Raw genomic sequence first — 72,089 nt, 5'->3', positions numbered from 1 at the left:
TTTACACCTAAGCTTGTTTCCAAACTTGAACACGACCTGTTCCTCTTGTAATTTTTAAAGATAGGGTTTATCAGCTTGGTGTTCTGAGCTTTATGAATAAAGCATTTTTATCACAGCCAGGGCATTTTACAGAATGCAATTTTCTTCAAAGACCACAGATGTTTTCCCTCTTATCACAAGTGCTAACTGATTAATTGATGAACGCAACGGTCAAAAACACATTGTTTTGGTTATTATTTTTGATTGGCTATCCAAGTCCTTTCTAATCATGAAAAGACCGACTGAGGAATACAATAGAGAGATTTATTTGTTTATTTGTGAAGATATGGTTAAGACTTGAAAGTGGATTGCAGTACATGCAGTGTTTAATCTATTAACAATTGCTGTAAAGTAACTTTTATGCCAATTAAATGCAATTCACTACAACTATTACAGTCCTCGCTCAGTGCAGAAAAAGTATTTTTTGTCATAGATTTGAGTAGATGCCTTTGTGTGTTAGGTCTGTTTGTTTACTTTGAAGAACTAAAATAAATAAGTCAAAGTGGTACGTCACACTTCAGAGACATGAAAGCTATATCGATAACGCTCAGCAGAACCAAAACCAAGGAACAAAACTTTACTTGGGTATGCTGCTTGGTTAATTATTACCAGTTATTGATTGTCCGACATAACAGGAGTACGTTCTGCAGAGGGCTGACATAATGATAGGTTAGGCTTGATAGTTATTGAGAGGAGAGATAGAAGGAACCGCCAATAAAAAAAGCAGAGTACTGTATTAAAATGTGATTGAAATATTTAAATGCAAGTGAAATTTCACGTTAGAATGTTAGAAAAACCAGGAAGGTACAGACACTGAAGCAAAGCAGAACCCATATGTATGGTTGCATTTATGGGCCTTAATACAGACATTTTGTAGATAAATAGATTAAAAGGCCACTAAAACATGCAAATATTGCATTTTTCAAATGCACAGGGCCTAAGGATCAAACATTCCGCAGCCATATTCAAAACACATCTTCAAGACTTACACTAAGGGGCGCCCTTTACCCTGTCTGAGCCAGAACAAATGTGATAGGCAGGCCTCAGATTCACGCTCAGTTATATCAGATAACTAAACCTAAATACCTAGCCAAAACTAATGCAGTCTAACAAACTGACCCAGCAATAAATCTGACCTGTCATGTTTTTGTTCAAACTGTTCATGGTGCTGTTGAGTCATAGTGTTATACTGTTGTTATAAGTGTTTTCCAATATTTTGTCACCACTTTATATCAATGAAAGTACATTAAATATGTATCAGAGCTGTATAGTATAGTAGGTTTTTTCATTGCTATTGCATTATGCAATGGTTTTAGCCAGGTGTACCTAATTAACTGGCAAATGAATTCAATTCCTAAGAGGGTCACACATAAAGGTTTCAAAAAGATTTATGGGCAAGTTTAGGGGCTGTTGAACAAGAAGGAATTATCAAACTGCTTTTTCTATCAAGGGCATTGCGACCAAACTAACATAAACAACCTACTAGAGCACGAACACACGATGCATTCTCAACACACCACTGACTGTCTTATTACAGTCATGTTTCAACACCATGGACAGCGACAGTGTGGAGGGCTGAACAACACATCAGAAGATCAATACAGATCTTCTTCTTGCGTACCATTGAGTATACAAAAAATATATTTATATATATATAAAAAACACTGTACTCACCATTAAAATAATTGAAGGGGCAGTTTCTCTGTCTGCAGTCTGCAGTGCGCCATGGGGGAAAGGTTTCTCGCGAGGTTCAGTTGCACAAAATGGGCCTTCCATGTGTGAAGCATGGCTCTCCTGGGTTCATTTAAAAATGTGGGAAAAGAAACATTCACACGGTAAAACAGAAAGTCTGAGCACTTTTGAATAAATCTAGAAGTCTACTGTTGCTCGAGCAGTGCATTAATAATGGAAAAAGCGAGAACAATAAATGTATGCAGGACCTTCCCCACACCCTACACCCAAAAGTGAGTTGCTTTTTAGCAATGCATTAACTGACTGGGTGACTGGTTTAACAGTTAAATAGGCATGTTTTATAGTATGTCAGCTCCAAAATAACTCAGTTATTTATTTATATACAAGGGTCGTCATTTGCAGTGTGTTAACGACGGTTGGAGCAGCGGAAGCAGCCCGTGGGAATGTGTATCCTCACATGGTTTATGCTTGCAGCCGCCGAGATGAGTTAAACTTCAAGCTATCGTTGAACTTTGAACTCGGTTGGTTTTTCTCCTCACTTTCACCACCGTCTATAACCGGGTCTGCTGCTGCTGCTGCTGCTGTATATCGCCTCCATAAATGCAGGTGAAACTTGTGTCAAAAGTTAACTATTTGTTTCTATGTGATATTAGCAAAATTAGCTAAATTAAAACCTAACCCACACACGCGCAGAGGGAGGCGTGGTTTCAATCACTGTCACTCATTGGACGTGTAGGCAGTGGGCCGCCTATATGAAGTCCACAGCATCGCAAACTGCGGTGATATGATAGATAGGGGTGGAATGTCACTGAAACAACTGTACTTGAGCTTTACTTCATACTTACACTTTCTAGGCAAATATTGCACTTTCATCCTACACATTTTCACTGCATTGATCTGTAAGATAGCTATGAAATACTTTGACAAACTGCAACTGTAAAATGCCACTTACACATAAATGCAACAGGAATATGATGTGATATTTTATAGTATAGCCTAGCAATAACATTTTCCTGCATAATGAGTCCTTTTTACTTACATTTTAATATTTCAATACTTGAAAATGCAGGACTTTAACTTGCAATGAATAACTGACACAGTTGCATAGGCCATAATTGTGACTGTGGGAAAGCACAGGTGTTATTAAGAACTTACCTTAACGATGGCTCTCTAACCAGCGAGGACCCTGACACAGGCGCAGCTAAGTGGAATACAGCAGTCGTTAATTTTATTATTTAGCTAACCCCTGTGCTTGTGACACCGTGACATGTCAAAATGTCTATTCTACTTTTCGCTTCAAGGTTTTTGCACACCAACACAGGTCTTTTCAACAACTCTGCTCAGGTTGAACGTGGGAGGAATTACTTGAGGTCAGGAGTGGGTGTACTGAGAGTGGGTGCCACAATACTGACAGGAGAGTGAGGGAGAGGTGAATCAAGTATACTGTCTGTACAAGCACGGTGCTGATAAATTGTCTCATCAGCCCAAATAATTAAAATCTCCTGTGTGGGTTTGCCATGGGTGTGCAGAGCATTTAAGTGGTGGATCTGAATACTTCCTAGACCATTAGTGAATCTAGTGTTGATACGATTAGTTGACCGCAAGGAAAATTAATTGCCAACATTTTTTTAAAAAGCGAGTAAGTCATTTGTCAAGCAAAACGTTCAAAACATTGTTGGTTTCAGCCTTTAGATTAATTGTGAAGATTTTCTGTTTTATATGGTTGTAAATTGAATAGCTGTCCTTGGGTTTTGGGACTGTTGAACAAAACAGAAATAAGACATCACGTTAAGCTCTGAGAAAGTGTGACAGGAATTTTTACTTTTTATTTTTTTCTTAACAATGAATGACAAACCATTAAGATATTAACTCATTATGAAAATAAAAGTTGAATCCCTCCCCAAAAATATGTCATACAATATTTGCAAGCTGTCCAAGGATAAAATGTAGGCATCAACCAGTTGTCTGAATGAAAGTTGCATAGAGTTTGTATTATTTAAAGGATCAACTCTCACATCCCAGTATGTGAGAGTTTATTCAAAATGCAGAATCTGTATATGGCAGAATATACCCCCAAAAATATGATATATGACCTCACTTGCAAGTGTAGCATATAATCAACTCTCTTTAAAAAAACCTTTTTGCCATGATTCAAATTTTATCATATTTTTGTAATAATGAAAATAATAACATCATAAAAAAGTCCAATGATAATGATAAAAAAAGGAATCTGTTATGTGGTTAATAAATACCAAGCCTTTGTGATAGCTGAACACAGCAGGTCAAAAGCCGTCTCCACTCCTGTGTGCAGTCTGCCTCTCCTTTCCTGGAAAAGTAATGATCATAGCAACAGAGGAGAAGCTTCTCAAATTGGCTGTCTAACAGTCTGTCCTCTTGGGAGAGAAGACCATGCTATACAGACTGAACAGTCTGGCTCTTGATGCATGGTGTTGGTGCGATGTAGCGCAGAGACATCTGCTAGTTTGGTGGGGTAATTGTTTAGTCTCTCCATATCCGTCGGTGACCTGAATTGCTCTGTAATCTTTGAGTCTGCATTTTAAGAGCCACCTCCTTCCTCATATTATGTAAAATTGTCCTCATTGTCTGCTGTTGATGTATACATGTATGCATTTCTTCCTAGCAGAAACTACTAATATTTGGAACAGATAAGACGTGTGCAGAACTGCAGACAGGAACCCCCAGTTATACATTTTTTGAAGTCATTAATAAAGGGTACCATCTATATTGCAGTTACAAATATTAATTTAGGGTGATGTTTATGTAGTATGCCATAAGCTTGGAATCGGGAAATCTCAATTACTAACATAGAGCTTCATCACTGTTTGCTGAGGTGGTGGTTGCCTCATGCACACATCAATTTGTAAAAAAAAAAAAGAGAGTAGCAGGTTATTTTCACTGGCTCTGCCTTTCGCTTTCCTGGGGCTGTGTGTTGCCCTGATGAGATGATTCCAAAGGCCTACTGAGCCAACTATCAGTGTCAGGAGGTTCCCATGTGACCACCCCAACAACAATAGCTGTTCCTTCGTTCCTCTGACATCCATGTCCATTTTCAACAAACACAACAAGCCTAGTTTAATAAGTCAGGTGACGACCTTATGAAAGCCCATGTGCTGCCTTATTTGCAGTGGGCATGGAGAAGGGGAGATTCACATAAAACTGAATTTAATGTTGGTTGTAATACCTGTGAGTATGCTATCATTACGATGATCAAATCAAATGACTGGCTCTGTAACAACTTCTGTAAAAATCAAATGAGGAAATAGATCCTCTCATCTCCTCTAATTCCTGCACTCAATGATTTCTCAGCACTCTGAGGGAAAGCACACAAGACAAAGACAACAAACAACTTTAATAAAAAACACAATCAACCATGTGCTTGAGGTAATATCCAAATGGATTCTTTGCAGACTATTGAATTGTTTAATTTATTAATGAAAATCTATGTTTACAGATGGAAGACCCAAATTGGAGCCAAAAAACCCTTCTTTTTCTGGTAGTGTTATTCGTTCTACTGAGTGGATTTGATACACTTAAACCATCCATTTCTTTCTGACCAACCCACATGTGAATGTGTGCACACTCAGGATCTTATTCCCAATCTTTCCCTCTTCACTAGACTGGAAATTCATACAACATGTAACAATTCCCATGCTATTTCTGGTCTTTATTCAGCACCCGTTCCCATAACATGTCTGTCATTAATATAAGTTGTTTGTGTGCACTATGTGGCAAGACAAACAGGAGAATAGATGCTAGAATTTCCCTCATTACCACGGCAGTCAATCATGTGAGAAGTCATCGCTGTCAGTTTGCTGTTGGCTCTTCTTACCAGGTGGTGCAGAGCATCTGTAATGTTTCACAAGAGGTTAAATAAAACACAAAATAATTAGTAGCACTCAGAACATGTTAACATGACAGACACTCTACCATTAGAGTGGAAAGCACAACACTGTTTCCAACTAAAACCGCTTAAGTGTTAAAAGCTGCGGAATATAGGCTAACCTATTCTAATCCCACAGTTTTAAAGTGGAAAGTAGTTAAAGACAAAGGGATTGATATTCTACTTTTGCCCTTGAGTGAGAGAGAGAGGGAGGGAGAGAGAGACAGAGTGAGAAATACTGCCCTTGTGTGTGTGTGTGTGTGTGTGTGTGTGTGTGTGTGTGTGTGTGTGTGTGTGTGTGTGTGTGTGTGTGTGTGTGTGTGTGTGTGTGTGTGTGTGTGTGTGTGTGTGTGTGTGTGCAAGAGAGAGAGGGGGGGAGTGACAGAGAGATAATCTCTTTTGTATTTTTGATCCCTAAATGTGGCGGTGTCCCCTTATCCCAGCTACTTAGTTTCTGCAGTGCGTAAGTGATGCCATGCACTTAGGCTGTGAAAAGCAGGTCAGTATGACCACTGAGAGGAAACCACATGTGCATCGCATGGATAGCCTTGGGATTATTCCTCACAAAATGTCTTAATTCCTCTGTTCACTAATGATCCAGGGAAAATGCCCTCTAATCTCCATTCCATTAATTAAAAAGAGCATGAGCCCATGGAAAACCTCCACCATCTGCTGCAGTTTCATTCCTGCAGACAGATTGTGTTTTCAGCCATTAACCAGGGGAACTGGGGTTTTCTTTTCAGAGCAAACGGGCGGATGCGTGGAGGTGGATTGGTAAACAGATACAACTGCTCTGTTTGAGTATTAATACGCTGGGAAATCTGTTTTAAACATTAGCAATCCTTGCCAGGCTACTGTGATGATGTCTGGGGATTTGAGCTGCCTCCTGAGGACAATTTGACGATTTGCACACTTCAAACCCATACTAAACATAGAGTCACCTCCTTGGAGACTTCATTGTCATTTCATATGGGTTTACGGTAACTGTTTCTAGAATAGATGGATGTGCTTTCCTTTTTCTTTTCTTTTTTTAATACGACCGCTGCATGCAGTCTGTATTCGTTTTACATGTTTGCTATCATTCCTTTCCCTGCTTGGTAAGGTCTTTAAAGCTGGTTTGATAAAAAGTTCAACTGAAATTTTAAATTACTGCAATAACATAAACAGAAATGTAAGGATCCTCATGCTGATTTCATTTCCCATTCCCCGCTTGTCATGAAATGAGTTTGTTGAAACGTTTCTAATAGAATCCTCTCATTCCAAATCTGTACTACCCTGCACTGTAATAGCAATACTTCAAAAAAAGCCAAGCGTTTGTGAAATAATAAAAATGTAAAGTCCACAACTGTAACTTTTTACCTCTTTTGTGAGTAAATATCTTACAGTAATGTTTGTTTGTATCTGATTACTCTGAACTCCATCAGATCATCATAATAACGAAACACACTCCTGTAAGAAATTGAATCAAGTCCGTTTGACCTGCAGTCAAAGCCTGGAGACTGGGACATGATTTTGATCGGGCTAGTAGGCAGGAAAGATTATCCGAGCAGATGTCGTTTCCCTCCTATTGCAACAGTACGGCCAATAATAAACACACGCACACACAGACACACACACACACACACACACACACACACACACACACACACACACACACACACACACACACACACACACACACACACACACACACACACACAGCGCACACTAATCTGAGATAGGCTAGTAGCCCCTGCACATCCCTTTTCTCTCTCCTCTCTTTTCTCTCAAGCAGACAGTCGCTGGTCCAGTCCCACCAATGTCAAGTTTTCTTTCTCAGACTGTATTTTGCACAGTTCTGCCCTTTTCATCTTGCATGAGTGCAACGGAGACAGAGTTCGTGCAGTGAGTTTGCGGCATTGTTTCAGCTTACAGATGGCCAAACAAGGGGTGCAGAAAAGACTGTTTGGGAAATGGCACCTAGTTTGCCGTTTTGCGTTGTTCACTTGTCTCTTGGATGCAGTGCGGGGACAGATTCGCTACTCCATCCCGGAGGAACTGGAGCATGGAGCTTTTGTTGGCAACATTGCAGAGGACCTGGGCTTGGATTTGGACAGGCTTTCGGCGCGCAGGTTCCGGATAGTCTCAGGTGCCAAAAAACAATATGTGGAGGTGAATTTGGAAAATGGAGTTTTATTCGTCAATGAGAGAATTGATCGCGAAGAACTATGCGAGCAGAGTTTGTCCTGCTCTTTTCACCTGCAGGTGGTCATCGAGAACCCTCTGGAGCTGTACAGGGTAGAGATGGAGATCCTGGACGTGAACGATAACTCTCCCAGTTTCCCGTGGACCGAGTTTAATCTGGACATATCGGAGTCCGCTGCGCCGGGATCCCGCTTCCCACTTGAGAGCGCACAGGACTTGGACGTCGGATCCAACTCGCTCCGCACCTACTTGCTGAGTGTCAACGAGTATTTCCTCTTGGACATACAGACGCGCAGTGATGGAAGTAAATTTGCAGAGCTAGTCCTGCAAAACCCACTGGACAGAGAGCAGCAAAGCGCGCACCAAATGGTCCTAACTGCGGTGGATGGAGGCGCGCCGGAGAGATCCGGCACTGCGCAAATCGACATCACCGTTTTGGATGCAAACGATAACGCGCCCGTGTTTGACCAGTCGTTTTACAGAGTGAAGCTGGCTGAAAACGCACCCAAAGGCACAGTTGTCATAAAACTCAATGCCTCCGATTTGGACGAGGGTCCCAATGCTGACATCACCTATTCGTTCAGCGGCCACGCTCCCATCAAAGTGCGCCAGCTTTTCAGCGTGGACTCGCGCACGGGGGAAATCAAAGTCAAAGGAGTGATCGATTACGAAAAGGCCAGGATGCATGAGATTTATGTCCAGGCTAAAGACAAAGGCCCCTCTGCTGTGGCAGTTCACTGCAAAGTGCTGGTGAACGTTTTGGATAAAAACGACAACCTCCCGGAGGTGGTCCTGACGTCGGTGTCCACACCTGTGCAGGAGGACGCGCCCCCGGGGACGGTGATAGCCGTCATCAGCGTCATGGACAAGGACTCGGGTGAAAACGGGAATGTGGACTGCGAGATCCCACACCAAGTACCATTCCAGCTCCACTCATCCTTTAAGAACTACTATACATTAGTAACTTCAGATTTTCTGGACAGAGAGGCAGTGGCAGAGTACAACATCACCCTAACAGCCCGGGATATGGGCTCCCCGCCTCTGTTCACCAGGAAGACTATCTTGGTCCAAGTGTCTGACGTGAACGACAACGCGCCCCGCTTCAAGCAGCCCTCCTACACGGTGTATTTGACCGAGAACAATGCTCCGGGAGCATCCATTTGCTCCGTGACTGCGCTGGACCCAGATTCTGGTCAGAATGCATACCTGTCTTATTCTCTACTGGATGGGTACATACAGGGGATGCCCGTGTCCACCTACGTGTCCATAAACTCCGACAACGGGAACATTTACGCACTGCGATCCTTTGACCACGAACAACTTACAAACTTTCAGATCACCGTGCAAGCTCAAGACGCCGGGTTTCCGCCTCTGAGCAACAACGTCTCCGTGAGCATCTTTATTTTGGACCAAAACGACAACACGCCAGTGATCGTGTCCCCCGTCGCGCAAAACGGCAGTGCGCCCGGCGGAGCGGTGCCCAGGTCGGTTGACGCCGGCTTCCTTGTGGCCAAAATCAGCGCGGTGGACGCAGACGAGGGTCAAAACTCGCGTCTGTTTTACCAACTGCTCCAAGCAACAGACCCGAGCTTGTTCAGCATCGCTCTGTACACGGGCGAGATCAGGACGATGCGCCAGTTTGTGGAGAAGGACGCCACGAGGCACAGATTGGTCATTCTCGTGAAGGACAATGGTCAGCCGCCCCTCTCGGCCACTGTTTCCATCATCCTGTCAGTGGTTGACAGCCTGCCAGATTCGCAGCCCGATTTGGGCGACCTGTCACTAAGCCCACATCACAGCTCCAACTTCGCCCTGTACTTAATCGTGTCTCTGGGCGCAGTCTCCATCACATCCCTGGTGGCCATCATTGTCCTGGTTGCGGTGCGGAGGCTGAAGGGCAGACAGTCCGGCGGAGAGTCGGACTTCCCCTGGTCCAGCTGGAGTTGCAGGTGGTGCTGCTGCTGCTGCTGCTCCAGCTCGGAGAGCTCCACCACCACAGAGGTGTTTAAAAAGACCAACTTAAATGTCCGCATGTCCGCGGGCGCGTCCGGCTGCGCGGAGGTAAACAGCAACGGAGCCGTGCCTCAGGTCTACTGCTACAAGATGTGTCTGACACCGGAATCGTCCAGAAGCGACTTCATGTTTCTGAAGCCCTGCAGTCCGGTGATGTCAGTCCAGCAGAACAACGCCAAGAGCACGGATTACCTCACTTCTGGCTGGAACGCACTGGACCGTAATGAGCTGGCCAACAACAGAGCAGCGACTCCAAACGAGGTAACATACTGAGATATGCACGTATTAACATAGAAGTCAAAATAACAGAGGGGTTGTCTCTCTCGCTCAGTGTATCAGTAAAGAATCAAACTTATCCATGTCTCTGTGTAGTTGTCCTGCTGTCTCACTTCAATTACAAATGACAGAGATGTTGACTGAAGGGCAAATGTCACAATGCATTTTCCACCACATGTATGTTTGAATTAACATCATGAATGATAGTAGAACTACTTCAACCCCATATCTAAAGATTAAAAACAGCAACAACAAAAAAATTAATGACTATTTTGCAGTCTTCTGAAAGTAAAACTATATCCTCAACTAACCCATATGTTGTGGCAACGTACCCTGCTGTCTGGGCAAATTACCAGTTTGTCAAGGTGTGTGACACGGGCATGAAAGGTATTAAAGGGATAAAAGAGAAGCATTTTATTTTATTTATTTTTAAATCAAGGACTTGGAACTGTACCTGATCTTAACACAGCGGCTGTATTTGCTCTCTCGTCAAAAAACAGCATCCCCATATCCACCAATACTAAACCTCACATCAGTCACACAAGCAGATTAGTTACAGAGTAAATTAGCACATTTTAGGAGATGTGACATCTTTTTTTGTCATTATAAGCTGCATCAGAGAGCCTTTAATGTCATTTGTCAAAGTAACACATGTATAAGACAATGTGGTCCAGTTTGTTTTAGTCTGGTAAAAATATCATTAACAGCAAACAGTTGGCTTTCAACATGAACAAAGAAATTTCAGTCATACTCACTTTGACTAAGCCGTATCTCTAATATGTGATGCCTTTAGCTTTGCCATTATTTAAACAAGTTTGTATAGAAATAAATGAGGTGCAATGGTTCAACTTGATGTGGCCATTAAGCTTTTTTTATGTTTCTGTGCAGCTTAAGTATTCAAACAAGGACTGGACCTGGACCAAGAACCAACGCAACTCAGCATACAAGAGGTGAGTCCATTAGTTGTGGCCGTCACAATACACACACATGCACACACACATGCATGCACACGCCTAAATGTATACTTAAGCTGTCTCCTTATCTGCTCAGGTATAGTTCAGCAAACATGGAGGGCACTCTCACTCGCCAACAAAAATATGATGCCCATGGGTTCTCCTGCTCTGTGGCACCACAGTACTGGACCTGGGGAAACCACATGAGTGGTAGGTGGAAACTTTGCAATTTGGGCTCATTGTGGTTCACATCAAAGAGGGTGGTGGGTCCGGGGCTCCCCAGCGTCTGTGCCTGAGGATTTAGTCTGAAATATAAAATAAAACTTAAGAGTAGATAAATAAACTGGGGGGGTTTAATGCATCAACATGAGGATTACTTAAGTCCCTGCAAGTTGTGTTTTTCTTTTTCAAGAAGATGCCTTTAAAGATGCCTTTAAAACCACCTTATTCAAATCAAGTATACTGTATGTAAATAAGAGCTCTTTGCAGAAATAATCTTCCAATACAAACTGTAATTTATGCGCATTTTTTTACAGACTGCCAGATATCTCTTCAAGAGGGAGCAGTTCCACACTACTCATGGACTCCCAAGTACACTCAGCCTCACTCTGAACCTCCAGACTACCAGCACAATGTGTACATACCTGGCACCACGTCTGACTACAGCACTCTGAAGCTGGCACCCAGAGGAGACCTGGATGTGTACAACACTTTCTCTACTTTTGGAAAGAAAAAGAGATTCATCTCAAACTATGAACAATCTTTTGACAACGATGATAGTCTCATCGTGAGTAATGACATCTTCAAATGATACCCCAGCTGTACTGTTTCTGTGTATGATGCATAATAGTTCAAGTAATAACTCTGAATTGCTTCTTGGAGGCTGAGCGACTATGTTTCTCCTATTTCCACTGGAATTCAATATGACTCCTTACCACGGGTATATTTTTTATTTGTGTAAATACTGAAATAAAGTATAAATAAAGTCTATTTTGAGTCATGGTGGGATCAAGTGATGACTGTTCCATCATGAAGTTTATAAAGGCTGGAAACTGGAGCAGGAGCAGAGAAGGTTTTTCTTTTCCAGCAGCAGAGAGCTCAGGTAAATGTGATTTGGTCTGTTTGGAGGCTGCTGGTAAAATTGTGAATGTCTAACTTAAAAAAATATCACAATTTCAGCAGCTTACATTCTATTACACAAGGGTTGTCCATGTACCACTCACTTTTTGTCTCACAGGGACAGATGCTGTGTGTCAAAACTAAACTGACAAACTGTAATAGCCAGAAACGTTATACTTTATATCCTTTAAAGTAGAGGTTTCCTCCTTAAGCTAACAAATTAAAGATATGTTTTAAATATATATAACTGCTTTGTGACTACATATTTGTGGCCATTCTTTTTCACAAATACTGTAAATCTTGGTTAGATAATGAAGCTGTGACACAGTTCAACATCTTTTTTCTGTTATTGTCCGATGCATTGACAGGTCATTTGTTCATAAGTCTGTTTTTAACGGATATACAATAGGAAAGATATATATGTGTCTGGTTTCAGAAACATGACATTGAAATGATGAGTTTAACCATACAACGTGTCCATCAACCAGGGGTCATTAAGGGATTGTTTTACACGCAATAGCATCACCGCTGTAATTCCACTCACTGGGTCTGTGCAGTGGACCATCACACTGACACACCACATCGAACAGTTGGCACTTGGGAGAGCAACAACACAGGTGCTATGTTACTGCAAATTACACACACACACACACACACACACACACACACACACACACACACACACACACACACACACACACACACACACACACACACACACCTCTTGTACCACCCAGATTGTTTGACCGCAAGCAACTGCTGATATAATTCAGTCTGGTTTTATGCTTTCTAGATTTGTATTCATCAGTGAGTGTGAATCACTTTGTATATATAGTCTTTGTACAGCCTATATCAATATCAATAAATCTGTCCTCAACTCTGCAGTTGCTGTTTATTGACAGACATATTTCATTTTCATTGTCATTTAATATGCTGAACGAATATGTTTACCTGGCTCTGAAATAACTTCTAGAGTAACATAGCATTAATTTCACCATGAATAAATAAAAAGCAATAAAGCTATAAAAGTAAACTTGTGATAGTTGATATTTGAATACAGAGTGATTCAACTATCAAGACCACAGCACAATTTTCCCCCCAGTTCCCTGAAGAGATACATTCAGCCGTAATCATTTCAGTCAACTCCTCTGAATTAAAAAGTTGAAGGCAAGAGCCCAGGCTTATTCAGGAGGATCCAGGGTTTTAACTACAACTCTGGAGGTAATCCTCATGATCTGTCGCCTCTAACTGAGCAGAAAAAATGTTATATATATATCCCCGTCAGTTAGAGACTACTAGGAATTTAAAATATAAATCCAGATAGGCCCACTACAGAGATCCTGCCAATAATTACAGATACTCAAGCCAAGATTTGTCTTTGACTGTATCACAACCAGTATCGAAACCAGCCAGGCTTAGCACTCATAATATGTCCCATGTGCAATAAGCAGAGACACATAGCATATGTCTAGCTTCGTTGCCATGTAAAATCTGTTCAGAGCCCAGTCTGTGTTGCTTTATTTCTCTCCGTTTCCCTCTTTTCTCTCCCAACAATCCATGGCTTCCACCACTCAGGGTGAGCAGAAGAGTCTCCCCTATTTCTCCACTAGAGGGTTCCTTTTCCTCACAGATACCAATAACAATACCTACAATATGTCTGTGCATGGTATGCTTGTTGGAATTCACCATTTTATTTCCAATCATGGTCTTAAATAATATGTTACTTTGTTATTAGTCTTCATTTGATTACTAAGTGTGCATTAAGACAGCATAGTATATTTAAAAAATCACAAGATTTTTCTTGTTTGAATTAATTCAAAAGTGATTGTAAAAAAAGAACGGGATATGTCTCGTATATAATCTAATATATCAAAATTGCTGCGTACAGTCATACATGTATGTCAGGCACAGTAAATGCATACTGTATTAAAAAGCTATTTTCATGCCTCATGTTTGCCAGGAGCTCTAACTCATCCTTTTCCCTCTGCTCTACACACTGTTGGGTGTTGGGCAGACGCCAATGCTTCTATAAACAGTAAGTAACACCTAGTGTGACCATGACTCCTAAATCCCTCGTTCAATTAGCAACAGGGTGAGAATAGCCCCTGGAAATATATGACTTTGACAGAGAAAAGCAATTCATGACATGGAGATTGCCCTGCGACAGACTGGCGACCTGTCCAGGGTGTACCCTGCCTTCGCCCATTGACAGCTGAGATCGGCTCCAGCACCCCTGCGACCCTTAACTGGATAAGCAGGTTACGGAAAATGGATGGATGGATGGAGACATGGAGATTGACCGACAGTAAAACATCATCATCAACAGACAACTACAAAGCAATTAATGTATTTAGAAAATCACATAAGCAAGCAGGGTCTCACACAACCCCAAAACACACCCAGTGCAGTGTTTCCCTATAACAAACATTATATGCACAAAAGAAACAATCATTTGTGTATGATTGTATCCACAAATGGATGACTATTGGCTATTTCAACTTCAAAGATGGCAATACAAAAAAAATTGTATAATAGCATTTTGTTTATTGCTGATCCTTCATCATGTTACTTGTTTTACATGTGAGCATTAGGATCCTGTAGGGGACTTGTTGGGAGGGATCAGGGACGCGATGAGGGCCACGTGAGGTGTTACTGCCTTGTCTCTAGATGTTACAGTCTGTCTGTTATTACTGCATGTCTCTTTCTCAACAATATCTTGTTGATACAACAAAATATTGATTTAAAAATGGCCTATTTGGATAAGCCCCTTTGTCTTGCTGTCATACTTTGTGAACTATGTGAAGAGGGCCACTAGGTCTTTACTCAGCAGGAGAAACCTTTAAACTTGAGATTTACCTCTGACAAAGCTACTGTATTGGGCAACTATTATGTACCACATTTAACTAATTTCAACAACAGCTTTGTAATTTTTTCATCCAATTTTTTTCGCACTTGTCCACTTTGACCACTGTTGTCCAAAGCAAGTTACACTTAAGGCCAGAAATCATGTTAAAAACATTTCTCATGTTCCTTTTTTTTGACCAGGGCAAAATTTCAGGCTGCTAAAGTCTTATTAGATATACCACTGTTCAACACAGATATTTCCTTTTTAATACAGACATAGAGAGGCAAAGAGGATTCTCTGAATAGCTAATTCAGATTTTTTTTTAACTCTTTAAATGCATTAAAGTAACAGATATTATAGCGTACATGAGAGTGATGGGTCAGGTCCAGATCCTCCTGTAATTCTCTATATTGTCACTGGATGGAGCTAAAGGAGAGGAATGCTGAGGACCATCCTCATCTTACTGCCTATCATGTCAGTATACACTCTCAAGCTTGAAAATCCAGAACCATTCAAATATAGTAGCAAGCACAAATAATAACAGGAAGTAAAAGTTGTTTGGGGTATGGCACTAACCATGGTCAGTATGTTCAATGCAAAACTTTACTGTGCAGTTGGTCACTGAGAAGAAAAATGTGATTCATGTTCCCATAATTGGCTGTGAAAATATTTCAGTGCATTTTAAAACAGTTTTTAAACTTCACGACTATTATCTTTTTGTTTGATGAGGTTAGATTGAGTAAGGAGTGGTCTACAAGACAGAGGAGGGAGACGCAAACACAACTTTACTTTTAATATATTTTCATATTTTACATTAGATTTTATTATGACCATAGAGGACAGATACGAATGACACAACAAACCCATGGAAAACTCCAAATATTCCTTTAACGTTTCGCTGTTATCCACTTTTGGTGATATCTTGACTGTAACCTTCAAAGTATTGAAGACTCTAGGAATATCCTGGTTTGTTCTTTCCAAGAATATTTACAGAATTTAAAACTTTATTTTGTTTAATTTACATATATTCACAAAACGTCAGGACAATGTTCACTGAAGGCTTATTTTAAATCTGATTGAATAAATAAATCGAAAATGTAATACATTTGAATTCTACAAATGAATAAACCCATTTATCATTTGAACCACATCTATATCTTGACCATCATAGTGTGGGTCTACCAGGCGAGATACATTAAACCTGTCCAAGGAAATTTATTGGAATTTTACTTTGTAATCATGAGGGTTATTTTTTTTATACAGTACCAGTCAAAAGTTTGGACACACCTTCTCATTCAACTACTTTGAAGAATCTAAAATATAAAACATATTCTGGTTTGTTGAGCATTTGTTTGTTTACCACATAATTCCATATGTGTTCCATCATAGTTTGGATGTCTTCAATATTAATCTACAGTGTAGAAAAAAATAAAAATAAAAATAAAGAAAAACCATTGAATGAGAAGGTGTGTCCAAACGTTTGACTGGTACTGTATACATATATATATATATATACCGTATTTTCCGCACTATAGGGCGCACTGGATTATAAGGCGCACTGTCAATGAATGGTCTATTTTCGATCTTTTTTCATATATAAGGCGCACCAGACTATAGACTATAGACTATAGTCAGTCAGTCAAACTTCCTCCACTTCCGTACCATTGATTCATTAACGTTGAATTCTCTCGCAGCTGCTCTATTCCCATGTTCTACTGCGTGACTGATAGCCTTGAGTTTGAAATCCGCGTCGTAAGCGTGTCTCTTGACAGGAGCCATTTTGGGGTCCTTATACACACACACTGTAATATTATGGTGAAGCACAGTATGTATTACTCCGCGACGCTCCTGACTACGGTAGCCGTAATGCTGCAAGCGGTGCGGCTTTGTAGTTTACCAAAGTCGTACTAAAACATTTTGACAGAGCGCCGTGTACCACACAAAACCGCTTGGAGGTCAGTAAGCACAACCAGAATTAATCCATATATAAGGCGCTCCGGATTATAAGGCGCACTGTCGTTTTTTGAGAAAATTAAAGGCTTTTAAGTGCGCCTTATAGTGCGGAAAATACGGTATATATAATAATCTCAGGCTGCTTTGTATAGTTGGACAATATTATGTAATGTTATATATAATTATATAACATTTCTTAAATAATATTTACTTTGAATTTAGGCTAACCACTCCCCCCCCCCCCCCGTCTCAGTGAGGCCGCCCCGGCAGCCCACACAGATGCTGCCTACGCCCCTGCAGAGCAGTGCTGAGAGAGCCCAGCTCCTCCAGCGGTACTGTAACCGTGCATGGCCTACTGCAGCTGCAGCTACAACCGGCAAGAATGACACCGGCCTGACCGCGAGGACGGATCCGTTTTCACTTGGAGATTCATACAATACCACCGACGATGGCGCTTGTCGTTGCACCAGTACGGACACATTGTACCGCGACGGTTTTTACATTCATTGCACTGTGGGGGTGCGCGCTCTCCATCACCCGGTACTCGATCCCGGAGGAGATGGAGGAGGGCTCCTTTGTTGCCAACCTGGCCACAGATCTGGCTCTGGACGTTCGCAGTTTGGTGCAGCGCAGCGCGAAGCTCGATGTCATTCACAGCAAGAATTACCTTGACATCAACAAAGAAACCGGAGAGCTGGTGATCCGCGAGAAGATCGACCGGGAGAGCATTTGCATGACCAAAGCGACCTCGTGCTTTCTGAAAATGGATGTCATACTAGAGAACCCCATTCGCATCTTCAACCTCGAGTTAGAAATCATGGACATAAACGACAACGCGCCCGTGTTCCGCAGGAGGACAATGCACTTGGACATCTCGGAGGCAACCCCTCCCGGTGAGCGCTTTTCATTGACAAACGCCGTGGATGCGGATGTGGGGGCGAACTCCATCAAGACCTACTATCTCAGCGAAAGCAAGTACTTCAACATCGATATACAAACTGGCAGCGATGGCTCCAAATATGTCGATTTGGTGCTGAACGGTCAGTTGGACCGGGAGGAGCACACGGTTCATAATTTGATTTTAACGGCTGTGGATGGAGGGGTGCCTCCCCGCTCCGGCACAGCCAGCATCGTTATTAACGTGCTGGACATCAATGACAACGCCCCCCTCTTTAGTCAGCCGGTATTCGCAGTCAATGTCTCTGAGAACGCGGCTGCGGGCACGGTGGTCATGACCTTAAACGCAACAGACTTGGATGAAGGCACAAACGCTCAGCTAGTGTATTCTTATACACTGTACACCTCGGAGAAGACCCAAGAGCTCTTCTCGCTAGATCCGAACACAGGTGAGATCAAGGTGAAGGGGGTGATCGACTATGAGGAGAGCCAGAGCTTTGAGATGCACATACAGGCCCAGGACAGGGGGGTGAACCCCAAGACGGGACACTGTAAAGTCATGGTGTACGTCACAGATCTGAATGACAACTACCCCGAGGTGACCATAAAGTCTGTGAAAAGTTCACTGACTGAGGACGTCTCCGTGGGGACGCTGATAGCGGTGGTCAGCGTCAGCGACAGGGACTCTGGAGCCAACGGGCAAGTGGAGCTCAAGTTGAATCGGCAAGAATCTTTACCGTTCCTCCTGAACAGATCCTCAGAGGGTTACTTTGAGCTGCTGGTCTCAAAGCCACTGGACAGAGAGATCATAAGCAAATATGACATCACACTGAGGGTGAGGGACAAAGGTTCGCCACCCTTATCTGAAAACGAAACCATCACTTTGGAGATCCTGGACGTCAACGACAACGCGCCCGCCTTCTCCCAGTCCTTCTACACAATCCACGTCGTGGAGAACAATCTACCAGGGGCGTTATTGACATCTCTTAGTGCGTTTGACCCCGATCTCAACGAGAACCAGTACTTGGTCTATTTCATAATGGAGAAAGAGATTGTTAACACGTCAATGTCAATGCTGTTCTCCATCAACCCTGAGAATGGTGATCTTTATGCCCTGAAGACCTTTGACTATGAGAGGGAGAGGGATTTCCTCTTCCACATCGAGGCTAGAGACTCTGGCGTGCCACCGCTGAGCAGTAATGTGACAGTTCACATCATCATCCTGGACCAGAACGACAACACCCCTCTCATAGTGTCACCTTGGCGGGCGCAGGGCTCCGTGGTAGAGGAGGTGATACCGAGGTCCACGGATAAGGGGCACTTGATCGCCAAAGTGATCGCCATCGACGCCGACTCCGAGCAGAACGCAAGGGTCACATATCAGCTCCTGCAGGTCAGCGACGCAACCCTGTTCAGCCTGGATCAGTACAACGGTGAGATCCGGACCACAAGGATGTTCAGTTACAGAGACCCGAGACAGCAGCGGCTGGTGATTGTCGCCAAAGACAACGGCCAGCCCGCCCTCTCCGCCACGGTCACCATCAAGATATCAACAGTGGAACACGTCATGTCCTTCTCAGAGACCACAGAGCTGCCGCTAGAGTATGACGTCTTCACAGACCTGAACCTGTACTTAGTAATCGGATTAGGGGCTGTGTCATTCCTGCTACTGATAACCATCCTGGTTATCATTGTGCTGAAGTGTCAAAAACCAAAGCCAAAGGCCTTCAAGATGCCCCCCGCCAACAGAAACAGCGTGGTCAGCAGGAACAGCGTGATCAGCCAGAGAAGCTCCACCATCGCAGATTCCACCCTGATCTCCAGCGATGCCTACTGGTACAGTTTGTTCCTCGCCGAGACCAGGAAAGGCAAAGTGGTGGTGAGACAACCCATAATTCCAAAAGGAGCTGGGTATTTTGTGTCCAGTATACCCAGGAGCATAGGGCCGAGTGAGACCACAGACTCCAGAGCATCCACACTGGAGGTATGTATAAATGAATTAGTAGCTGGGTGCTTGCAGACAACACAGAGGGAAAAAGAAAAAGTGTTAATGAGACAACTAATTGGTGTGTTCAGGGACCTACTGTAGTATAAAAAGTTCTGATATGTCATGATTTTTTTTCCACTCCAAGGCAGACAAACGTTTTGTTGTATATGTGGATGCAAGTTAGTTATACTGGTCATAATGTTTGCAGGTTCAAAGAAGTGCCTTTACTATAGTATTATTCCCACAGTACCACCATTTTGTAGTTTTATATATATATATATATATATAAAATATACATTTAAGAGGGGTCACGTACAAAATTAGATTACATTTTCACAGTGTAAAGTATCAGTCTTTTATGTTTCTGGTTATTTTATTTCATACGAACTTTAATAAATATTTTAAACAAAGAGACCTGCTGCTACTGCACATTGATGCATCAGTATTAATAATATTATAATATCATATAGAGTATAAAAATATCAGTAACAGTGGCCAGGTTTCCTCCAGAACAAGTACTTTTATTGTGTATACTTTTAAGTGTATGTTAGAGCTAATACTTCTGTCCTGTACTGATATTTGAATGGAGGACTTTTATATGTACTGAAGTATTTTTACAGTACTTTTACTTAAGTCAAGGATCTGAGTACTTCTCCCATTACTGTAACTCTCGTCGCACATACATTTAGATGCATTTCAACTAACACCCACAACAGAAAAATCACCAGTGGTAGAAGAAGTACGCAGATATGTTACTTAAGTAAAAGTAATGAAACCACAGTGAAGAAATACTCTGTTAAAAGTGAAAAAGTCCTCCAATTAAATGTTTCCTTAAATAGAAGTACGAAATCTATCGGCATCTAGAATTACTAGAAAGTGTAAATACTTATCATGCACAATGGTCCATTTCAGAATAAGAATATATCATTGGATTATGATTATTGATGCGTTAACATGACTCACTTTAATGTTGCAGCTGGTGAAGTTGAAGCTCATTTAAATTAGTTTATATATCTTCTATGATTTAAGTTTTTTAGTACAAATCAAATATGCTGCAAATAAAAACAGGAACGGGTAAAAGTGTCATTGCGGTTGACAGTGTAGGTCCAAAATTATTCCTAGACGTTCTACTGCACTGTTATATTTATATATATAATTGACTATAATGTACCTATTTCCAAAGGCAACAGAAAAATAAATCTGTGAAATAAATTACCAGAATATAGGCATGCTGATTATTATCAGTGTATCTCTAGCGCAAAATATCTGCACTTCCATTGCATAACTAGGCCAAACAAACACCCCCCCAAACCGAAAAATGTGCCACTGTTCGATGTCTTATGTAGTATGTAGGTCATTTATTGCAGATGCATAACACAAAATCCAAGCATAACTATTGAGTGTGTAAGAAGGGGGGAGTACTTCAAAGACGCCCAGACATGGAGGAGTTCTCTTCAAGGACAAGAGATACCGCTGTACCCAGATGCATCATGCCGCGGGTCTCTGGTGTCTCCAGCGGCGCTCCTGCACACGGGAGACTGCCACCATTGTAACCGATCCAGATGTTGTTTGCTTTTTGTGCAGCTGGACCTGCAGACTAATCTGAAAGAAGTGATCCACTGAAAGATTCAACAACATGAATATGCATAAATGCACAGGTGCATGCGTGTAGAGAGAGAGAGAGAGAGAATGAGAGAGAGGATGTGTATGTATTGTGAGTGTGAGTGTCTGAGTTTCACACCTACCACTGAACTTGTCTCTTTCTTCTGTTCTTAAGTACTCAAAATGACAGGAAGTCCATTCTACAACTGGAGGTATGCTGGTTGCTAACTACATTCTGTAGAGCCACTATGATTGTGTAGACATTTTTTCTATCCTCCCCTATTTGGTATCCATTCTTGGTTTGGCTCAACAATCTGATTTGATAAACTGTCACAGTTCCTGATGCGAATATTTGGTGCAATCCTTTGGTGAACACAGTGTCCTGAGAGCAGAATCGAATATTTCCATTTGTCCCTGGTCAAGCTCTGTCCCTCACAAAAAAAACCCAACACTCATTGTGGGCAGTACAATTTTAAATTGGCCAGTCTCTCAAGTGAGAAAAAGCTGATAGCTTTACCGAGAGCCGAGATTAGAATGAAATTGGCTGTGGGTCAGACCTGTGTTGTGCACATCTGGCTGTCTTGGCGGAGATTCAGGGATGGCACAAATAGAAAAAAAAAAGGATCAGAGAATGATTTGTCCCAAATAGTTTCTCAGCATGTAACATACCTGAGAGCACAGACTACGTCAACCATCTCCGCATCCTTGCACGAGCTCAAATTTATGGCCCATAATAATAATATGGAGCCTATTTCCCTTCTATAGCTGTAATATTGGCCCACCAAATACCAAATAGCAAATTGTGATGCCTGCGTGTGCATGCTTTAATTACACCCCTTTGCTTCCCTATTATAGTTAATGGGTTTGTCATATTTAATTTTAGCTGTTTAGTCAGTCTGATTTCCATTGTAAAAAATTGAATCCTCAACAACACTGATTTGAAAGCAAAAACTATAGAAACAAGCTGTTTTTTTATCCCTTCATTGAAATCAATGATGGTGGCAGTAACCAGTCACGATCCACTGTTGCATGAGTGAGGACTTTCTAGAAGTTTATATCCAGGTTGACTTTCTGTGTGGGCTAATTCTATATTCTCTCTCTCAGCAGGAGCCCAGAAGAGAACTGCCATGATATAATCACCTCTTCATGGGAGTCTCTGGCTGGAATTCTTCCCTGTGACTCACAAAGAAGATGTAAAAAACATCTGTCCTCCCTCAGTCCCTCCTCTCCAACTTGTTCTCTCTCTCTCTAGCGAATACAAACATCGACCACGAACCACCTCAGCTTTCTACCTTTTTTTCTCTCTTAAGCATGGATCTGCATGGTTCTACAACATTCAAAAATATTTGGACATAGGATTGAAGTAATTCACGGCAGTATATTTGGACATTCCTAGAGTTTCCTCATGTAGTAAATCATTCCTACCTTAACGCTTTGAAACTCCTCAGTGGACATATTTGCCTTCTCTCCAGGGTTTACTGTGTGCTGTAGTTCTAGAAACCATCAGTAGCTCAACACATACGTAAGTCGCCATCATGCAACCTTTTCTAAGCAAGAGCTCGAAAACACGCCTATTCACAAATACACGTCTGAATCAGGGTGAATATGATTCTTCCGTAAAAGCTGATAAATGCTGAATTGTAGCTGGTTAAGTCACTGATTCAGGCTTTGCACTCGGTGTTGATCTTTTCTGAGTAATAATTTCTACCGTATTATGGTTCTTGCTTTTCAGCGAGGGTCACAGTGTCAACTAGTATCTTGCCGATAAAATAATTAATGATCTGACATAGTTTGTTTTTTTACAATGTTTGTTGTACTCAACAGTGATGAATGTGTGATGATGACAAAAAAAGAATGAAAGAAAAGAAAATGAAAATGAAAAACAAAAACATAGGAGATACATTGTTTCTCATTTTATTTGATTGTAGATACTGTAGTTCTATTGAAATTAAGATGAGGTCAGAGAGGTCTCACTAACATCAGGTGTACAGTTCATACCTTATAGACATCTGTGCTGTTATATCTGATTGGACACACCGTTATCTGGCTGTATTGTGGAGCCACGAATTACAGTGAGCAAGGGTGAATGGGGGAGGTGTGTCCTCATCAATTTTGCATTCAGAGACTCTATGACATCACAAAATGGAGGGTGTGGTGAAAGTGGGCAACATGTAAAACATTCAAACATGACAAACAGGGTCAAATGTCCATTCCACTTTCTATGTAACAAGAGTATTTCTTTTCAAATTTATAAGCTATTATCGTCGCAATCTAATTCCTGCGGATACATCTGGCAATCCAAATATTAACTGCAATCATGCATTACACACAGTGAAGATCATGTTCAATTTAAAAGAAAATACAATGACAGCGGAAAATTTGAAAAAAATATTTTGTAATGATAAATACTCTGTTTATTGAAAAGATTTAAACTATCAAAATGTATTGATCTTTGCCATGGTACAAGGGGGGTAAACGGTACAGGCAAGGTATTGTTTTATGAATATTCATGTTTTTATAGATATTTATGTATTTAACTTTTAATGCTGCTTTCGTGAGCTTCTTCAAGGGCATTTTGTGTTGCATATTTGTAGTTTGGTGCATATGATGTTGTTTTAATAGCGTACATATACGTTACAATTGAAACTAGAGTACTTTTCTTGACCTCAAAAGGTAGCGCTGTTGCACTACTAGTGAAGCCCAGGACTTTCATTTCTCAGAAACAAGGAGCTCATTAGGACCACTTATTAGGGTGCTAAATGATAGAGCCTAATTGGGTGAGGCAAGGAAACGGGATTGGGAGAAGGAGAGCACGGTGCTAATTATAGTTCGCAGTATTCTAGAGCTGACTCTGCAAGATAAAACTAAATATGAACACATAGGCGGTGCATAAGAAGTATTAAGCAGATGACAGCACTCTGAAATATGCACCGGATCTAAATGTGATCGCAGCATTCACTCAGCAAATGCAGCAGAGAGAGAATATTTCTAGGTGTATCAAGCTACATATTCTGAGTCAGTGAAATCTAACCTCCCTCTCTCTATCTCTCTTATCCTCTCCCGCTGTTGCCTGGTGCTGGTGGTGCACAGGGCTTCCCAGACATAAACACAGCTGTCTGTCGCACTAAAGATGTCACTTAATGAGGGATCTCTTGCTGTGGAGTACATGTTATGTGTGCAATCAACGCCTGAACCGGTTTAATCCAACAGTGTTACTAGAATTAATGAATTGCACATATGATGAGCTCCTTGCGTGCCTTCTGCATTGTTAAAGGTAAACGTGACTGTTGATGAATGAAATAATGGCATGTCATGCAATATTACAAATTACAAAAATGACAATAACCCAATGATGAAATACCTTGAATTGCTAAGGCGTTGCTGGATGGAGGGCTCAGCCATTTGGTTTCATGTTCTACTGAGAAACGGTAAATGCATTTACTGTAAATTGAACTGCTTTATACTTTGTGTTTTTTATACAGTAGACTTTTTTGATATCTTCTGTATTCACTGTGATCAAATGGCACAGGAGGTGCTCGTGCTTGGTATAGTAAAAGTGCGTTCTTTTTTTTTCCATCGGTGTACCACGCTCAGTTTTCTTTTCCTCTGCCAATTTGCCAGTCAGATTGTACAGTACGCTTCGGGAATTGAATCAAACTCAATCCAGTTCCAATCCCATTTAGTGGATCAAAGACAGTATGGGAGAGAATGGTCTTGCTTTATTTTTCAAGTCTAGTTAATTGTCAAACTTTTGATGTTGCTTATTTGGCTTAAATGTTCTGCCTGATCATGCTAGTTTGAATAAAGCTTTTTAATCTCTCTTTCTGTTATGTCTGTGATGAAATATGAAACAGAGTTATCAAAAGTGACTTCTGGAATGTGACACGCTCTCTCTCTCTTTCACCCTTACTCTTTTGCTCTCTAAAATTCCCCTTGCATACACACATTTTGACCCAGTTTCTCTGTATAACGCTCTGTACTAATTCTTGGAAATTGAAAACTAAATAAAGGCGATGTGCCTGCAGCTCAAAATCGAGGAAGCACACAAATAATAGCTTTGTCAGGATTAGTGAAAGCCTAGAGCCAAACTCTAAAGTCTGCTCTGACCACACAGGGCTTTCAGTCTGCAGTCCTACAGGAGACTGTTGAGTGAGGGCCACATGTATTTGTATAATTTGAGGCAAGACCCATTATAATCAATGGCACCAAGTCTGTCTCCTTTAGTAATATCTCTGTTTCACTTGAAATTAAAAATAGCTATATCATACAGTATGTTGGATAGGTTGTAAACCAATGGATGCCACTCGTCTCACCAGCACTTTGCAACACTGGAACAACTATATTCAGGCCTTAAGGTCTGCTGGAAACTTGTGCTTTTAAAGAATTGGAAGTAGGTTAAAGGAAATAAAGCAGTGGACCTCTGGCTACATTCATGTGTGCTGAGCTCAGTGTTGTGCAACCCAGCTGCTATAAACCAGGACACTGGGCTGCAAAATTCTACTTTTTAATACACTGTTTACTTGACCGTATATGTGTTTACAGGGCATACTTTAATTTTTTTCCCCCACAGATTATTTCAGGTATTTTTCTATACACTATTACAGGTAAGACTAGTATGTAGGGCAGCTGTCAAAAGCTACCCAAATCTCTGATTTGTTCAGCACTTCAAATCATACAAATGGTGTGACATTTAATGGCAACTCAGGCTGAGGTTTCCTTTCGCAGTCCGGAGATATGCAGGTCAGGTGTACTGAAACCTCCATGTGTTGGTCCTATGATGGACTGGTGAGCTGTCAGAGGCTAAAATCTAGTCCGGACATGGCCGTGAAAAGAAAAAGGCCATTCTAAAATAAATCAATGAACTGATGTTGTAAATACTGTCTTTATATGTATTTCAAGAGGGGAATGGATTTGGAGTTTACTGACCACCAACACTGTTTTTGTTGAGTGACAGGGCAGTTAATGTAGATCTTGAGTGTTTCCACGGTGCACTTATAAACTGTGCATCAATCAGAGAAAAGCAGCCAAACTGGATAACTTTTTCCTCTCCACAGCAAAGCAGTACCAGCTTCATCGATTGATGATTTGTGGTCTGGAAAAGGTAAGCAAATAGACAAACCACTATACATCATCAGGATCTCTTTATGTAGTGCTGCAGTGCTTTCATTTCTAGTCTTTCTGCCTCATCATAAATCACTCTTAAAAGTTCCTTCCTTCACAATTAGAGAGCTGCTTTTGTTCGCATAGAGCTGGACTTGCAGAGAGCAGCGTATTGATCGAGTAAGTGTGTTTCACTATTGAGTACGGGATTAGAATATTAAAATGGTTTTCAGAGATGGGTGAAAGCTGCTTAAGCATATTTTAACCAGATTATGTGGATTTGTTCAATCCTATCTAGATATAAAAGTCAATTTTGTACTATAATAATCAGTTTCAATGTATGTAATCAGTTTCAATGTATGTTTTTGCAAAAACACACTTTCCAACATTGACTAGACTGCTTATATATTACTTCAACAATGTAATGTTGGTTTAGTCCTAAATAGCAGTATTTGGTGGCAAATTCCTTGCTTAAAGCTGGAGATGGCAACAGCCAGTTCAAGCTTTGGCATGCAGCAGTATTTGTTCTCTAGTGCCCTCTGTCTGTGCTTTAGGCTTTGGGGACTATCATAATCAGTGCAAACCAGCTATTATTGCACATGTCATTTGGATTATTTGGGAATAGATTCTAAAGTTCTGACATAATTAGGCCATGTCAGAGCAACTTTGCCATCTAGACAAGTTCATCAGTCCAACTGTCTGCAAATGCACAATTCATTTTACACTCAAAACCGCTGCACTTGCAGAATAAAACACAGAGGAACCGCTGTAATATTACAAGCTTCTTCTAGATGTCTTTATGAGTTTTGGGGTGAAATTCCACTAAATCCATACACCTTCACCTTTGCTAATCACAAGTGTTGTTTTGTTTGTTAAAACCATGTTGCAAGCAAAATTGAACAAAACCAGTCAGTGTGAGACAGGCTGCGGACGCTTGACCCATTTGTATGAGTGAGTCGGATCAGCAGAGAAGATACCCTGGCTGGGCCCCCGTGCTCAATAGGGTCATGATTCTTAACACCTAGAGCCTCGGTTCTGACCAAAGCTGGAACGATAAAGTAAAGAGGTTTTAAGCCAGTGTCCAGTGCTACGCTGCTTGAGCAGAAGTCAGAGGGACAACTGATGTGTGATTTGTATTATTATTGTGACTGGGCTGTGTGAAAAGATAAAGCAGTTATTGCATCGCCGCAGAAATGGATATGAACAGGTTGTCGCTCTGATTTAGAAACGCACGCCGGACAAGACAGGAATATACAAATCTATTACAGCATCTGCAAAGTCTGTGATTTTATACACTGGATCTCCACGGACAACATCTGTCTTGTTGCCTTCATCTTACACCAGTTAGAACTTGTTTTGATGAGGCAAATGCTGCTGTAGATTAGAGAGAATTTATGTCTTACATTATTGTAATATTTATATATGTAAGTGTATACATGAATAAGAAACAGGCTACACATTCACTGTGGAACTAGTCTCCCCTCCATCAGCCAGGCTGATGGAGTAGCCCACTGATGGAGTTAAGTGCAGTGAGATTTAGGCTCCATCTTGAGTGATGCCTGTGGCAGGTTTATTTTATGTGTGGCTGCCCTTGCCAAGGGGTCACTGCTGCACTAGTTTGCGTTGGCCATTCTGTGTTGGTTGTTTCAGCTCACTGCATGAAAGCTGGAATCCAGCACAGATACTCAACATTTTGTCCAAATGTCTGTCCAAAAATGTACATAAAGTTGAAACAAATTCATATCAACACTGCAAGAGCATTTAGACAATCACTATCTCGTGCGAAGGACAGATGGACAGGCAGACAGACAGTTACAGACTTGCTCAAGGACACCACAGCTATCTTTGAAATCACAACTCTGTCCGTTGCCCAATAACTTAACTCTTGAAATGAATTGCATATTTTAATTAAGAATGTAAGTTGCAAAGGAATATCACAGTGTTTTCTTCTTTGGCATGCCTAACGTGGCTTCCATAGACTTTTCATTATGTTGGCGTTTAAATAACCATCGTTTTGTGTGGAGACAGTACATCAAATTTAGAATGTTGAGCACTGCTGGCACAGAAACATTCATCAAATTGTTGTTGCTATGGAAACACAATTTCATCTTATGCAACAAATCCAAAATGGTTCCTATAACCAGGCAGGTGAACAATGCATATTTGAATGGGAATGCATATTGTGTAAATGAAAATCCAATTTTTCTGATATCATAGATATTTTCTTTTCGTTTTTTTTGTATTTGCATGTATTAATCATGTGTTTTTGGTGAGAAAATATTTTATAAAACCATTTTTTTTATTATAACAACATCTAATATTGGTTGAGCTGACTCTGTATAGAGTCAAAGCAGCCATCATGGCCCTCCTCCATTAGATGTATTCAGCCAGTAATCTATTCTGCTCAAGGCTATCAGGACAGCCTTGCCCTGCCAGCTGTGATGACCGACTTTGCTCGTCTGTTTTGGACGGATTTCCCAGACTCCCTTAGCTTCAGCCAAAATACTGTAGCTCTTCTCTCACAGTGAAATGGTGGTAATGATCTGTAATCTTTAGTCGGTTTGTTGCTCCTACCAAGACACAGTTTAGGGCTACTGTTCCTTGTCACTGAGCTAAACAGCTATGAGTGTGGGGTAATCAGTGGTATCCTTCCAGTTTCCTTTTTTGGTACATGCAGCAATAGCTGCTAATTAAGTCGCTGCCTGATCGTTGTTATCTCTAGGCTCTATCCCAAATTTTACACAAGAGAGCCGTGGTTACTGACCTAGCAATCCCTGTTTAGTCTCATTTTGTATGACTCACTTGCTCCTACAATGTTTCCATTACAATCCCAGTTTTGGAGATAAACATAATACACAAACAGATATTTATTCAGATATAAGTAAAGAAAGAAAAATATTAAAATTACATTTTACAATGTTTACAATGTTGTGTGTTGTTCTTGCATAGAATTAATGTTTTTTTTACTTTATTTAGAGCAAGAGTAGAACAATGACCAATTAGATTACCTTATATCATATTATAATGTATTATAACAGTGATTATAAGGCATTCAAAAGATTAGATGTACTATATTTATAATACATATTGATCCTTGCAAAAAAAAGAATAAGTCAGTGAGTGAAGAGCAATTCTGAAGTATTATTATAATTCACTGATAAGTCATCATAAAATGCTTCATAATAAGTTATGATAGTTGTTATAAAGCATTATGGATATGTATGATTGCTTATAATGGCCACTATATGAAATACACAAGTGCTTTGTGTGATCGTAAGACTAGAAAAGAGCTATACAAGTACTAGTAAATTGACCATTAACCTTGAGAGTATGTTTATAATGCATTATAGACATGAGTGTCATAGACAGTGTTACCATAGATTTCCTTTACTCCCTGTTTGTGGGAGCATCAGTCACATTCCTTGTTGTGTGCATGTATAAATGCAGCAACATGAGATTATCCTCATCTAACTAATACAGCCAGATATAGATTACATTTTAATCTTAGCAAATAAGGGATTGTGACCCAAATGGCCTCAACCTCTGGCTTTGACATAAGTAAATTACAATATGATCTTAATTAATATTGGAGTAAGCTAAGACTACAAATTCACTAGATCCATGGATGAGTTTAATTGGATTACTATTTTACATCCAAAGATCCAAACCAGGTCAAATGCATATGTAGCCTGTGATTATACAAATGTGCTTTGATGTATCCAGATACAAAGTGGGTTGTTGTTGCTACATAAAGCCTTCATACTGTCAGCTCACCCAGACTGAGCCCGAGGAGCTGTCCGTGGTGCTGAAGTGATTCTTTGGCTGATGCCGCTCATTCCTGGCTGGTGTGCACTTAGAGCCTGTCGATGACACCATCTTTGAGAACTTCACTCCCATTAACGCTTTAGTGGAAGATATAAAATGTCTCAGAACTGCTTTGTAATGAGTTGTTTCTACTTTCTCTCTACAGGGTTAACTAGACATTAACCAATTTATAAAATGGCACACTGGACAACAACAAAGCAGATTGTTGCACGTGGGCTCTATCTAAACTTTTCCCATTGATGTTTAATCAACACTAATATATGTTAATATTCAACCACTCACACTTTCCATCAATACACCGCTACTAAAATTGGCTTAAAAAGTCCAAAACAATCTATTTAGGCAACAATAAAAAAATAAAAAATAACTGGTGGTGCCAAAGGTAAAATATAGAGACAATATACTCGGAGCTACTGGACCTGGATACATTTAGGGGAATACCACCTCAATGCCAAGGGAAAAAAATGAAATGACATAAACACACAAAGCTGTAGATTAAAAATGTGCAAACAACACTCAACCATGCATTGAATGGAGGTCCAGACAAGAGCAGACAAGATAACATTTCTGGTTCAAGCTTGGGTCTAGGAGAAAGAGAGAAGGCACATTTGGAAGCATTTGGAAACTGGTCAGGAAAGAACAAAAAGAACAATTGCAATCAGTCAGTGTGTAATTGCAAATGTCAATTACACAATGACATTTTCACCCAAAGGCAATTCAAATCTTCAAGTTCACCTAGGAGAAAATGCAAACTGTGGCACACCATCAATGTGGACACTTGCTTGTACATACCCTTATTTTGTCATGTGTTTTCTTGAGGTTTAACCACCAACTGGTTCGGGAAGTGAATTCCTAGACATTCAGATAAAGAGAATAAATAAATTAAAAAAAAGGGTAATTGTTGCGTTTTCTTGAAGAGTGAAAATATACAATAAGTGTAAACAGAAAACACTAGTAATTTCAGGCTGGGTCTTCCTGTGACAAATCCAAGCAGCCCAGTCCTCCATCATTTATGCTGATTAATATAGCCTCAGTATATTTATTAAATCCAGGCTGTATTCAACACCCTATCAGCCTCTTTTTTTTTTTTTTTCCCCACATGCCCATATATATAACCCTATGTTTCTCTTCGGGATATATTCCATAGAGAGGAAATGAGACCTCTGCTTTATGGGGACCACCACGGGCATCACATACGATTATGTGACCTGACAGTCTGAGGTCTACTGACAGTGATCCATGTGGAGGGAAGGTTGTGATTGTCAGTGCAATGCTTTCTCTCTTTCTGCGCCTAGCCCAAATGCTCGCCATGCGGTATGTCTGCGCTGCAGAACCGCTACCGGCAAAATGAACCGTCATTCCGACTCCAGCACAGACAAAGGAAGACAAACACAAGCCGGTCCCCACACATGTGTCCATGGATGCGACCACGACTTTGCATTGGAAATCTTCCATTTTGGGGAAGGTGGTGGTGTTGAATATTCTGTAGCTTATCCCTGACCTTGCCCTAATGATCAACAGGGAGTCCAGACTAATTTAACACCGCTAAATGAAATGTTTCAGCTACATCTTCGGGTTTTATTTCCATCTTCATCGTTGATTTTTTTTTTTTCTTTTTTTAGCCATGTGCTGCACAGCAATTCATATATATGCATATGAATGAATGACTGGTGAATACACAGCCTGTGTATTTTATATGACTGTTATGTGTCCTAAATCCTTAATTCTCGACATGATTTAATGTGCTGGACGTCTGTTAGCTCCCAGACCCGACACTGACATCGCCATGGAGGGATAAGGAGGAGAGGAATGGGCGTGGAGGGAGGAGGGGAGCTGCGCCACTGTGGAGAGGAGAGAGCTGGGATACCGTGCCTCCATGGTCAATTCAGCTACATTCAATGACATAACTTCCGGTTACCGTTTTCAGAATAAATCCCTTATAAATCAACAGGCATACCGTGCTGGTGAGCCTGCACACACATGGAGTCGTGGTTCATGGTTCATGGATAAATAAACTCAACTAAATGCGCTTAAAGTAAGTGTTTGGTCATTATGTATTTTTGTTCGGTCATTATGTCAACATAGTTGCAACTATTAACATAGTTGCAAAAAAATTCAAGAAACTATAAGTTAGGATTTGATGAAACACTTGACAAGCTGTCAACCCCAGCTTTTTAATACAGCATCTAACTAAAAACAATGGGTTTTGGATGCCATTCTCATTTTTTTTCTTCATTCTAATAGAGCCGATTGAGTGCCGGTTTGAACTATTTTACTTTGAAAGAAACACACATCTTTTCCGGTTTCATTGAGGCAAATTTCAGCAGTCTTGACCGATCTCACAGCTCCAGCGGCGGGGAAACACACCCGTCAGCAGCGCGCATTGGAGACAAAAAAAAAAGGCGCAGATCACGGACAAAGGGAATATGTGAATATGTGAATATGGGTGCGCTGGAGAGGATTCTGCTCAGCCGGGTAACACAATGGATGAGCCGCGTGTGTTTCATTTACCGGGAGACCAATTAGCCCACCTTAATGAGGTGCTGGGATGCAAGATACTGCAAGCTAAAAAGGCGGAAGGCTGCGTTTAATCCGTCTGCGGATCCTACGAGCTTGCGATGGCTGTGACGGGGATATGCCAGTGTATAGGGAACAATGTGCCTTTTTATTTTGTGATATTTTCCTTATTTTGTGGCCTTTCGTTCGGACAATTGCGATACTCGATTTCGGAAGAACTAGAAAACGGGGCACAGGTCGGTGATCTGGCGCATGACTTGGGGTTGGATATCCGAAAGCTCGCCACTCGAAAAATTAAGGTAACCTCCAACAGCGGTAAGCGCTACGTGATTGTCAACCCCAAAAATGGGAAACTACTTGTCAATGAGAGGATCGACAGGGAGGCGCTGTGCGATCTATCCAACACCTGTCTCATTAATCTGGAGGTGATGGTCGAAAACCCCACTGAGGTGCACCACGTCGAGGTGGAGATTGTGGACGCAAATGACAATGCGCCGCAGTTCCCCAGTGAGGAGTATCAAGTGGAGATCACGGAATCTGCTTTACCGGGGTCTCGTTACCCGATTGAAAACGCTCAGGACCCAGACATCGGGTCCAACTCAGTCCGTATGTATCAGCTTAGCACAAACGACCATTTCGCGCTGGTATCGAACAAGCCCTCCCTAAACACAAAGCACATCGAGCTGGTGCTCAAGAAGCCCGTTGATCGTGAACAGACGCCTTACCACCAATTAATTCTAAGTGCTGTTGATGGTGGGTCGCCAGAAAAAACAGGCACGGCCAAAATCAATATCCGGGTCCTGGACTCAAATGACAATGTCCCCATGTTCGACAGCTCAGTGTACAAGGTGAAACTGTTGGAAAATTCGCCCAAAGACACCCTTGTGATAAAACTGAATGCGACGGATCTGGATGAGGGCACGAATGGAGAGGTGTATTACTCTTTCAGCAGCTACACTCCCGAGAGAGTGAGGCAGATGTTCAGCATGGACACCAACACGGGAGAAATAAGGGTGAGGAGCAATGTTGACTATGAAGAGACCAACTCCTATGAGATGTACATTCAGGCCATGGACAAGGGCCCGGGGGCCGTGGCGGCACACTGCAAGGTAGTGGTAGAGGTGGTGGACGTGAACGACAACGTCCCGCAGATAGTGCTCTCATCTCTGTCCAGCCCTGTGAGGGAGGACGCCCGTGCAGACACAGTAGTGGCCCTCATTAGCGTCACTGATCGAGACTCGGGCGCCAACAAGCAGGTGAGCTTGGAGATCCCAGCAGGCCTTCCTTTCAAGATCAAGTCGTTCAGAAATTACTACACTCTGGTTACCTCAGCCTTCCTGGACCGCGAGACCATCGATGCCTACAACGTCACTCTGAGTGCCACCGACGGAGGAAACCCTCCCCTTTCCTCCCAGAAGACCATAAAGGTGGACGTGGCTGATGTTAATGACAACCCACCGCGATTTGAACAGACCTCATATACCGTCTATGTGACTGAGAACAATGCCCCCGGGGCTTCTTTGTGTACTGTGAAAGCTCAAGACGCAGATATCAAAGAGAATGCACGCATCACCTACACAGTGCTCAACGACAACAACCATGGCATCCCTGTCACCTCGTATGTGTCCGTGAAGGCCGACACAGGCGAGGCTTATGCCCTGCGAGCCTTCGACTATGAGTCACTGAGAGAGTTTCACTTCCAGGTCAAAGCCCAAGATGGGGGCATTCCTCCACTCAGCCGCGTTGCCACTGTCTACATCTACATAATGGATCAGAATGACCACGCACCACTGATAGTCAACCCTCCTGGCAACGGCACGCGCTCCTTGGAAACGGTACAAAAGAACGCAGAGCCCGGCGCCATGGTGACCAAAGTAGTGGCGTACGACGCAGACGCTGGTCCAAATGCCTGGCTGGTGTATCTGCTGGAGACGGCCACCGACCTGGACTTGTTCAAGGTGCACGAGCACACCGGTGAGATCAGGACCACTCGGAGGATCCTGGAGGACAACTCCACCTCTTTTGCTCTAACCGTTTTGGTGAAGGACCATGGGCAGCCCAGTCTCTCCTCCACCGCCACCATCAACGTGGCTGTCATGGAGGTGCCACCCAAAGTGGCCCCTGACCCCAAGAGGATCATCCGACCTCACAGCCCGCTGCTTTTCTCCAACGTGACCCTCTACCTGATCGTGGCTTTGAGTGCTACCACCTTTGTTTTCCTGGTCACTGTGGTGGTGCTGGCCATCGTCCGCTGCCATGCCTACTGCACCCAACCCGGGTCCTGCTCCCCTTGCTGCGTGTCACAGAAGCCCCCTCCAGATGGCGGGAGCAGCAGCGTGAGTGCCGGCGGGGGAGGTGGCGGCGCACCGGGGGCACAGCCTAATAACAACGTGATGCTTCGGAGAGACCTTAAAGTGGAGCCTCACTACATCGAAGTGCGTGGGAACGGCTCCCTGACAAAGACGTACTGCTACAAGACCTGCCTGACCGCCACCTCTGGCAGTGACACGTTCATGTTCTACAACACAGGACGTCCCATCAGTGGCACCTGGGGCAGCGGTGCCGACCGCTTCTTCACGAGCGGAAGTGGATTTGTACGCAGACTGAGTATGCCCGATGCCTCCATGCAGCTCTGCCCAGAGGTCTGTCATTCTTTTTTTTGTTATGCTGTTATGCTATTTAGCTCGAAACAATGTAAGACCCTTTTTAAAGTACACACGTAACATGACTTTTCATTAAGATTACAGAATAGCATGCATTATCGTAATTTTTGTCAATGTTATTGTGTTGCTAGAGGGTTACGATATTCCTGCATGTCAAGTTTGATCCCCTCCTGCAATGAATCGAATTCTTGCAAGCCTCATTCTCTTTGTTCAGTTCCCACTTGTACTGTGCTGTCGCTAAGCCCGGCCCGGAACTCACACTGCATTAGTGTCAGGCCTGATGCTTTTCAGGGTCCTGTGCTATTTTCTGATGATTCAGAGATTTGTGTTTCAGTTCGAGGTTGTCATCACTCTAAGAACAGGTCATGTAGTCTTCGCTACTGGCTCATTCTCTGTGTGTGTGTGTGTGTATGGGTGGGTATGTGTGTGTGAGTAAAACTGTAACACTGGATACGGTTAATTGACTGGATCAAAGGCCCTGCAGTACTAGTTGTTGTTGTCTCTGACTAAGGGGAGAGATATGCATTTACCTTCTGCCATTTTATATTCATGATCTTAAAGGCTGCATCACTTCAATGTTAACATTTTCTCTACTTAAACAACCATTTTAGATGAGTGAAACAGTAAATGCCTCTACCTGCTAGGCAATACACAATAAACAATACTATTTATATAGAGGTTACATTAAAAAAATATTACCGTTTGCTGTTTAATTGACATTATCTGAGTCAAGAAGTCCTGCATACCTGTTGTCCTAGCATTCACCAATCATGTAGCCCTTAAATATATAAATGTACATGTCTACTAGTTGTATATTTAAGGAGCCCAGGTTTGACTCTAGATTCTGGGTAGATATGTTTTGCTTTTATGCCGCTGAGATTAGAGAGATTAGTGGTTCAAATATTGCAATAATATAAATTTTAATGTCAGGTTGTTGAGGCAGATGCTCCAAAGGTTAAGAGTTCACCTCAGGGTGAAGCATTTAAATTATCGAGTGACAGCCACCAGTACATTAGTTATAACGAAATCTCCCACCATACAAGTGTAGCGGTGTAAATTATATTAACCGCCAGCCTTAACCTCCTCCTCAGCCCTGCAAATTAGATTTAGTCAAAGAGGCTGAGTCTACCAGCAGAAAACACTTCTCTTAGAATTGAACTGGGGAACATCATGTGCCATCTTTATCTAGGACACTTGCTACTGCCTGAGCAGGTTTGTGTCTTTAACACAGCTTTTTTTATTCATTGTTCTTGAGGTCCAAGGCTACAAACCCACATGATGCTGACAGATTTTAGCATTCATGCAGATGTTCACAATCATTTCATACAGTCTATGTGCACAGTACCTAGTCATGAGGAAACTAATGAGTAGGCATAATCAGGCATAAGTAATGGCCATGAAAGATTGGCTCATTAGAATATGTTTCCCCCCCTACCAGATTCATATAGTTCTTTGAATTTAAAGCATAATCATCAGAAAAATCTATCATCAAATCCAATAGTCCATTCCAATAAAAAATATTCATCAGAATCAAATTAATCTCCAAAGCAAGCAAGGTGGAATAAGATGAAATCAGTTTGTACAAGATCATAGAAATCATTTGTAAAATAATATTGACGATTTGTTCCACACATTGACTTGCACTAAATCCTACACATTTGTGATACCTCATTTGTATACAATTCACCCATCACCCATACGCTAATACAGACCAGACCTATAGGATGCGGTTGCCCTGGCGATAATGGCTCTGGCTTATTGGTTTTTCAAAGGCAATAATTTACCAGAGGACTGCAGGGAGTTGCAAGCACTCAGCCCGGGTTCATCAGGAGCAGACGGACACTCACAGCTACACACAAACATGTACACATCGGTCTGTTCAAACACCCCGGCACTCAGGGAAAGGCCATAACTCCCCCAGCTCTCACATTCATAGAGCCACGGAGTGAGAGACTGTCCGAAACTTGTCAATATGGCGCTCAGTCACTGCCCTTTTTAAAGTCCTTCTGTGTCTGTGCGGATATCAATATGTATGAATGTGTGTGTGTGTGTGTGTGTGTGTGTGTGTGTGTGTGTGTGTGTGTGTGTGTGTGTGTGTGTGTGTGTGTGTGTGTGTGTGTGTGTGTGTGTGTGTGTGTGTGTGTGTGTGTGTGTGTGTGTGTGTGTGTGTGTGCTTGAAATGGGGGACACGACTGCAGTGCTCCTATCACGTCCGGAGCTGGGATGTGTATCATGATTAATTGATGAGACATGGCCCAGCCTGTGCTCTGCACTGGATGAGATCAAACTAAACTCTCTCTCCCCACCCCCGTCCTCTCTCTCTCTCTCTCTCTCTCTCTCTCTCTCTTTCTACCTCTTGCTCGCTCAGCCGAAAGCCCCGAATGCTGACTGGCGATATTCTGCATCTTTGAGGACAGGGATGCAGAGGTAAGCACTTTCCATCTTTAACTCTTTTGCAACTTGTGATCATCTAGAAAAAGTTACACCTTTTCATCAGACTCCACAGTGAACCTTCATAACGCTCTTTACCACAGCTGGGATGTATGGGATCTCTAAGCAATGACACTAACAGCTACCTGCACCTTAAAAATTACCTAATTAATGACCCTATTAAAGATGATAACAAAGACCAAATACTAAGGATCAATATATGCCATTTAAAAATAATAAAAACATTTAGTCGCCCCTCAGCATCAGTCTGAACCTAAACCTCCATCCTCCGCCTCTGGGATAAACCATCTACAGTTCCCATCAGTGGATGCATAGCACTCCTCCTCTGCAGTGTAATACTATATAGGTCATTTACATTCTGAGCGTTGCTTCCCCCCCAGTTACAGTCTTTAAGCAGGAAGCTTGAAGGACAAATGAGCTGACTATGACCTTTCTCAGATTATCAGATGCACACATGCATCAGTGTCTACATGTGCAACTGCCCCACACATTTGTGCGTTTCTGGGGGTATCTCTATATTTCTGCCCATGAGACCAGACATCAGAAGACATTTTGGACTATAGTCCTACTTGTTAATTCAGTGGCATGCACTCTGTTTTTCCAGATATGGATTCATACGCCTTATTGCTTGACCAAATCCAAATTATAGAATGATATAAAGATCTCATTCTCATTAGCTACCTACTGCACATCAGAGAATACTGAAATTAAGAGGATCTGACAATTGGAATAAAATAGTATATTCTTTTGGTTCCGTCGTCTGTCACTTACATTTTGTAATGATTAGGACACAAAAGTTGTATTGAAATACATAATGGAGTGTTTTGCTAATTTGACAAGGGGACAGCTGGAACGTCAGGGACTAATGAGTTTTTACCTCCACATGTCTGAATTTTCATAATGTCATGCCAACAATGCTCAGTGCTCAGTTGTGCACTCTTCTGCTCCGTGTAAGTTTGATTTAATTGGATATTAGTGTTAATTTCTATGGCGTGGAGGGTATCATAATGTGCATCATGTCATCAAGTCACTGTAACATGACATGGATTAACATAAATCATCATCGCAATTTGCCGCTGCCATCTCCAAACAGGCAGCGCCTGTAACGCGCGTAGACACGGAGAGGCTCATATCAACGCATAACCCCGACGCGTGCGTGCTGTTATGTATCACACTGTACACAGTGTCTAGCACCAACTTTACTGACCCACATTCCTAGTGCAGTCAGTCAGTGTAGAAACCTGCAGTATCTGTGTCATGTTCTCAAACATTAAAACAGCACCTTTGCTTATGGAAAAGCTTGAAACCCACACTGCTTAGTCTGTACATGGCTATTTTATATTCATGACAAATCCCTCTTCAACATAACACACAAGTGTGTTGCAGTTGAAGGTAGATGCTGGTTGTGCTGCATTGCAGAGGCCCAAGGTCCTCCTATACAGTATAAGCTCCACTTCATTATAAATGTATGGGGGGAAATATCTTGTGGGTTGGAAAATTGCACTCATGCACTTGGCTGTGTTTGGTTATTACAGCATTACAGGGGATAAAAAATTAGTGATTCTATGTCCTCATATTTCCTCAGTATTATTATGTTTTTAAGGGAAAGCTTAAGGGGAAGTTTGTCTTCCGTCCCATAGGCTTTTTCCTCGGAAGACATTTTGACTTGTCACAGTAGGAAATGCACATGTGTAAAAAATAAAACAAATAGCGGCTGAATTCCATTTAGCTGCTTTAATTTCAGGGTCCTGGTTTTGTGCAAGCTGACTCACAGTCACTGTCATGGAGCGCATGAATAGGATGGAGCCATTGTTAGTGCTATTAGTAACACCTGTGCTTTTCCGACTTTGACAAAAATGTGAGAAAGGTTTATTGCTATTTACCAAGATTATACTGATTGCTAACTGCTCTGATTCAAACAATGGTCCTCCAACATCTATGTTCCCTTTGCTTCTTCTAAAGCAATTCAGTATACACAAAAATGCATTCACCTTTTTAAAGGAATAGTTCGTCATTGAGGAAAATAGGCTAATTCATTCTCTTGCCGGGAGCTAGATGAAAAGATTAATACCCTTCTTACATCTGTCTTTTAATTATGAAGCTACAGCTACCAGCCATTTATCTTAGCTCAGCTAAGTCATATGGGGCAGGACGCTGAGCCTTATATGGTATTATTGGGGCGTTAATTATACTCATCAACAATTATCATGAATGCACGATCCTTTACGCACAGGTGGCATTCATCTTGTTAATGCAGGTCATTTTCACAGTTATCTAAAGTTAGGAGCGTTTGCTGAATCTGATGTGGCACACTCATACGAGCCCTGTATACAAAGTAAACAAGACAAGTTAAGAGGTCCAATATTCATACTAAGCTGGGACACATGGGAACAGAATCCAAAGCATACAAGTTATGCTGACCCATATCAAATTCTTAGTTAGCATGTAAACATAGTCAGTTAAACTTAACAGTTAAAGTAAAAGCAATAGTTTCTATGTTGCCATCTCTTAGTGTGCTGCAGACCCCCTGCTAAATTGAATGAAACAGTAGAGCTCCAAAAAGTACCCCCTCTGGGTATTCACATCGAGTGAAAAAACTTTAAATAAAAAAAGCATCTGAAACTTCACTTTGGTGCCATCCTGAGAGTCTATGTTGTGCTTGTGGCGTGAATTTTTTATATTTTTCATTTGGGTTTTGTAGGGGTGTCCTACTTTTGATACACATAATTATTTAAATATAAACATGTAACAAAATCAGCTGGAAATACTTAGATACATTAAATATGTTATGTATCCCAATTGAAAATGTAAATGGATGTCATCATGAAACATAACAAAAGCTAGTAAAAAGCTTTAACTGTGAAGCAGCTGCAGTAGGCAGAACAGAACAGCACTCGTAATAGCACAACAAAGTTGGGTTGGATGAAGGGAAATTGGTCTAATATAATAAGCAGTGACACCAAACTCTTAACAAGAGCAAGTCCAATGTTACTCAGGAGATACAAAGTACTGAAACACACTGAAGATACTAAACTTACTCCAGGGAAACTTTAAAAAAATGTCTTCCTCTTCACAATCACAATGATATCTATCTATACATTTTTAACATTTAAACATTTTCTTCTGCTGGATTACCATTTCAGTTGAGGTTCCTAAAATAGCTATACTCTTGATTAACAGCTAGACGTCAAGTCCCTGAATGAAGACTCAATGTTTGGTTCAAAGGCTGAATTAATAATTTGCTGAATGTGTTCTGCCTCTTAGCTCGGTCCACATGGAGGAATCCTCTGTGATGCAAGGAGCCCAGGGGATGTTGGTCCAGAACTGGCCCACTGTGTCCAGCGCTGCAGGTGAGTAGAAGTCTAGCAGTCAGGATAGAGTGAAAAAGCACTGAGAACTGTCAGCTTCTTTGGGGCAATGGTGACAATTATAAGTAAAAGGTAACTGACTTTGACCATTTTACATCTACATTCGATTAGAAGGCAACTGAGCAAGGTTTCATTGATCTTGTATACAAAGGAGAGGATGTTTAAATCAGGTGTTCTGACATGTCTTTATGTAATATGTGGGCTTCAACTCCAGGCTATTTGTTGAAAGGCATGTAAAAGTAGGCACCTGGGATTTGAACCACTGGTACCCTGGTTGTGCGTGCCAAAAACATAATCGGTGGGAAGCCAGCAAGTGCACTTATCCTATTCGTAGTAGTTTGTAGCACTTACTATATTCGTATTAGTCTGTTGCAATTATTGTTTTCATAGTAATCTGCCTCTGCACTATACTTTTGCTCTGGCTTATGCTTTGAGATGCTTGTTTAAGAAAGGAGATGCACTTATGACTTCTGGTGACTAGTAGTTCTCTTGAATACCTATGTTGAATACACTTCCTGTAAGTCGCTTTGGATAAAAGCGTCTGCTAAATGACTGTAATGTAATGTAATGTAATGTGTTGTTGTCCTTGTCGCTGCACTTGTGACTTGTGTTACTCCCCTTCGATAAAGCTAACCGCTGGCAGGTGAAGAGAATCAGCCCTGGGGCTCATTTAAACAGTAGGATGTGGAAGCTATTTGTATAAACTGGAGAAAAAAACAATAATTACAATATTAGAGGGATGGGCATAACCTATCACTACCCAGGGCATATTAAGAACTACCTTGTTAGCTAAGTAAGCAAGCACAAATGGCAAAAGTGAAAGAGTTTACTATGAATGTTCTTTAGATGATGTGTGCTCTGGTCTAGTGCCCAAAAATACTAATTATAATGAAGGGAGAGAGATAATTTGACAAATTGTCTTTCCTTGAAGGAAACAAAAATGAATACTGTAACTTAAGTAAATCAAAACTCAGAAATTTCAGAACTGAATAGAATTTTCATGGATTTGTCTCTCAGTCATTCTGGCTGTGGTAACTGCAGAATAGTATGACAATTTGGGAACGCACTTGTTTTCTTGACGATAGTTAAATGAGAAGATCGATTCAACCATCGTGTCCATATGCCAAATATGAAGCTAAAGAGAGTCGACAGTTAGCTTAGCTTAGCATAAAGACTGGAAACAGGGGAAAAGTCTAACTTTGTTCTGTCCACAAGTTAAAAAAAACTAAAGAGATGATCTGCCTACCAGCACCTCTAACTACTCAACTCAATCTATAATCAACACCTTGTATAATGCTTGTTTAATCTGTACGTAATAGTAGGAATACAAAGTTGCAGTGTAAAAGCTTTGGTTCTACATTTTATTTTCTTTGATTAAACAAACGAGATCTATTGTTATTCAGTGAGCTTTAGAGGGTCTAGTAGGCCAATGGATTTTGTAAAACTCTGAACAGAGACAAGCTATCTAGTTCTTCCTACTTATGGTCTTTATGCTAAGCTAAGCTCACTGTCTCCTGGCTCTTGCTTTATATTTACCGCACAGACATGAAAGTGGGATCAATTATCTCGACATCTTTGCAACAAAGTGAATAAGCGCAAAAATAAAATCACCGCACCTAAACGCCCATTACAACTAGACACTACACATTCAAATTTGTACATTTGAATAGATTATATTGAATACCTTGAATTCTGGAAGTTGAATTAATTATTGTTTTTACTCTGGTTCAGATATAGTAAAACTGGGGCCTTGACAGATTTGTGCTTTGAATATCTACATGATCGTGAATTCCAGTGTGATGTTCATGCAGAGCTTAGCTGAGGTGCCAAAAGCCTGGGGCCCTTGTGCAGAGCCACAGATAAACAACTGTATCCTCCCATGAAAGCAGCTTGCAGCATGGACTACAGACAAAAGGAAACCATTTTTTAATAAGAAATTAGTTGTTCTGAGTAGGTGGCAACATTGAAAATGTGCGGCATGTTGCGAAACATAAGTGTAAATAGAACTGGCCTCAGAAATGACCTTCACAGAAACACTGGCTCGGAGCTCAAGACTAAAAGCTTGTCTTTGGTAAACTTTTGAAAACTCAGATTTCGAAAGAGTCTGGAACATTGTGAGCTGTTCCCTCCCTCCTTCCCTCAGCCAAGTTTCCAATCATTGATTTTCTGTCTAGATGCAGGAATTAGAACATAGGTAGAGACTAGAGGGTGAAGGGTAGCTTCACAGTAAATCACTCTGCCAGTCAGTTACAGAATGTGTCTTATTGTGTGTGAGTTTTTTCTCTCTGTGGAAAAGAGAGCTGGGGATTTGTTCGAGATACAAGCTGTACCGGTTCCCAGTATCTCTGTGCCGGATTTGCTGCAGAGAAGTGTGTGTGTTTTTTAGAGAGGAGGAGAAGCTGCCTCTCTGGTTAAGTAAAGGCTCAAATATTGTTTTTAAGCAGAATGCAAAGCGTACCGCAGACCTTTCAGGGGTGCATTGTTCCAAAATGAAATCATTTGTTAGGCATACACATGTGCTGGATTGCAGGTTGATCGTCTTTTGTATACATCAAGAGGTGGAGCCTATTTTTTGTGATACATTTTCATGTCTGCAGTTATTGTCATCATGGTGAAATTGTCTGATATGCTGTGATGCATCTAAATGCGGCACCCTCCAAACGGTGTTTACGTAAGTGACCCGTGGTGCAGATGAGGAGACATTTGTCTAATGCCAGAGGGGGGGAGAGGCTATTATCAGTACTAAGAGAGTGACACAAAAAAAGAGAGATCCAGTAACATTAAAAGCAATTTTGGAGAGGAACAGCAGAGGAGACGTACAGGGGGATGGAGAGAAAAAAATAAAAGAGAGGTGTGTGGGGGGATGGAGGAAGAGAAAGGTTAAGAGGATTGGCAGGTTCCTGCAGTAGTGTTGTTGCTAGGGAACGCCATGTGACCTGTTGCCTGGCAACACTGTCTAACTGAGAGATTGCTGCAGCAGCCGCACCCTCCATGAGCAGGGAGTGGGCGAGGGCAGTTTCCATGGCAACCGGTCATATCTCTGAATGGAAGATTTGGAGACGGGAAAAAAAGGAAGGAGTATGGAGCGGTAAAAAGGGACGGGGACTCGGCAAGGGCAGGTATTAAGAAGAAAAAAAGGGGACGCAGTAATTTAGAGGAAATCATGTAGGAAAGAATGGTTTAGGCTTAGGTGTCTCATGTAGAATACATGCAATGCACCGCATTTATTTACACAAGCACTACATGACTGTAAGATGTTGTGCATGTGCCACAAACCACATGAGGGATTCATTTTAGATGGAACTAGACAGGATATAACATAGCCTATTTTAAATCAGGTTAGAGAAAATTAGGCTTCAAACACCCACATATCTACACAAGGTGTCATGGCAACCTCCTCACAAGGAGTTGTTCTGACCTGCTTACCAGCAGTTACACCATAATCCGTCTGCTGCAAAATATAGGCTAATATGAAGCAATGGCAAAGTTACAAATAATCCTCCATGTTAGAGAAACGGCAGCACAGGGGGAATCAAAGCTCTTCATAGTTTCTACCGGCTCCTCGAAACTGTGACGTGACCTGCTCGTTGCGTTTTGTTTTTTTTGGGCATGCACATACACAGGAATATCTCAGATTAAATTCTAATTACCAATGTCAGGGTTTTGGGATTTGTCACAGACAGTGCAGAGAGCCCTGGGATGTCCCAAGACGCAGGGACAATATTCACTTGATTAGACGCTACACAGCCACTTGACATTTCGGCTCAGTTGGTCATGCGTGGGGACATGCACTGCTCCAGACCCATCAGGTGTACATAAGCCAAACACTGTACAATTCTCTCCACTGTAATTATAGTGGAGTTTGCAGCTTTACAACCAGTCCAGTAATCAGCACAGGTTTAATTATATCTGACCTTCTTTTTATTATTAATTCAACCTTGATGAATTGTCCAATTCAATCAAGTAGGTCGTAGTCTACCTGATAGGGTCTGGCCAGAACCATTAGATCATCCAATAACCACACGCACAAATTACAAGGCAAATTTCCTATTAAATCTTAAATTAACTTTGATTTACCGCAGAGGATTAATAATAATGTGTCAGTGAACTCCTGACCTTTACTCTATAGCACCTCCATCAGGCTTTGTCTGTTGAAATTTACTGAGCACATTCTTACATCCCAAAGGATGAACTCTTTCCATTGTGTGCACTCGTTGACCTTTGCACTATTTGCAATATTTCATAATCTAAAAGATATAGAGTCATGGAATTTGCTGAACACACTAATGTTCTCAAAGGCATAAACCCTTTTTTATTTAAAGGAAGATTTTGTTTTTGCCCCGGATCAGATCTTTATGCTGCTCTAGGGTGCTACTTTCAATTATTTGAAATTGTTCATTTAAAAATCATGTTTAATGAAAAGTTGTAGGAGGCTTGTGCAGCTTGCCCTGATATACCTGTACGATATGCAAGATGTCACTACGAAGTTATCCAAGTTTATGGTGAAAAGGAGTCAGCAGGTACTAATGCCTGCCCTGGATTAGGTTAATGCTATGGTTTTAAAATAAAGGATTACATAAAATAACCTGTAATAATGAAATGTGAAATGGGGGGAGGGGGCTGCACGGTGGTGTAGTGGTTAGCACTGTCGCCTCACAGCAAGAGGGGCCCGGGCCAGACAACCTTCTGTGTGGAGTTTGCATGTTCTCCCCGTGTCAGTGTGGGTTCTCTCCGGGTTCTCCGGCTTCCTCCCACAGTCCAAAGACATGCAGCTTAGGTTAATTGATGACTCTGAAATTGCCCGTAGGTGTGAATGTGAGTGTGAGTGGTTGTCTGTCTCTATATGTCAGCCCTGCGATAGTCTGGCGACCTGTCCAGGGTGTACCCTGCCTTCGCCCATTGACAGCTGGGATCGGCTCCAGCACCCCGCGACCCTTAACTGGATAAGCGGTTACGGAAGATGGATGGATGGATGGAAATGGGGGGGGGGGGGGGGGATCTTTGTAGATCACTCACTCATCCATCACTACAAGACTGTTTAAATGAAGTATTCCCAAACTCAACTTCCTGTAAATAATAGCATCAGGCGACAGGAAATGGGGTGTCAGTTATATAAATTGGAGATGCGTTTTATACAGCAATGCTATGATTACTGGCTCCAAAAGATCATCCACATTCTGCCTCACAGTATTATACACATTTCCTTTAGCTCACCGGCTGTCTCTTCAGTTTATTTCAAGCATGTTTGTCCTCCTCCACACAGGAAGCCATCTTTCATGCCTAACCATTGATAGCCATTCAATTGGAATTATTTAAAATGCTAGATCCTCTTCCTGGGTTTAATACCCAGATTAAATACAGACGGACAGACCATATCATCAGATGTCATTATCCTCAGAAACAGACTAGCATTACAGTATTACAGCACTTACTCCACTAATGGTAAGATAAACTGATAACATCTGACACTTATTAATCATTAAATAAGCTAAATTACGTAGGTCAGTTAGCAGCAATTGGCTTGTTTGTATTTAACATTGTGTAACATTGTGTAACATGAGACAAAATTATATAAAGAAAACCAAAAACAGCAAAGCTAAACTAAATCTGGATTTTCCACAGCAGGTTGAAATAGTTTATGTGTTATCCTGGTCCTTCACATGCTAATTATTTAATGGCATTTAAAAATGAATACTTGAAAACAAATTATTCATGTGTTCCAGTCACAATGGTAGGCTACTGCTTTGTTACCAAAACACACCATATCTGACCTCGCCTGCTATATTCCAAACCTCAATGATCTACAGAGTTAATGTATGATACATTTTTTAGAGAGTCGAGGCTCAATAACATAGAATAGCACTCTTGGTTGAACAGAGAGCTAACTATTGAGCAATGTGGTAGTGTCCATTACATCTGCTCTTATTATAGTCTACCCTCATAATTTATTCTCATGCTCGATGAGTTAATTTGTAGGGACCCAGTGGTACACTGTGCGTATGGACAGCGTGCATTTTTTTAAATAGTGTACTTCCCAATAGGACAGTGGTTTGAAACCATTTCAGCGCTCCAGCAAAGTCATAAATAGCCTACAAAGAAAAAATCAAACAGAATCTTTTTGCAAGGGCCTGTGTTTGATCTAAATAAAATCCAGACTGAAAGTAGGTCAGTGCAGAGGGAACTGGTGTGGGCCTGAGAGCACCGTGTCTGCAAAACCCGCCCACCCCCATCATTCTTACTGCCTCTCTCCCTCTCCCTCTCTCTCTCTCACACACACTCTCTTTCCCCCTCTCTCCTTATCTCATCCTCTTTCCTTCTCTTCCTGGCATCTTTAACCTTTTGACCTTAGAAGATTTATCTTATTTTTACTTTACATAATCATTTTTCTATATATAGATGTTTTTTTCTAGTATATATTTTTTCAGACTTGTTCTCTTTCTTTTTTCTGTCACATCCATGCTTGATCACTAAAGGTTGAATCTCTGTCTCTGGCCTCATATGAGAGAAGGATTAAGCCGCTGCCATCATCAAACACAAATCACACTGCCAAGTTAAACGTCTCCTGGTTTAAAGGCTAGCCCCTTCCTGTTATCCCTACTATGGTCTCAGCTGAGTTGCCGTCCTGAAAATGTCCTCTCCCTGTGGCTATCGCTACAGAGTCAGTCTATTTCTCTGCATGCTTTTAATTGATTTTGATTAGTCCTTACATGTCAGATTTCATGAACAACTCGAAAACCAAATAATAAAGTCTAGATAGGGAACAATGCATTGCAAGCATGACAGTTATTGGGGAAAAAAGGCAAATATTTATAGGAGTAAAATGTTTTGTTCAGCTTTGTTGTCTAGTTCTGTTCATTTATATTGAGAGCAACTCAAAAAAGGTCAACTACAGTTAAATATTTTAGAATGTTGTGGGAGTATAACCAAATAAACTTGGGGGGACTGCTGAACTTTGTATAATCTTTCCCATCAGATGATATACAAATTCTTAAAGTGCTACTGGAAATCTCTGGCAAGAAACATTTTGTCCTTTTGTCCTTTTGTCCAACTCAGTCACACTGACAGTGTTACTCAAACAACTGTCCAAGCACTTCAACTCTGCCAAGTCATAAACATCAGTGTTTATTGGCACGAGCGAACACTGTAGAAACAATAAAAAAAGAAAACTACTGGGGTCAAATTATTGGGTGTGTGCGGCTTACTTGGCCATTAAAGCTTATTCTGTTTCTGAAAGTGATTCACGACAATTACGACTGGGAAATCCATGTCAGAATGGACTGTCCTGCTGTTACCACTTGCCATTAATAGAAATATAAATTGTGTAAAGAGCTACTATGGAATCAATACTTCAATATTTGGGGAAATACTCTTTTTTGCTTTCTTGCTGAAAGTTTGATGAGAAGATCAATACCACTCTCATATGTAGATGGTAATATGGAGCTGGAGCCAGCAGCTGACTAGCTTATAAAGCTAGATGAAAAACGAATGTGTTATATCTTGTTTGTTTAAATTGTACAAAAAGCATTGATCAATTCCCCAAGAACGATAAGCCTACTTCCCTCGACATCGATACAGATTGATTGAAGGTATCTAACATGATTTTTTTCATCATACCTGTGCAGATGGAGACGGTGGTGAACTTTCACCCCCAGTGGGCGCTGGAGTCGACAGCAACAGCTGGCACTTCAGATACGGCGCCGCCGGACAGGGCTACTGCCCTCCTCAGCCCCTGAAGCCCGGAGAGATTCCCCCTGAAGCCTTCATCATCCCCGGATCCCCAGCCATCATTTCCATTCGCCATGACGCCGGCCCTGTGGACGACAAGGGTGACTTCATAAGCTTCGGCAAGAAGGAGGAGGCCAAGAAGAAGAAAAAGAAGAAGAAGGACAAGAAGGACAAGAAGGATAAAGGAAAGGATGACGGGGGGGATGATTAGAGGAGAAAGGGTGACTTGAAAACAGAGGTACCAACAAACTACCATCCCAATTACAGAGCCAGAAAAAAACAAAAGCCAAATGCGTATTGTAGAACCGGGGGAGCCTCCTTGCACCATATTTGCATTGACATTGTACAGTGGCCAAACCCTCATTAGACGAGGCTTGGCTCTCCCGCACCATGCAAACTTGCTAAAGAAATGTTTCTCTCATTCTTGGCTCATTTGGCCCATAACTTCCCAGCCTATAAAAAGAAAAACAAAAGCTCCTAGTAGACAGACTTCATTTAAACGTTGGACCAAATTCAAACAGAAAAGGTTTTATTGGATACGATTAGCTTTTCTGTGATTTCTTGAACCCCCTTCCCCCCAGTTTGTAATATAAAAACAAAAACACCTGAGAAGGTGTACTATTTGTATCTGACCATTGTCAGCTGAGGCTGCCTATGTTGGCATCTCTGTCTTTATGCAGCCCCCCCCCCTTCTTTTGGCTCACCTCGCAGGTGAAGTGAAAGCCAAATTCAATAACATGAAACAGAGGCTTTTGTCTTCAGTATTACGGAGGCCTTGTAGAAATTCAGAAAATGTGGTCTTTTGTAAAAAAAAAAATGAATTATAAAAAATGAAAAAGTAACAGCATACAGTATATTATGTACCATGAAATTAGCACCTTTAAGAGAAAGAGGTGGCTGAGACGCACAGGACCACACTCGAATAAAGAGCTCTGCTTCAGTGTAATATAGCACATTAATGAGGTTTCGGACCTGGACTGGGTTGCACCAACTATGCGCAAGTTTGTTCCCAGGTTAGTGTATAAAGTAGGGGCTTCATAACTGCTAGTTAATTTGCAATTAGCAAGTTACTAAACTCGACTGTAACATGGGTGGCAATGGAGGAGTTCTACGGCTGTAACTAGTTCTAACATTAAGATTTCAGATGAGTAGCCAATTAGTAAAAGCATTGACCACATGGATTTGTAGTTGACCAGATTGGCACAACAATTACAATTGGTAAACAGAATCCATATTTGACTCCTAAAGGACAATACTAGTTTTTGCATGTTTAAGTTCATTCTCAACAAATCTACAACAGCTACTTTACGTCACTGCTAATATTTTCCAAAGCAGATCATTGTGTGATTGGAGGCAGCTGTCGTTAGCACAAAAAATAAATTAGCCAAGGCTTTTTCACGTTAAGAAATCCATCAAAGTGAACACAGAGTCTGGTTTTATTGTGGTTTAAATTACACTTTTATCACACGATAATGTAGCTTAAGGGAAGGTTTACTTGAAAACCATGCTGCAATATCACAGTTACACAGAAGTGATGAATTATGTAGGTCAACCAAGTCTCAGAATGTTGCCAGATTCTGCTTCAAAGAAGACACACATTCGAAAATGGTGATCTGTAATTTGTAGAAAATGGGCAGAAACATCCCAAATAAGTTATATAGTCCTTTAGGTTGCAAAATGGCATGGAATTACAAAAAAAAAAACCTGTGTGTACAAGAAAAATAATCCTGCTTTTTTGTTAGTGAGTGCAACTGTGTAACTTTGTATCATTTGCACCTGCTTTATTGCTTGCTTAACTATTTAGTTGTTACTTAAGGTTACATTGTAACAGATTTTTTGTGGTGCTACCGCTTGTGTTTTAGCAATGCGTGAAATCGGGATCAGTGGCTGCTTGGGATAGAGCTAGGGAACCTACATGCAGCTGATGCAACCGGCCCCTGACCTTGCCTCTTCTCTTGGGACACGGCACAGATCAAAGGGGTCTTAATCCCACTGTGTATCAGCACACCAAGTCTGACACACGCATTCTTGTACACAAAAACTGACTCTCTCTTCCTCTTACACACACAGAGACATACACAACATGCCAACACACAAAGATATACTAAAACAAACACACCCCCTTTGTATAGGCCGAATCAAGGACGGAACTATAGGCCGGTGCTGTCCTTAATATGGGAGTGTATTATATGTCTGGGACGCAGGAACGTTGCTTGTTGCTTCATTTCTGTTAAAGCCTGATCCCTCTACTTCTGTCTTTGAATGTTAAGTAGTTGTTCTTCAAGCCCTACACCACTGCCTCGACCGCTTCAGTGCTTGTAGGATTCGCTTGCCCGCTGCCTGTTTTCCTCCCTCTACCCCCATTTGCTTCAGATCTACATGGTCGGACAGCGTCTTTCAAGTCACTCTCCTGCGATTAACTGTGCCGTCTTAACACGGTGACATTTGTGTATTTGCATATTTACGGAGAAAATACACACAGACATGCACATACTAAACACAACACGCACACATCTTTTGTTTCGGGTTTGCTTCAGCCAGAGCGTCTCCTCTGATTGCCCATTGTCGACAGCTCTGCCATCTCTTGCGTGTTGCGCTGTAAGGACCTCTGACAAGTTAGCAAAATCTGAGCTCGTGCTGTAGTGGAGAAAATGAGACAAGATGGAGAGGCAAAAGAAGAGTCATTGTAGTATATTGTGCAGCTTCAACGTAGAAGATGAAGAACAGCAGAGTTGGGTAGGTCAGTAGTCTTTTTGCAATTTTGAGGTATTGCAGTTTTTCCTGTGTCAGCCATTAGTGGCCACTGATCAACTTGGGTTGGCTAGAACCACTTACAAAATAAGTAAAGGGTCATTAAGCAGCGGGGAAAGGAGGTTGATTTGTGGTTGACTTGGAGGGGGGGGGCGAATAAGTCAATAATTACAGTTTGCAACACCTTAAAATTAGACTTTTTGGGCTAAATTGTTGCACAAAAACATCAGAAATAATGCTTCTGGGACATGCTGTAAGGGAAACATGTACATGTCGCAGTGACCCAAGTGTGAACTGTGCGAAATTATCAGCTGTATATGGCCTTGACCTTGTGAAGCCCAGGTGTAGCATGGTAGAGAAAGGGTATCTTGAGCAATAGATATTGGAACGGAATCAACATGATGAAAAGTCATAAAGTGTCACCTCAATCTTCCTTTTTTTTAGCCAGAACATCCTCTTACCAGCCACAGTAGGGTTATGTAGGTGCTGCCATCAGGCTCGATCCCTCCCATGAACACGTGTCTTTCCCCCCAGCCCCCGTCCTTCAGGTGTACTTCTGTGCTGTCAGATCACCAAGTGGCTGTTTGCATGTTATAAGCAAAGGAAACAGATACTATATAGATACTATATATACATAGATATGTTTTCCACTGAGAAACGCGTATCGGATTACATATACATCTGATACACGCTCTCAAAGACAATACACACACATTGGAAGTTCCACAGTCATTCTCACACTCATACATACATAAATACATACATATACGCTATTGCGAACAGTAATTTGTGGAAGAACCTAAAAGAATCAAATTTTTTATCCTGTTGAAATCTTCTAGATATACATAATGCTATTGTGTTATGAGATGCTTTTTTTTCTGTTTGTACCCTTATGATTTTTATAGATAAGAAAATCAATCCTAAAGTTGTGTTTATCTTTGAAATGATGATCAAACAAACACTATTGTGAAATCAAATCATTTACTCACCCTCCATATCTATCCCTTGAAAAAAAAAAGCGGAAAAATAAAGAAAAAAAATTAAAAATAGATAAAATGGTATAAAAAATAAAATTAGGTTGATGTATTCTCTGCTTGTGTATAGTGAATGTTCCTCAGTTGCTGGGCGTGGCAGCGAGAGGCACACACCAGTCGACTGTGACAGTGCAGATCTGTTAATAACTTTTTTGTACACCTGCTTATCATTGTAAAGGTGATAATAGTGATTCTTATGATTTCATCAATCTGGTAATGTGTTTTGTTAATAAGTCACAAATAAAGTTTTTCTTAAATATCTTAATATCTGAGCTGTGTTTGGACTTGATTTTAACTAACAGTGCTGTTAATACTAATGAGAGAAGAGCTTCTTCTTTGTTTTTGGGCTTCCAGCCTGAAGCTATTTATAATTCCACGTTTCATTCTTCATATTTTATTGGGACAGCTATTTGGAACAATTAACTGCAATAAATGAAAGGCAGAATTTGGATAACAGCCTGTCACAGCATTATTTGAGAAGGACCTGACTACTACTGTTAAAGAAACATATGTGGATGACAGCATGTAACATTTATTCTCACCACATTGTTATTATCGTAGGATTCCATTAAATATTTAAGAATATTGTGGGAATATAACACAGTAGTAATCCTTAAGGGACTGTTGAACTTTTGGATCTTTCCCATCAGAAAACATTGTTCCCGGAACTCTCTGGCCATAAACTGACACGTTTTGTCCCTGGACTGTTGAGAAATTTGAAAATAAGAACTCAATCACCCGGATGACGCTACTCGATCAAACCCCAAACAACTTTAACTCAGCCAAGTCCAACATCTGTGTTCATTGGCAGGAGCGTGAACTGTCGGAGCACATCTGATTTCAATTACCAAATGAAAAACAGGGTGAGATTAACTTGATGGAAAGGGATCGTCATCCAGAAAATCAATGGAACAAACAGCAATACAAAAATCTGACTTATGAAATCAAATTCTCCATTGAGCTCAAGGTGAAGGGGTCAGCAACATATCAGCACCTTTAAAGATGGCAGGGATTGAAATGTACAGGTACACATGCAGAACTTAATCTTTTTCTCCATTTGAACAAAGTGTTCTCATCTTTACTGTCGCCTAGGATAAAGGGCTCTTTTGGTTTCTGCGCCACGAGCTCCATCTACCTGTGGACTGGAGAAACCTCCCTTCCTCCTCCAGGAGTCCATCTCTCCAGCAATACTGACACCTACTGATAAAAGAGGAGACTGGCAGCTGACCCACATTGTTCATATTCTATAACATGAAAGCAGCATAACTCGTTCTTTTTGTGTGTGAGAAGAGAGAATAAAGGGCAACAATGATACACAGAATAATAAGCAGATACATTTATTTACTTGTGTATCAGTTGGGGCAAAACAACCTCTTATAATTTCACATTCTATATTGTTCATGGGTTTGAAAATTAAATACATGAATAATGTCATGTAACAAACAAAAAAATCATTTTTAATTAAAAAGCTGTTCAAGCTGTACTCACTTGTTTGTGTTTGCAAAAAAAATTCAAACTCCAAACTAAAATTGTACTTAAAAGCTTTGTTAACGTCATCAGCCCCTTAGTGGCCTTTATTTTTTTCAAATGCAGCTTTAAATAAATGTAAATACTGTTCCTTAATTCAGCTCTTACATCCCAGCAACATTGAAAACATGTATTCAACTGAACAATGAAAATGTTAGCCATTGTGTGAAAACGCTCTGCTTAGTTCCCTATTTACTACTACTTACGTTTAGTAAACGTTATCTTGTAAGCATACTAGCTTTGACTGAAATGTATGTCCAGCCATTGAAAAAAGAAAGAATACTTCAAGTGTTTCAACATGGATTCAAGAAAGAGGACATTTGAAATGTGGCTTCACTTAAGGGACAGTTCTATGCATATCTTTCATCTTAACTGTGGTGCTATATATCAATCTAGAATGTTTTGGAGTGAGATATCAGCCGTAGGTATGTCTGTCTGTCTTCCTTCCCTCCAAACTAATGTGACTATATGGCACGCAGCATGTGGTGCGCCAAAAAAATACATTAAAAAAACCCAGCAATGTCTCTTTCCAGAAGGCATGACGATTACTCAAAAATATGAAATTAAATTAAAGTGTATTTTTTTGGTAGATATCACCAATCCTCCTTGACTGGGGTCTGATGAAGACTCTAAAAGTGAGAAATGAAGGAAAAATTATTAACATTTATAAAGACTATTAGGACTATTAAATGCAAAATACATAAGACTCTCACAGTGACAGTAAAACTGTTGTGGCTTGTTATTAAAGCACAGTAGACATTTTCACTGATACAATATTGTGTAATCCCCCGAGGCTATGGAACAATTTTCTCAGCCTCATGTTCCCCAGGGCTGCAGTGATGGAATATGAGTGCAATCCACTGAACTCAGCACACCTAGAAAAGTATGAACCTTTTCCAGCACAGTAACAGTACCTTTTATTAATTACTAGTAACTGCTGTCAGATTATGTTTGAGAAGATTCCATCTAACAAAATATGTGAAAAAGCTATAAACATTAATATTGTCTACTACAGTAAACCACAAGTACATAAAAATATATTTCTACAGTCTGTATACTGTTTGTAGCTAAGAGGTCAATAGAGGTCTTGGTAAAAAATAATAATAATAATAATTAAAAAAATCACAATGAAGTTCAATTGAAGTAATCAGTGGCAAAAAAAAAAAATTAATCTGAGGCAAACATTCATTCATAAGGGAGATATATAATTCCACACATGTCCAGTCCTAGCTGACATACATACAGAAGATTTGTGTGAGATTTCAAAAATAAGTGAGTAAAAAAATAGGGCTTTTGATCATTTTGGTCATCACTGATGTTGTGTCATTCAGTTCTGAACATTATTTTCACAAAAGTTCTCAAACAAACTCCAATTTTATTTGCTGTTAAAGCACAGAAGAAAAATCAAATGTGACAGAGCTCACTTTTGGACAGTTTGGTAGGCTGCATTTTCACTGCAGATCCCTCTAATCAGGAGTGCAGAGTCACACTATGGATGAATGAACTGTTTAGCACTGCAGGGCATTTATTTTTGTTGGAAAATACAGCGAGAAAAGGATTTAATTCTGCATTTCTTAACTGTTAATTACTTGGGATTGAAATGTTTGGTATTTTAAATATTTGTATGCCTAATTATTTTGTTTAACTTAATTTAAAGTTCCCCTTAGAATTAATGGCACGCATGTATCTGCCTGTTTATGTATCTCCTTCTTTTATTTGTTGCTATATTGTTTACTTTATCCATTGTTGGAAAGTGCTTAATGTACAACATGTAACACACTGATATGTGTGTGAGACTTGAAATTCAATAGTTAGTTGCTGACACTTGTATAGCATAACACACTAGCCTCAGACCATATACTACACTTACTTAGTCATGTACTGTGTTCAACAAAACCAGCTTCATATCTGTACAGATAATATGTAGTATGAGACTGAAATGAAAATTTCCTGAAAGCAGTCATAGTCTGGATATACTGTAATTGGCCACATTTAATAAAACAAATATAAATATTTTGTAATAGAATATATTTTGTTCTATTACCTCCTCAGACTACAGCTTTGTTTACATTTACATGTTTTGTTCAATTAAAATATAATCAGTGCATGTCCCTGCTTTTGAACTTGCCTGGTAATTTACACACAGTCCCTACCCCACTGATGCAAGTCACTTTCTTTCTCTCTCTCTCTCGCTCTCTCGCTCTCTTTTTCTTTCTCCACCCAGCTGTAGATCAGGATGCATGAATGCTGGGAGGGAGGATAGTGGCAGAAATAAGAGAGGGGGAGAGGGAAAGGGGGTGAGAGAAAGAGAGAGAGACAGAGAGCGAGAGATCGAGAGAGAGGAGGAGGTAAAAAAGGCAAGACATAGTAAGACAGACACAGAGAGTGTTGGAGGCAGCATACTGGAGCACAGTGCTGTGTTGTGATTATGGAGTGAGCATGGAGCGGACGGACCACAACAAGGGGAGAGGGGGATTACAATGAGGACACAGCTTGGCTTGATGCTTGATCAATAAAAGGTAGGCTAGTTTAGAATCTGAGCATTAAAGAACAGAGGGCTCATTAGGCAGAGCCGCTTTGCAGAACTGACTGCCTGCAGACTCCTTTGAGTTTGCATTCTGCCACCAAGGGAATTTAAAATATGAAGACAAAGTCACTCCAAAACGTTGAGGACACCATGAGGACATAAAACAGAAAGCGGACAACTAGCTCCTGACGTTTGGACTCAAGAAAACAACACGTCCTGCAGCAGGATCAAGCTAAACACTCAGGTATGCCTGCTAAACAAAATCATACAAAAAAAACCAAAACACATTGGGTAGCATTTGTGCTGAAGCCAGATACAGCTCTTTTCTTTAGTCCTGATCATAAAAAAAAAAGTGTGCAGCAATGCAAGACCGTGTATATTTTGGTTTATTCCGGCACAGAGAGGAATTTAATGGTGTATTTAACAGGGCAGGACAGTTCTCACTTAGCGTTAGAAGGTGACAACAGACATAGGTCACTTGTCTGAGCTCAAGTAACATAATATGACATGACAACCATAGTAATAATCCCTATAGGTATAAATGATGAAACGCTCTTTTTGGGATTTTGACATCCCTGGATGAAGGCTGCTGGGGAGGATGAGGAGGAGGAAGGAGTGAAGGGAGCCTTTTCAGAATGTCTTTGCAAGGAATTTGTCATAAATCAAACCTTGATGGCGAGCACAAACGCACACGTTCCCACTGTATATTTTTAGTGTCCAACAATACCTGTTCATATGCAAAACTCCACACGTTATCGCCCCGTAGTTGACTAAGGTACTGTTGGTACGTAAATCATTAGAAAAAAATGACCTCTTGGACACACAAGAATGCTGGCACATGTGAATTCATGGGTGGCACTGACACACACACCAAAAACGCCACCACTGTGAGCAGGCGTTCCTGTTAAATCCATGCAGAGCTTAATGAAGTCTATCGCATCAGTGTATGTACATTATGGCCTCTTTCCAAGGTTAGCTGAGTGTGGAGGACAACAGAGGGGAGGCTGCTTGCTATACAACGAGCATTTCAACAAAGAGAGCAGAGAGAGTTCACCACAGGAGCATTGTTTTGATGAAGGAATTTTTCTTTGTGCTTTCAGACATTGAGAGGGGATCTGTGCAGTATGTTTGAAATGCCTATATAATATAGAATGGGTTTTTTCTTATAGCTACAGCCTCCCTTATGTTCAGCATTTACGTATTAGTATTCATAATTCTTATCCAGTCACACCATGTCACAAAAGTTAAAAAGTCTTATCTGAAATCTGCAATTGAGTTTTGACAACCCTAGTTATCCTTCATTTGTGCAGTATCGCAGCAGTTCTTTATCTCCTCGTCTAGCTCTGTGCATTGTTTCAACTTGTCCTGCTTACTCATGAGTTTCTCTCACAGCACCGTCTCAAAATGTCTCTCACTGTAAACTTGTTCCTCTCTTACTTTTAGACGGATGTAATGATGTGGAAACGCTGCTGCTCCCTCAGTCCATCAGGCTTTTGAGTCATCAGACGAGGGATGGGGAGACGAGCGACCGACCTGACAACTTCGGTTCCAGTTTTAGGAGTCCCTGCCCTGGTTGGAGTGCGTGGCTGGAGGACGACGGGAGGAGGCAGGAGTGGAGGAGCCCTGCTGCAGACGTGGGGACCTCAGTGCACCATCGGTGTTCAGACGTCCCCAGGGATCAGCAGACTATCCACCCAGCACGGTGTACAGCTAACTGATACACTCTCGACGGCATCAGATAACATTACTCAAACAACCAAGAGCTATATTACCAAGGAAACGGAGTACGAGGAGATATTACTGCTTGCAAAGAGTGACAAGGACAAAAGGGCCATTTTAAAACAGAAAAGTGGGGAAGCCAAGACCAAAAAGGAAGTTACTTTCAAAGCACTTGGAGGTGAGGCCTCTGAGGATGTGGCCTGCAGTCAGAGGAACAGTTGTGGGACTTATTGCTATGCCAGGGCAATCAAGACCAACCCACACTTTGCGTTAACCAACGTCAGGCCTAAATTGAAATCTGCTGCGCGCTACACAAACGGCAGCGTGGTTGATTCAGAGGCGATTGGTGGGATTAGCGTTCATAACGATGAGGCAGAGCCTGCAAACTCTCGTGAAAGAGGCCAAAACAGACTGCAAGGTCACTATGCGGAGCGGTGTGGGAAGACGCTGCTGTTATCTGCCGCCCCACCTTTCGGTTTGACACAAAAAATATGCAGCCATTGCGGAGGCAGACAGTCTGTGACCCCCGGAGTTGCGACTTCGGAGGAGAAAAGCTCTACTGCTTGTCTCGGACACCAACCTTTAAAGGCAGCCCTCATCACACATGTCCAGATGCCCCACGTTGAGAAAAACGTTAAGCAAAGCGATCATGAAATCTCTGAGGGCTTCACAAACAGAGACAAAAGGACACACCTTAATCCACAACTGTTATATTTCAGTGAAGAACTAAAGTATGGAAACGCACCACACCCAGCATGCCCAGTGCACTCCAGGGGCAACGTGGTCACTTTGTCACAGACACATGCTGCCATCGATGCGACATCTCCTCAACCCACAGCCATCCTACATGCTAAAACCATCACTGTCACTAAAGCAACTATTGAAACAAGACAAGAGGATGCCGGTACAAAATCTTTTGCAAAACCATCCCCGGACAATAAGATCCCCCGACCAACAAGTCTCACATTGACTCCACAGATGGCCACGGCTACTAAACCGAACAACCCGCATTCACACACTTATCCTAAGCCCCTCCGGATATCCCAACACAGTTCCACGCAACATAACAGGCCTCAAAATGTGTGTGTGTCTGTACACGCTACACCTGAGGATGCTCCGTCGCACACTGCAGCTGCTGGACCCGGAAACACAACCATTAGCAACATGTGCGAAACAATTAAAAGCTTCAATGCTGCACTGATGTCCACTGAAAGTATACCCGCTAAAGTTGCTCATAGTGAAACACATGCAGCACAAGTAAACACACCAAAAAAAGTAATTTATACACAAATGACTCCTAAATGTCCCAAATTAGCACGGGCAGCCAACGCATTAGACCCCATTCATAAACCAGAAACAATTGCGCAACTTTCAACTACAAGTCCACCACGAACTTCACGCGCTCCAGATCATACAACGCAAGAAAAGCCATCTTCAAACGTAGACAGCAAATCGCCTGGTAAAGTGTCTTTTATTGACACTGTAATCCCTCGGAGCACTTTGAATCATACCTCTAAATCAGATCATATCAGCACCAAACATAAATCTGCAGCTACACACATTTTTCAACCCATCTGCTCCAATTCTGAGCCCACACTTTATGTTTCTGCATCATCTCGAAACGCAACATCAAATGCAGCAAAACCACTGGACTCAAAAGCTAGGCTGCTTTCAAGCACGGCTCCTAACTCCACATCTACACGCAACGGCGCTCCATACAAAAATAAAGCCCTCAGGTATACCTCAATCAATCTGAAAAATTCCACACCCACAGCCTCCTTCTCTTCATCTGCGTTGACAGGAAACCAAAGTAGCGTCTGCGTATCAGGTGCATCTTCGCGTCAATCAGCAGACACAACACAACACAACAAAGATCTCAGTCGTAATGAAGCGCCTCACGTACATCAACCCGATCACACACGAGCAACAGACAGCAGAGTCTTTAATGAGTCTGTTGTGCGCCTTGTTGTTTCCAATCAGGAAAACAACTCTGCAACAGCTCCAGTTGAATTATCTGAGCCGCCAAATGTGTCAAAAAATCACAACGGAGGCAGTGAGGCAAGCAACCACCATCCCAAATCAACCATTATTCCCCATACTGAATCTGATGAAAGCAAATTCAATGGTAATCTACTCAATGAATTAGTGTTGCGTGAGTCAAATGACCATGAAGATTCAAATCTGTCCCAGGTCACCAACCTTCAGAATAACATTTCCCTAATTAAGTCAAGCAGCTCTTGTCTGCAGGGTTGCATAAACACAGAACAACAAAGGCTCGCACATTGTCAAGGATACACGGAAACAGGACATGGGGGACACTGCGCTACATGCCCACCAGTAAAAACAGCCCAGGAGACGGATTCAAATGCAGAACAGTTTGCTTCGGGAGTCTCAGTCAGGCATGCAAATATTAAGCTTAGATCCAATTCAGATAAACAGACCTTTCCCAAATACCCAACACCCACCGCCAAACCTCAAACAAACAGTGCGCCCACCATCTCATCACTGGAAAACACTGGTGCACCTGTCCAGCACATCACCCAACCTTCGGTCCACCAAAACTCTGAGTCAGGCTCTTCATCACTACCACAAGCACACACCAGTCCAGAGCTTTCATTCACTGCACCGGGCCCTGAATGTAATTCCATGTCGCCGTCATCAACAACGCACATGGAATCCCTTCCCCGCCTCCGGTGCTGCGAGGCGGAGGCAATTGTCGGACCGGATTCGAAGTGTAGCCCTGCTCCCACTCAGCCGTGCCCAGAGGACCCCAGCCAGGATCACTCCCACCCAGCTGCTGCCGCCGCCCTTTTGCTGCCGCCCTCCCCACGGTGCTGCAAATCAGCCGCCCTACAGCAGAGGCTGGAGACCGTGGAGGCCAGCCTGGCAGCCAACAAGGACAGGATCACTACTCTGCTTAACATCATCCATGACCTGGAGACGTGCCACACTCCCACCAGCGGGTAAGAGGATGCGTGAGAGTGCGTACGTACTGCATGTGTGTGAGTGTGGTGTGGGTGAAATTATTCCTCTAGTGGGATGTCTCACAACATAAATATCCTGTGATGCTTATTAATGACTTATTGTTTCACTATGAAACAAAACCTGCAGGGTCATTTATGATTGAATTATTAATATACTCCGCATTCGGTCCAGTAAAGGTATAGCTGTTTGCCAGAATTTGGTCAAGAGAATTACTTTAAAAGCTGTCCTGCTGTGCTGATCTTTCACTTTCCAGTGAGTCATCACTTGCATTTACTCACTCAGAGGCTTGGCAATTCACTGGCAAATTGCATTGATTTTCAATCTAAAAATAACGTATGTGTTTAGGGAAACTACTGGTTACTGTGATGGCAATAACAAGCCTATACATGGTATATAGGGTCCTCGTTTTTGCTGTAATTAACAGATACAGATATCAGTTTTGTTTTACAACCATATTTAGTTGCACAAACAAAAAAGTGAGAGATTATAACAGTGCATGATTGATATTTGGTCACCCTGCCTGGTGGTTCGAAGAAAGAATATATAAAATCTGTGCAACACTGTTTTTCTCCAAACTGTAATTCATCAATGTGAACATAAAAAAAAAATGTTGTAGACGAAGCAAATTGTGTGCCACTTTATTGAACACTGACTTTCTGCTGACATTGAACTAGTACCCACGTTTGAAATAAAGCCTTAACAAGAGAAAAAAAATATTACATTACATACACTATAATGTAAAATACCTTTTAAAGGCAAACATACGGTTAGGATATCATGCAGCTGGCTCGATAGCCACGACAAACACGCTTTAAATCAGGAAACGCTGTTACAAGTTTGCAAACAGGTCTTTGAATGTGTGCCCGAGTGTGACGGAAACCTACTTGGGCATTTCAAGAGGGCCCGTCTCGGGGAGATTTATTTAGCCATATAACTCTTCTGGGACAAATGACGGGAATTAAAACCGCCTTCTGGCAATGTGTCTCCGTCAATCATTCTCATCCACTGTATGGTGCTAATCAGTTGTGAATACCTCGGAGGTCATGTTTCAGAATAACCAACTCCTAATAACCGACTGATGTCTGACATAATGCATGTTATACAGCTCATCACTGCCAACAGCAGTCTGAATGAATATCAGACAGAAAGGATGTATGGAGTGAATATTAATTTGTGAATCTGAAGGGATGACAGTTTTGGAAGTTTCCCTCATTTACTATGTGCAATCTCATTTTCTTTCTTTTTTTTTTTATCTTAGTCGACGATGCTACAAAACTGGACAGGACCTCGGAAACTGCTCAACCTGCCAGAACACTGCTTGTATTGTCTACAGGTGAGATAGCAGTGAAATTGCCTACATGCAGCGTTTGAACTGATAAGTGATCAGCTCTAGAATTCAGCTCTTGCCCAAATATAAAACTAAAATTGCAGAATATGATGAATATACATCACATGGCTTTGAGCTGCTCCTTGATGTTGATGATCGGCTGGGGCAGAAAGCCTTTATTAAGATTAAGAAAACAATTAGAATTAAATCAATATTTTAGAATGACACTCCATTGAATAGAGATGTTATAAACTGCCTCCGGACAAGTGCTTATATTACTTGGACCAAAAAAAATGATGTTATATAACGTGGATGACAAGAAATTCAGAATTACTTACACAGACAACACGGAAGTGGAACCATGCATCACTTAATTATCCATGGGCAATTTCAAAATATTGTTTATATTTAAAGTTCCCTTTGTGCTTGAGACACACAACTCAACAAAGACTTCCCATTAGCCATTTGAGTTGCCAAGCACTTCTCTGCCAGGCTATCCACTTCACTTCACTTCACTTCAGAATTAATGATTTACTGTATGGGCAGCTTACCAAATGAAAAGCTTGGTATTGCCCATTTGTTTCTCACTCAGAATACATAGGGAGATTACATTTTCCCCTCTGAGCAAATCATAAACCTTTCGGAACAACTGACACATTGAAGCGCTGACTGTTTGTGACTAAATCTATTCACACAGCAGATTTATGGAGATTGAGATGCACTCTCTGAAATTCAAACTAGCAAAGACGAAGTCGTGCCCAAGCAGCCTGCACGGTAAATTTATAATGATCCCTTTACTGAAGTCATGTTAGCATTGTTAGGTATTTTGGCATGCGAGGTAAGCTGTGAGAGGTAGATGAATTTATCTAAAAGGGGCCTTATCTTAAAACGAGACATTTGACATATTCATATTTTTATATCCTGCAGCAACTTTAAGTAAATTAAATGAAAAGGTGAAGGGTAAGGGTTAATGAAAGACTTATGATACATAAGTGGTTAGCTATAATATTACAACTTTGATCTTCGTTTGCACCCATTAGCTGAAATGTTGCATCAGTTGGACGTGATGGAAAAAAAGAAAAACAATTGTCCCAGAAAGACTTATGGTTATCCGCCTCTCATAACCTTAGAGGTTATGAGAGGCGGATACATCTAAGTCTTCTCATTATCTTTTGGGGGAAAAAACACTCATGCTCTCCAAAGCAAAACCTAAAACGGTCGCTATCACGAAATGTTCAAAACATTCCTCTTGATCTACTTATTTTTCAAAACCGGTTTTGCATGACAAAAAGATATTACGTAAGTTGATTTGCTGACTGGAGTGTGTTGGCGTCTGGTCCTTAAAGGCCAAGTGGAAGATAAGGAAATTTGAACAAGACGTGTGCACCTTCAAAAAAATAAAATAAAAGAAGAGATGAGACCCTGCTGGGGAATGTCTGCCTGCCTGAACCAATCAACCGCTTTGAAATCTGGCAAACACATGCATTAATTTGCATCCTTTGGCATGGGCTGAATTATATATTTTTTGTTGTTTCACATCTGTGTTTTGGGGATTTTTAGTAATTCTGGACTGCAAATTCTGTCTGTCTGTCTGTCTGTCTGTCCAGTGTGGAGTATGACTTCAGGCAGCAGGAAAGACGCTTCTTGGAAGTTTTGAATCATCCGGAAAGAGGAAATCATGCTTTCTCCATGCAGCTATCCCAGCCTTTGAACTTCAGCCTGCTCAGAAATGTCATCATTAAGAACTTAACAAAGTCAAAGGTGAGAAGCAAAAAGCTGTGCAAGACCCTCTTCAAATGGCTGCCCAGGAAAATCCAGCAAGTGTAGTACTCTAAATAATACCTGCGTTCGGTTTCATTGATAGCCATGAGCCTGTGTTACAAGTGACCAGCAGAAGCCTTCACAGAGGACTCTTACTATTCCCTTCCTACCCATAGAATGAGATTACTGTGATTTAGGCTCTTACCCGGTAGAGTTCCACTCTCCTGCACATTGTCAAAGCTTATTAACATGATTTTGTACTCAAATTTGCCCCTGATCTTTGTGACCTTCGGCTAGTTTCATCTATAAGGAATTCTTTATTTTACTTTTGAAAGTTAATATGATTTTGTTGCCAACTTGCCTGCTTAGAATTTATGGCTTACCACAGCCACAGATTTCTTTATCTGTCATTCTGTCATGCAAAGTTCTGATTAATGCACGGTTGGTTACCGTTGATGTTACATTTCCCCTTCAATTGTCCCCCTTACCTGCTTCTCCTGAGACTAAATGTGCAGCATAAAACCAGTTTTGAATGGAATCACTTTGAAATGCAAAAATAAATCAGAATTTACTGATTGATTATTTGTCTGTAAATATGTTCCAGTATTGTCCAGAGCTTTGATTAATTCAAAATGCCAAGCTTCTCCTTGTGCACTTAACGAATGAAATGAAGAAAATGTTCAGTTGAGACGTACAGCTTCAGTGCATCTAAACCTTTTCACATCTGCAAACTAGCTACTAAATAGAGAAACATTCATTATGGCTTTGCCAATTGTGCTGATGGTCTCCAAATCCCCAAACAATCTGAACTTCATAAAAGGTTTCAGGGTAAAACAATGACATGACTAAACGCTGCAATGAAGCGTGAGTCATAATCAAAATGTCCATGTGCACATGCTCAAGCCCATGAACACACGGGCACAGGAACATAAAACGCAAACTACAGCAACATGAAACAAAACCTTGCAGAGGCTCTCCACTGACGCTTCAGTGCAATCAGTGCAGGGGGGACATGAGATTTAGAGTTTATGAGTAAGGAACATTTAAACAAATTATTTGAGCAGTAAGCCAAGCAAACATTGTGATATTACCTTTGGAGCAGGCAGTAATTTTAATTAAAAAACTGCTAAGCAGAAATTATAACAACTGAAAATGAAATTCTTGCAACAATGGTACTAGAGGGAGATGTGACAGCCTTGTAGCCTCATGCAGGTAGCAGTTCTGCCACCAAGGTACATTAAACTACAGGCCATTTTCAACGGAGCCATATTGACAAGTTGTTGCAGGGTAAACACAGGTGTAATTTATAGCATTAATTATGGCCCTGTTCCATTTAGGTGGGCTGGGGTCCTGGTACTGTGCATAGTGGTTCACTAGAATGACTGAATTTTACGATCAATTATATCTGTGTTTACCTGCAATTACATGTCAAAATGGCTGCTCTGTAAAGGGCTTATTGTAAGTGATTTTTTGTCTTGTTTTTCTTCTAGAAATTCAAACAATGCATGCATGCATACAGAGCTGCATTGTCCAGAAAACTGCCAAAAAGAACTCTATACTATATGTAACTTAAAGAGAAACGCCACTGACTTTTATGCTTCAAAGTCTGTTAAAGGTCTCGGAGAGTTCTACAGTATGGAATGGATTGTGGACGGTTATAGCACCATGAATTGTGCATCATTTGCAACCACTAAGTGCCCCGTCTCAAGGTCCAATTCACAAAAGTGAATGCGCTTATGATATGACAAAACAAACATGTCCAAAGAGTTTTGCAGCTGAGCGCAATTTGCCTCTTTTTTAGCGGATGGAAAGGGAAAAACTTATTTGTTTATTTGACATCTAGCTGAGCTTTACTCATTTATTTTTCATGACTCAACTTTCAATGAACTCTGTCACTGCATCCTAAGATAAATACGTTTTAGCACAGCTACAATCACTGCTGCCATGACCACCAAAAAGTCTGGTCATGACACAATGCGCTTCGGTTACCACCATCTTTCTGCAGACGCAAATAGTTTTACTGTAACTGCGTGTTGCCATTAGTGCTGATCTCTGTGAATTGGACTGTTTTTGCAATGAGGCCCATTTGCATGAAAGGGGCCAATTTTGCGCTGAAAGTAAGCATATTACCTAACAAGGACGCTATTTGTTTGGCAGCCCAGATAGAAGTGCATTTTACCCTTGGTGAGTGTAAAGGGGCGAACGGGTTTCTTTTTATCTCGTTTGTGCAGGTTTAGCGACTGCAAAAGCCGCACAATCCTTTTGTGAATTCACCCCTGACAGTGTTATAGTGGTGCAATGCTCAAACTGTGCAGTACTCTCCTAAAATAATGAGAGAATGTATGTGCCATGCAGTTTTTCTAAAAAGGTCCTTTAATAAAGCGTTTAAACAAAATGATTTGTCAGAAATCATCCCAAAGTCAGCTGTACTGTGCATTAATGGTCGTGTTAAAGAATTATCCATCATAAATCAAGCCAACGTTGTCGTCATGAAATGAAAATGTACTGACTTTATATAGATCGTATCTTGTAAAATTTGTTTCAAAGAGAGACTTCCAAGCCAGAACAGAAAAGACCCCGTAAAGACAACATAGAAACTAACGGAATGGAGGAACAAGCTTCTGTGCTTGCTTGTAAAGAGAGCTCTAAATTCTTGACTGGCTGAGATTCTGCAGTTCTCTGCCACCGGACTTGCCAATTTTGAAAAGTGGTACTGCTAAACAATATTGCAGCAGCAGCAGCACTGCACTGAGTCCTCGAGCCAAAGACAAATGGGTGCATAAAACAAAACATAAACGGGTCAGACAACATATTGCACTTGTCCATATCAGAGAATTTCTTTCACAGTGACCGAAACTACTTGTCATCTCTGTGACCATTAAGGAGTTCAATTTCAAAATGGCTTGACAAGTAGTTCTATATAACATCAGTGCAAACCCTCCCTACAGCCATAAAAGTATCAGTGTAATTCACATGGTGGCAGAGAAGAACAATTTACTGTGTCTCAGTTATGTAATCACAGAAACAATATGATTGTATTGCTTCTTTTGAAGAGCGGTGGCCTGGGTCGAGCTGGGGGAAGATATTGGTGGAAATAACCTAATCAATGCTAACACGTCTGTTAGGCCTCAGGAGATGATTCAGCACCAGTCAGGCATGAAACGGCTGTGCTGGTGCACTTATGATGTGCACAATTCTCTAATGAACTGCACAAAGAAAAGAATCGCCTTAAGTAGTTTGTAAAGTACCATTTTTCCCACTACTGTAAGTGTTTGTTGTTAGCCTTTTCCTAGCACATGTAAGTTGTAAGGAGGACAGTCATCGCTAGAATAAATTACAAAAGTAGCATGTCAGTATGTAATATAACATAATATTACTCACAAATTTAACACGTGTGAAACGCACAGCTACATAAAAAAGATCATGCATGTAATATTCTCTTGTATAACAATATTTCCATTTGCTGCACAGACATTAATCAAGCTGGTTTGCCCTTTGCGACTGTTTTATGACTTTGCACATAAAACCTGCCAGCTGAAAATCTTCAATCTCCATTAAGTGATATTAGTGATATTAACTTTGAATGAAATGACTCCCTGTAAGGTGAAATGATTACTTGCACTGTAAAGTAACACCCCACTCTGCAGCTCTACCTACGTATGCAGCCCTCAGCCACTTTCAGCTCATTATTTTGGTTCACTGGTCCGTCTGGTTGAGGTCCAACGGCTCTCCCCAGCCCCTGCATAAAAAGCCACGGGCAGCTGCCAGCTCACAAGCTCAATAAAAGCTGTACACTACCTGTGCATGGAAAACAGGCAGAGAGCTGAATCATTGTGTTCACGGTTAAAATGCATTGCAATGTCATTTTAAGTTTCTCTATGTGATAATTGGGTGCTTTAAGTGAAGTCATTTAATTCCTGAGGTATAGGCAGATATAAAACATTTAGAGCTGTAAAAAGTAGTGGTGTTTGCTTTAAGTGAAATTAAAAAATATCACTAACTCTATGTCAAACACATAAACTGGCTGGTAAGATTAATTTACAGTGTATTTTGAATCCTAGTACACATCACAGCATATCACATCTATGACATCACACTATACTATAACAGATCACACTATACTATCAAACTACATAACATATAACATGAAACATCAAACTACTATGACATCACACTATTTTATGACACACCACTCTCCCGTTACTATGACATCCTACTATAGTTTGACATATTACACTATACTAGGATACATGGCTAACATGCAAATTAGCTAAAAACCCAAAGTGCAGCTGAAGCTGAAGGAATTGTCATCATTTTGCAGGTATTTGGACAAATTGAAAAGTTGGCACTAGGTGAACGGTCCAGCAAAGTGATTAAATAATCCTGGGGTGAACATGAATGTGTGTACAAAATGTTATGGAAATCTATTCAGAGACTGTTGAGACTTCTGACTGAGAACCAGAAATGTCAATCTCATAATGGCGGAAAAGTCAGTGGATGATCAGGGAAGACCATGAGACAATTTGAAGCTCAAAGTAGTGCCACACCATGAGAGCTGAGGCAGGATCTGGAGAGGAAGATGAGATCTGGAGAACACGGTTATAGAAGAGCAATAATGAGGTTCAGCATTTAGACACAGAGCATGTCTGTGTTGTTGAGATATTTCAGTCTGGACAAAAGTGGTGGACCAACTGATAGACAGGCACACATTTCCATGCCTAGAGCCACATTAAATTACTCTGTGCAAACTGAGCAACGCACACTATCCTGTAAAGGCCACTGGTGTTGATTTGCATTTTTTTGCATTTTCTGCACCACAGTAAGCTGTATGTGGCACCAATGATTCATGCATGCTTTTAATCCAGTAAAACACATGCTAATCATTTGACAACACAGTACAGCATCAAATGTTACATTAAGCAAGGTAAAAAGTAAGGCCGTTTTACCAGAACACTTTTTGCAAGGAAAAATCTCTTTCTTTTGAAATTTAGAAACAACTTAGCTAGAGTAATAATTATTGCAACCTCTCATATATTTTAGGCTACATGTTTTATGTTGTGTCCAACCGTGAGACAGTTTTAGAGAGGTAAAAATTCAATTCCACTGCATTTCTTTTCTCCCAGGGCATCCTGCTGTGCACTGACAGACATTTTTTAGACTGAAGTTCCGTGCAAATTGTCTTTCCAGTGAAGTGTGAACAGCTACATCCACAGGATGCTAATTAATTCTTTTTTTTATTTTTATCTTACACTAATAACGTTATTGTACGGCAAACTGAGCTAACTCAAATATCAGTCATAAACTTTAAAAATCTCAAGTCAATTTTGCTGTGGTTTGTATTATTTTTTAATATCTGTTAACATTTGTGTGAAAATGAGTGTCAGCTTTTCATCCGTAAATTAAATCTGACAGTGTCATCATAATGATACTTTACACTGTGAAATGCGTTAAACTCCTAACCTTTGCTGTGACACCCAGAGTGCTAATTGGTAAATCCTGCTCCTCCCTATGGAGGGATGAACCCTCATGGTTTTCAACGACAGAGGGGCACAGAGCCTCTATATTTCTTATATTTCATGCAAGTAGTTGTCGTTATTTTACACTGTGTGAGACTAACCACCGGTGGACTGAGTGCGATTTTCGCAAGCCAAATATGATCACAGCCTTGATCCAAACAGAGTAACAGATTTGGCAGTTTGACAATTTTGTCAGTATATGCTGTGCATTGGTTCTAATGGGCATGGGAAAATTAAGACTGTATTTGTCTCTCTTGGAAGACACAACAATAGTTTATTTATTTTTGCTTTTGACTTCAAGTTTGTGTAAAATGTTGGCAGAGGTACTGAAGTTTTGTTTCCCATGTTGCATTCCCTGCTGTAAGCAATTTATTGTGTTCTAGATATGTTCAAACACATATGTTTGACTATTTTCAGTTTGTATTGTTTGATTTAAACATACCAACAGTACATGTAATTTAATTTGCCATGATTAATATTGATACAGATGTTTGATATTTGTTTTTACACAATGACTGAAACTAGAATAAAGATTTTCTGTAAATCAATTGTTTAATGTGTCCCAGACCCTGACAGATACCCAGCCGTATGCATGTTGGGTATTTTTAACTGACAATCTAACGATGCATAGCTACAACAAACTGTGGTGCCTGCTGGCCACACAAACAGGGTGTTAAAACATCAAAATGGGTTTTTAAAAGTTTAAAAAATATCCAAGAAATGTCTGTTTTTCTGTTCAAATTGACCTCTAGATACAAATTCATATTAAAAACTGATTTAAGTTCATTTTACATGTGTCTAGTGCAGGGCCCCTTCAAAATATACCTGTTCAGAACAGGCCGAGCATTGCATCACATTCAACACTGTGCTTTCTTGGGTCCCGAGCAATACATCAGTATCAGATTTGACTCACAAAATATAACAAGCAAAATATGATGCATTGTTATTAATATAACTATCCAGCTTCACATTAGAATTGAAATCTCAACCTTGAACATACGATTAAGTAATTGTAAGTACATTTTGCTGATATTTCCTCTCTTTCCCTCTGCACTTTAAGTACAAATTTAAATGAAGGACTTACTGTGTGGAAATAGTTTTACTTTAGAAAAAAAAAAAAAAAAAAAAAAGTTTTGAGTAGCTCCCATCTTCTACCATCGCCGATACCAGCATTTAAATGTAGATTTAAATACAGGAAGTAATTCATAACATCGCTTTAAACTCACCGTCACACCGGCGGAGTACACTCTGGATAGATTCTGCTTCCAGCTGACTATCAGCTGTTCGCTCAAAGCAAATGAAGTAGAGTCCAGTTGAAAGTGGACGAGAGCAGCGGCAGCAGCAGGGGGCGTTGGAAACAAAACTGCGATCAAGTCGAACAGTTTTCAGCTATGGATGTCCATCAGTGACAATCGTTCTCTCCTTTTAAAAGGTTTTCTGATGCTTCACATCGTTAATCTATGGACTGAAAACATGGTGACATCAACATGGAATTAGGCTTTATCAATAAATATCTTTATTTACAAATACTGAATAAATAACCTTATTTATTATGATAATAATAATAATAATAATAATTATTATTATTATTATTATTATTATTATTATTATTATTATTATTATTATCAGCCATATCATTGCACAACGTGAGTCCACTAGCCAACAATCTAGCGTCAAATCTTACATTTACACAGAAAATAATAATTTTCTACAAAACGTGGTGTTTGTTGTCAAAACTAAGAGCCAATCAGCTCTTTGATCAGGAGACAGCAGGCGTTTCCCATCATGCAGTGGGCCATGCACTGGGCCATGCAGTGGGTCATGCAGTGGGC

The 72,089-nt window shown here is 41.0% G+C and overlaps 3 protein-coding genes across 3 annotated transcripts; all 3 read left to right on the top strand.

Annotated features, from left to right (window-relative positions):
* The first annotated feature begins 7,546 nt into the window (after nt 1–7,546).
* On the top strand, nt 7,547–11,869 carry LOC129113489 (protocadherin beta-15-like). The gene is made up of 4 exons (XM_054625815.1): nt 7,547–10,090; nt 10,994–11,055; nt 11,156–11,268; nt 11,595–11,869. Exons 1-4 carry the CDS (start codon nt 7,547–7,549, stop codon nt 11,867–11,869), a joined length of 2,994 nt encoding a protein of 997 aa, XP_054481790.1.
* A 5,554-nt stretch (nt 11,870–17,423) lies between these two features.
* On the top strand, nt 17,424–25,276 carry LOC129113567 (protocadherin alpha-C2-like). The gene is made up of 2 exons (XM_054625947.1): nt 17,424–19,856; nt 22,566–25,276. The coding sequence occupies exons 1-2, from the start codon at nt 17,424–17,426 to the stop codon at nt 22,590–22,592; spliced, it is 2,460 nt and encodes an 819-aa protein (XP_054481922.1). The 3' UTR covers nt 22,593–25,276.
* Nucleotides 25,277–32,752: 7,476 nt separating this feature from the next.
* On the top strand, nt 32,753–53,236 carry LOC129113371 (protocadherin alpha-C2-like). The gene is made up of 4 exons (XM_054625613.1): nt 32,753–35,545; nt 37,935–37,993; nt 41,282–41,367; nt 49,008–53,236. The coding sequence occupies exons 1-4, from the start codon at nt 33,005–33,007 to the stop codon at nt 49,319–49,321; spliced, it is 3,000 nt and encodes a 999-aa protein (XP_054481588.1). The 5' UTR covers nt 32,753–33,004; the 3' UTR covers nt 49,322–53,236.
* The last annotated feature ends 18,853 nt before the right edge of the window (nt 53,237–72,089 follow it).

Source organism: Anoplopoma fimbria, chromosome 24 (genome assembly GCF_027596085.1).
Source record: "Anoplopoma fimbria isolate UVic2021 breed Golden Eagle Sablefish chromosome 24, Afim_UVic_2022, whole genome shotgun sequence".
Lineage (NCBI taxonomy): Eukaryota > Metazoa > Chordata > Actinopteri > Perciformes > Anoplopomatidae > Anoplopoma > Anoplopoma fimbria.
Note: the sequence above shows the minus strand (reverse complement) of the source record. Positions and strands in the feature narration are given on the sequence as shown.

What these genes read in the sequence shown, in the direction of transcription:
- LOC129113371 (XM_054625613.1), top strand. Translation starts at nt 33,005, where the DNA reads ATGGCTGTGACGGGGATATGCCAGTGTATAGGGAACAATGTGCCTTTT. An exon ending in CCATGCAGCTCTGCCCAGAG is followed by an intron (nt 35,546 to 37,934) that starts GTCTGTCATTCT and finishes TTGCTCGCTCAG; the next exon opens with CCGAAAGCCCCGAATGCTGA. An exon ending in CACTGTGTCCAGCGCTGCAG is followed by an intron (nt 41,368 to 49,007) that starts GTGAGTAGAAGT and finishes ATACCTGTGCAG; the next exon opens with ATGGAGACGGTGGTGAACTT.
- LOC129113567 (XM_054625947.1), top strand. Translation starts at nt 17,424, where the DNA reads ATGGCGCTTGTCGTTGCACCAGTACGGACACATTGTACCGCGACGGTT. An exon ending in CCAGAGCATCCACACTGGAG is followed by an intron (nt 19,857 to 22,565) that starts GTATGTATAAAT and finishes TCTCTCTCTCAG; the next exon opens with CAGGAGCCCAGAAGAGAACT.
- LOC129113489 (XM_054625815.1), top strand. Translation starts at nt 7,547, where the DNA reads ATGGCCAAACAAGGGGTGCAGAAAAGACTGTTTGGGAAATGGCACCTA. An exon ending in GAGCAGCGACTCCAAACGAG is followed by an intron (nt 10,091 to 10,993) that starts GTAACATACTGA and finishes GTTTCTGTGCAG; the next exon opens with CTTAAGTATTCAAACAAGGA. An exon ending in CGCAACTCAGCATACAAGAG is followed by an intron (nt 11,056 to 11,155) that starts GTGAGTCCATTA and finishes TTATCTGCTCAG; the next exon opens with GTATAGTTCAGCAAACATGG.